General features: G+C 42.7%; 1 protein-coding gene across 3 annotated transcripts; it reads left to right on the forward strand.

Moving 5' to 3' along the window:
- Nucleotides 1-5377: 5377 nt before the first annotated feature.
- Nucleotides 5378-57846, forward strand: LOC127566465 (uncharacterized). Of its 3 annotated transcripts, XM_052008899.1 has the most exons (15): nt 5378-5494; nt 5790-5883; nt 27300-27332; nt 31584-31877; nt 34033-34305; nt 40166-40438; nt 43215-43499; nt 45007-45303; nt 48914-49003; nt 50335-50362; nt 50755-50798; nt 51533-51560; nt 52199-52245; nt 53161-53201; nt 55070-57846. In XM_052008899.1, exons 2-15 carry the CDS (start codon nt 5796-5798, stop codon nt 55133-55135), a joined length of 1887 nt encoding a protein of 628 aa, XP_051864859.1. In that variant the 5' UTR covers nt 5378-5494; nt 5790-5795; the 3' UTR covers nt 55136-57846. The 3 variants fall into 3 exon arrangements, with proteins under 3 accessions (XP_051864859.1, XP_051864862.1, XP_051864861.1); XM_052008902.1 differs by lacking the exon at nt 45007-45303; XM_052008901.1 differs by lacking the exons at nt 5378-5494; nt 5790-5883 and adding an exon at nt 17678-17905.
- The last annotated feature ends 14243 nt before the right edge of the window (nt 57847-72089 follow it).

The following is a 72089-nucleotide window of genomic DNA, read 5'->3' on the forward strand; positions in this document are numbered from 1 at the left end:
AAAATATCGAAAACCTGCGTTTAGTCATTGACAGGGAAAACACAATTGAACGACTGAATAAATGTAAGAATCTTACCTTTGTCAATGAAATGCTAAAAATATTGTTTACTATCATTGTTTTTTTTTTACTTCTGCTGTAGATGCTGAACTTAATTTTCAACCCGTACCGAAAAGACGAAAAGTAAGTTGAAAATGAACCATCCATGAAATGATATAATTTGGTTGTTTGTTCCCAGATAAAAGAAAACCCAAATATAATCTGTCAACTTTCGGGATCACCAATAGACTCTCTAGGGATTCAGAAGACAAAACGTCGTTTGATTTCAATCCAAAAGAAACTTGAGGAGTGAAAACCAGTGCTTTTGCGATGAGAAAGTTTTAATGGTTACATAGAGGCATAGAGACATACAACACGCAAACAGGTCTTTCAACCCAACTGGTCCATGCCGACTTAAGATTCCCATCTGAAATAGTAGCATTTTCCCGGGATTGGCCCATATCCCTGCAACCATGCCTTCCCATGTACCTGTCCAAAACCCTTTTAAATAACGATCCTCTGGGTGAAAATGCCCCTCAGGTTTTTTTTAAATCTCTCCCCTTTCACCGTCACCCATTGTCCTCTGGTTCTCAATTCCACAATCCTGGGAGAGAGACTGCGTGCATTCACCCTATCTATGCCGCTCCTGGTTTTGTACGACTCTATAATATTGCACATCATTCTCCAACGCTGCAGTGAATAAAGTCCCAGCCTGCTAAACCTCTCTCCATAACTCAGTACCTCGAGCCCCGACACAATCCTCGTAAATCGCCTCTGCACGCTTTCCAACTGAATGGCATATTTTCTTACGCAAGCTGAACCAATCTAAATACAATATTCAAAATTCGGTCTTCCCATCATCTTTTATAACTACAACATGATATCTCTGACTAATGCCGTGACTGATGAAACCTTCTTCATCACCCTGTCTGCCTGTGACGTCACTTTTAGGGAACTATGCACTTGCAGTTCCATGTTCCCCTGTTCTACCACACTCCCCAAGGCCTGCCGTTCACTGTGGAAATCCTACCCTACGTGTCTTCCCAAAACGCAACACCTCGCACTTTTCCAAACGAAACCCCATGCGTGCTTGTTTTCTCCGAACGAACAAGTCATCCGCTTTGGAGCGAGACTTACGTGATGACGTGTGCGGTTGGGCCACCTGTGGCAAATATCGGCGATTTGGTATAACAGCTGTCCCGTGGCAGAATTATTCATTGGACGAATTTCACAATTCCCGTCAGTTATAATTTTGCAGCCGATCACTTGTGGAAAATCGTAGGGGATGTTTACGTAAAAAGGCCTTTCTCTGTTTCGCCCTGCTGAATAAAAATATGTTTGTAATATTTATAGAGTCATCGTTTATCAGGCAACAAATTGTAGCTGGACTAATGCTCCGTGAATCAACTCTTGGGGCGTTTGTTTTAGCGAGTTGGTACGCGAGGAGGCTGGGATCATTCACCCGGTGCAGCCAACTCTCAGGTCCTCATGAAAGGGGCCAATCCCCCCTTGATATTATCAGAACACAATTATATTGGCAACATCGTACTCCCCTTTAATTGTATGCGTTCAGGCAACAGCCTTAATCGAAGGCCAATACAAACTCCCCACAGGGAGAGGTTCGATACACACTGTTGTTGTAACGACTGGTTTGTCGATAACATTTGTGCTCAGCTGCTATCAGATAGACAGACCATCAAGTGACTCACTAACGATTTGATTCATTCATATCAGGGCCAGCAAGAAATATTCCAAATCCATGACGAACATAGCACGGTCTACGCGGCAGTGAGGACGTAGAAGATTTACAGTCTTCGGGCACCCAGTGTGTCCTGTTCACCAGTACAGCCGGACCGATAGATGCGGTACTAGCTTGCGTCACTGTATCCAGCGATATTTCGTCTTTGTAATACGTTCAGAAGGAGGTGAAATGAGCAAATTCCCCATTACACCCCCTCCCGATATTTCGCTTAATACGCAGAACTAAGGCCGATCGTTCCGACCTGACATGAGGTTGACAGACGATGACGCCGTCCTCGATTCATTGCCTGGTTGAGGAATTACAGCCTGCGTCGCTGCTTAACATAGCACGCTGCAAGTAGGAACAATTGGAGGCCCTTCTGCCCCACGAGTCTGACCCGCCATTCAATGCGATCCCAGATGATTCTCAGTTTCAATAATGTATTTCCGTAATCCTGTATTCCTTCTACGTAGCTCAGTACCAACACACGAACTGGTCTCCCAATCCATTATTTAAATTAGACACAGAATTGAGTGAAGAGAATGCCCTGGATCCTGTTCAACTATTGTAGGGTTGATATTTTCCCTCGTACTAACCACATATTTCTTCAATTATATCACCTTACAGACATCTATCAATCCTTATATGCTGAGCAAATGAGCCTCCGCTGCCGTAATGAGTAGAAAACATCAAACTACTGCTGCTGAACGAAGTTATTTCCAAATCAGTTCTAAATTTACATCCCGGTCTTGTGAAGTTGTGGCCGCTGTTTCTCCTTTCAATGCAAACATTATCTTATATTTAACCTGCCTGGACCCTTAAGAATTTTGCAACGTGATTATCTAACTGTAAGAGAGTACAGGGCGAGTGTGCGTTCTATCTCCTCATAACAAAATAATCCTACCCCAGAAAGCAATCCAGTGAAAGTTTGTTTCACATCGCAAGTAGATCCTTCCTTTTGTCGAGGACCAGATCCACGAGCAATAGTGAATGTTACAACATAATTGGAATTGCAGCCGTATTGTCATAATACTTCAAATAAATTCTCTCATCAGCTGCCTCGTTTGCCTCCCTAATGGTTCGCTCTACCTGCATGTTAACCTCAGTGCTGTTTGCAAAAACGGAACATTGCTGTCACCAGTATACAATCTCTAACGCACAAAACTCTAGTTGTTACTATTATATCAACAATGTGAAAAGTGAGATGATGATGGATTGGGGCTGTAAAATATTTTTAAGAAATGCAAATTCTTGTTGACAGGGCAAAATTCTTATACCACTGCTATCGTGCTCATTGTTTTCTGCATTCCGTATTGCACTCCCGTCACGTTCATACAGCTGTCGATAATTCTATGTATAGTGCGTTCGTTGGAAAACTTTGTACATTAAATAATAAAATGGATTTCTGATCTGCAGAGACGTGTTCACACATGGTGGTGTCGGTGTATTTACTGGAACTTCATGTTCCGATCGACAGCATAAAGCAATCAGACAACACAGAAACGGGCCCTTCATTTCTCGATCACCATGCCGCCAATGCATTCGAATGCCATTTACCCTCATTGTTCCTTAGCTTTCTGCACCCTGACGAGTGAAATTTGGATACTTTATCAAAAACCAGCCTCCACGACATCTGCTCTGTCTACACCTCTCGCTCCTCGGCAATGCAGCCAGCATAGTCAAAGACCCACCCACCCCGCACATTCACCCTTCTTCCCTCTTTCATCGAGTAGAAGGCTTGAAAACACGCACTATCTAGTTCAAGGACAGCTTCTATCCCGCTGTTATATCTCTCCAACGGAACTTTGTACGTTAAAACTGAACTCTTGTCCTCACAATCCACTTCGTCATGCCCTAACTGCACTTTCTCTGCAAATGTAACCGTAACACTATCTTCAGCATGATAAAACAAGATAAGATAGGATAATATAAAGTAAGATTAGATTAGATTGGATTGGATTGGATTAGATTAGATTAGATTAGATTAGATTAGATTAGATAATATGTCTCTATTAGTCACATGTACATCGAAACGCACAGTGAAATGCACCTTTTGGTGTCGAGTGTTCTGGGGGCAGCCGCAAGTGTCGGCACGCTTCTGGTGGCAGTTTAGCATGTCCACAACTTTCTAAACCGTACGTCTTTGGAATGTGGGAGAAACCTGGAGCACCCGGAGGAAACCCACGCAGACACGGGGAGAATTTACAAACTCCATGCAGACAGTGGCTGGAATTGAACCCGGTCGCTGGAGCTGTAATAGCGTCATTAGTTTCCCTTTGTGCTTCCTGAAAACATTGATGTTTTGAAATGTTCTACATGGGTGGCTTGCAAACCTATGATTTTCACTGTATCTCGCTATATGTGACAATAATAATAAACAGAACCAAACTCTGTGAATTTACCCGCAACTTCACGTTCAGGATGCCGTGATATTAATTATTTTCCAGTCAGTATTCCTCCAATGAAGACTGCAAAAATTGCTCCGCAGTTGCCACACACTTGAGATAATTCTCATCGAAGTGAGGAGAACATTGATGGGAGGGAAGTGGACTGCGTGTGGGTTAAGTTGGCTGAAACGAAGAAATGTTGTTTGTGTAATAAGTCTAAAGCGTTACAGCAAGTGCTTTTAGATCTCTATCAAAGTTTAATACTATTTTCTTTAAATTTCTCCTTGGCCGTCGTGCAAGTCATTCTACTGGTTTGTAGGTTGGGGGGTGGTGGTGTCGGAATCCTCATATATTTCTCCTCTGATGAAGGACTATCCACAAAAAATCAAAATCAGTATGAAAAATCTGGTTGTTTGCTGCTACTTCTCTTAGAACATAACCCGATGTAATAAACTGGAAGTGTAATGTTGATTTAACACCTGGCATGCTCATCAATCAGGAAACGGATCACGAATGTCTCAGTGTAGTAAATATGCTGTATAACATATTCCAGAGATAAAATGAATCGTAACTCCATGAACCCCCTGAAATATTACCCCGTGCACGACCACGGGCACTGAAATGTCCACAGATCATTTCTTAAGCCAATATCATCACTTCCGAACTTACGCTCCCAAACATAAACGCCATTCAATTCTTTTTTATCAATGTAACTTCCAGTCTGTGCAACAGAATATCTACGACATCTGAGCGTTATCCTCAACGTCGTCACGAACCCTTTATAAATAGTGACACAATCACAGCTGAAATCTTTACAATCACGAAGTCCAGCGATGAGATGAATTTCCCTCAGGATTGAATCGAGCGCCGTCGGTAAAATATTGTGTGGTCCTGCACATAGGGCCTGAGAATTTCCCAGTACAAATGAATGACTTCATTGAAGAAAAAAATATTACTTCACAGGAAAATTCGGGACGCAGAGAATCTGCAATACTTAGTAGTCATGCACCGTGTTCGCTTACTTTTCCAGTATCCCTAGTTGGTGAAGCTTTTCCAGTGTTCACAGGCTAACCTGCTGAAGCTCACGCCGGACAATGATATCGCATTCCACGGTGGACAAACGTCAACAACGTAGCATTGATCGTGTCGTCACGTGACGACGTTAGCCTCCCCTCTTGGCGTGTCGTCACGTGACCACGTCAGCCTCCCGTTCTTGAATCGTTTGCTTTGCAGTTCCTGGTACGAGCAATAGTCTCAGTCGCTCTTCCCCAGTAAGGTCCAGTACGTCCGAGCAGGCAATGGATAGCGCCGCTTTCCTTCCACTGTTTGGTGAGTCGTGGAAGTTTTTTTTTCTGATCTAAATTGATGTGATTCGTACCTGCAACTCGCCATGCTGGCAAGGGTGATTGGGACGAAGTCCCCAGTTTGACCTATCGTTGTTCAGTTAAAACAGGCGAACACGTCTTATAAACAATACTTCGGTGGAACTTTATTAAAGTGTACTTCTGCTGAATTGCCGAGGGGTATTTTAAAGGTTGTCTGTAGATATTCTGTATTATACACATCTGAATATTCACGAATAGTCACCATTAGTTATGAATATGGTCACGTTTCTTTTTTTCAGTTACTGATGTCAAGAGAAAGCGCTACCTTTCGCTATCGCCAGAAGACGCTGAGGAATCTCCTGTGGCGATATCGAAATACACTTTCAGCTAACGGTCAGTAACATGCATATGAGGTTCCGACTCGATAAAATCTGCTGCACAGTTAAGGAGAGAACAATGCTGTTTTGCTCTGAGTGAATTTGTGCCTTGTGGGGACAACTTCCTGTTTCGTTGAATTAATGTTTCTCTCGGATGAACCCGCGAATGAGTTCTAGTCAGTTTAACGGTCTTTCAGAATTCTTTTCCCGTTATTATTTTGGTTTCTCACCTCTCCTTCGTTCTTTCGTCAATTTAAATTGAAGCTTAACTGTGATCGCCGTGTACTGCTCTGCAACGGTAGTTTCTGGTGATTGTTTTTCAGGCAATGTTGCAAGATAGGAGTGCATTTTAACACCACTTCCTCCTTTTCTCTGCTCCAGTTGAGCACAACACTAAGATACAGATCGGTACAGTGGGTGGAGACTGCTATCCTTTTGGAAATGCAGTGCAACACCTGCCAATGTGCTCGTTATTTCTCCTTCACATAAGTTTTACAGTCACACTTCGCACTGTTAATTCCCGAACAATCCAGTGTGCATTACTTCCACCAGAACACCATGTATATTCCGTCACTAAATAAAAAAAATGATTCAGCTCTGTAATGGTGTACAATGTGATAAGAAACTCAGAAATCCGTCGCGGAGCTTTGCCCTTCAGTGACAGGAAAACAAAGCCTTGTGGATTCACCCACATGACTAAAAATAATGTCCCGAAATCTCCTGCCCCTAAGCTGCGACATTCATCCCTGGCCTCTTGGTGTAGGTTTCTATGGTGAGTTTGTTTCTTCTTCCTCTCTCACTTCAGCCTCAGCTCTTCCCTCACAGACTACAACGACTGTGTGAAATGTCTCTCCGTCAGAACCTCGGTGCCGGTGAGCTGAAACCGAATTTCCGTTTTGTGACCAAGTCTTAGTTCTGTAGTAAGCAAGTTGCAGCCCACAGGCACAGCTGCACTGATCTTTCAGTTCCAAGCAGCCCGCTCTCACGTGAAATCGATATGTACTTCTTCTTCTTGCTATTTCTTGCTCCCAATTTGCAGTAGCCTCCAACGCCCTTTGCAAAATGTTCAACGCGAAATAAATTTCTTCTGATTTTGTCCATCTTTTGTATTGGCGGCCCCCTCCTATGATAGTTCTCTCCGTCTCTCCATCTCTCTCTCTCTCTCTCTCTCTCTCTCACTCTCTCTCTCTCTCTCTCTGTCTCTCTCTGTCTCTCTGTCTCTCTCTCTGTTTGTCTGTCTGTCTGTCTGTCTGTCTCTCTCTCTCTCTCTCTCTCTCTCTCTCTCTCTCTCTCTCTCTTTCTGTATACGTATTAAAGAACGTACATTGTGGGTCACATTGCACTCCAGTTTTTCAATGGTTTTAGCATAAAATGTTTGCAATCGCCCCAAATATTCGATCTCTGGAACGTTGGTAGTATTCTTACAAGCATATATCCAAAGTACGGGATCTGGTCAGCCTACTCGTTCTTGCCTGGTTGCTGCTCCAGTTTATAAGAAGTGCTGATTTTCGTTCGATTTTGCATTCCTACCTGCTAGTGGTATCTTTTCACTTCCTGTTTCTGTGTCCAACTGTTGTTTCGTGTCTGAAAAAAAAAGATCAGTTTCCTCTTTTCATCCGCATCGTCCACTTGCCCTCAGGAACTTATGGGTTTCAGGATGACTCTCTCCTGGTCTTGAGTGAATACAAGCCCTGTCTGTGCAAACATCTCTCGGTGGACATCCCCAATTCCAGGTAATGGCCCAGTAAACTTCACTATCCTTCAGTGCATTTACGGACGTCATTAATTAAGGGAAATAACACTGCATATAATAGTCTCGATGTGGTCTCACAAAAAATTTAATGACAACAAAATCGCCAATATTTCGTTCTATTACCCGAATATTACCCTACTTTACATGCACTCCCGATATTTCCATATCGTACTCTAGCCGACACAGAAACTTCTGAATTACATCAAAGCCCTACTATTTCTATAATATTTTTCCTGTTTTGTTCAGGAAAATTGGTGAAATGCACATTTTAGCACTTTATTCTTCTTTGACCAGAAATTTGTTCACTCATTCAACCTCTCTGTAACCCTTCATAGCATCCGAATGCCCTCTTAAGGACTCCCTTCGCAACCCAGCATCTGTGCTTCATCGTCTTCAGCAGCAATGCACTCCCTGCCTTCACCATACTCCAGTGGGTAAGTTGTCTAAAGCTGAGCCGAGTCCACAGCTGTCTAGCAACATTTAGCCAACTAAAACAGAGAAAGGCCAATTTATGCAGTTGACATGGAACCGATGCTTCCCAGCAGTGAATATGAATGAGGAGATTTTGGAAAGGACGGTATATTCTTGTACTTAGAGTGTCGAAGAGATAAAGACACTGGAAATAGCAGAAGTTTTTGAATGAGTAAAATACATATCGCGCAGCTCAGAAGACGAAGAAGCTAGAATCAATCCATCTGGGTGGAAGATACATGCAGAAAGAAGCATGAAATGTTTGCACAATTTAGCTAAAGACCACCTGGTAATGGAAGGCAACATGGATGTCGTAAAATTAGAGGCACATGGATATTTCAATTAGGAGAAGGTCGACAATTCCTTTGCCCACAGATGTTGCTCGATCCTACTGAGTTCCTCCAGCAGATTTTTTATTGCTTCGGATTCCAGCATCTAGAGGCCAGCGAGTCCCACAGACATAGAGAGAAATTGAATTCATCCTGGAAAAGGTGATTAATATGTATAAGCACGCTAGTCTGCTTTGGCGCGATGGGCTGACAGGCCTGTATCCATGCTGTATGTGACTCTGCATTTTACGCACTTTTATTGTAGGTGCCCCCACTTCCGAAGCTTCCCGGTGCAAGTTTTGCAGCGAAATAAATAAATTCATGGAATAAGAGCGTTCATTGCAGGTGGATCAAACTTATCCTGCGTTCCATTCAACTGCTCTGTGAGAGGAGCTTCAGTGTCAGGACTGTATGAGTGCACAATCTAAGAATGCACTGCTGAAATCCATGAATACCCTGTATAGCATCGAACTGTGCAGGTTTTAACACATTTCGAAGCCACTGCTCCGAAGTACATTCAATCGAAATAACTGGAAGTGGCCGCAAATAATTGTGAGCCTATCCACCCGTTTGCCTCCCAGGAATTTCTGTGACGTGTTTATACAGCTTCAGTTAAATTTGCGCAGGGAAAAGGCGCAGGAATAAGTCAACTGCCTCCTTCAGCCTATCTAAATTCATACGACCAGGATTGATTTGCACCACTCTTCGTTTCTTATGTTTCTGTTCCACAAAGTCCACAGTTACTCCGTTTAAACAAAAATCGACCTCCTCTTTTTTAAAAAAAACAAATATCACAGCTTTCAAGGTGGAGAATTCCAGAGGTTAATCATCGTCTGCGAGAAGAGATACTTAAGCACTTTAGGTGCAAATGACCACACTTTTATCTTGTGACTATCTCTTAGTTCCAGCCTATTCTAATGTTGGGAACGTGTCAGCATCTATCTTCTCATCTTCTCCAATGATCGTCATGTACAGTCAGATCGCCACTCGTTCTCAGGTTTACGCCAAGCGCATCCCTCGTGGGATTGGAGGTTCACTGATCTGCAACACATTTGAATTTAATTCAATAAATGTTGACATGAAGTGGACTGAGCAGTAACAAGAGGATCCTAGGGACATTATGGAAATAAGGGACTGTGATAAAGAACTGTTGCGCGCCACGAATGGGCAGTTCTTGCAAACGAATATCGCACATTTGCGCAAAAGCAATATTTGATTCTAAACGGATCGGAAAACATTCTAATTTACCTTCTGTTAAGGCACCGGTTCCAATACTGAAGTACCTAGATGCAGTCACGTTTGCTGCATCAGGCAGTGAGACCGTCATTTTCTGTTGCTTTCTATGGACAAAATGAATCGCTTTATCGTTTCAGCTGAACCCTCTAAAACTGTGACCATCATTCGAGCTGCAGTGATCTTAATTCGCATCCTTCCGTTGCTGGGATTGTGTCAGCGATTGAAAGATAGTTCGAAAATAAGTAGTGACATTCCTTTTAATTGTAGCAGAAAAACTGACAATGTTCGCTTTCTTTCTCTCCAACATTAAAGAACAAAAACATATTTCATCATGGAATACAAAACGGACACCACGGTCTGAATACCAGAGCTTTAAACGATCAAACAAAAAAGCACAATTGATTCGAGAACTGGCGACATATCGGTATCACCTCTTGAACATGTTTGCAAAGAGGTAGCTGAGATGGTAAAGTGCACTGTGTGAAAATTTGCAGACGAGGATAAAGAGATGGACAAAGTGAAGCCGATAACATTTGATGAAGAATAGACCGACATGAACCCCGTGCCACCGACCGACTAACTTGTTAGGATTTGATGGCAAACAATTGAAGGGAAGGTTCTGCAAGCAATTATAAAATTTTGATGTACTGCAGTGGGAGTGAGCTTCCCTTGATTTTTGTTGGTATTGGCCTTAATGTTTGCATGTCAAATATACCGATACACAGTGAAAAGGTTATGTTTTGCGTGCCAACCAGACAGATCATTACTTACATCATTCCATTAAGGTAATTTAAAAAGAAGAGAATGCAGAATATGGCGTTGCAGTTCCAGATAAAGTGCAGTGCAGGCAGACAATATGGTACAAGACCATAACGAGGTATATTGTGAGGTCAAGAGTCAATGTTATCGGACAAGGGGACAGTTAAATAGTCTTTGCTGTCAGAAGGTTTGGGTCACTTTCCTATCACCCCCCAATCTACACATCCCTGCACATGGCATCTTCCCAGGGAACTTGTGGAGACGGAACACTGCCAGCTTATGGCATCGTTTCACATAGCATATACTTTGAAATAATCCCTCCAGATGCCACAGCAATTGAAGTTTCGTTCTTCACGTTTATTATCGTGCCGTATTGTTCACCATAAGATGTGGCGAAAATTGCAGGGAGCCCTAGATTGTTCAGGTTCTTCGCAAAATACAAGGGATAGTCCTGGGAAGGGACTTAACTGAACAGACACTTTAATTTTCGATGCCATTCCAGATCCATTTGTTTCGACCTTGTGCTCTATTCCCAGAAATTTCAACATCAGCTGGAATCATATGGAATGGCACATCACACCCTTCTGCAATCGTCCTTTTTTTCAAATAATTTATTTCTATCTTTATTTTCTGTATTGACAATATGCAACAATCTCTTTTTTTTTGCTTTCCTGTACATTCATGTTGTGGTCCAGAAATCAATTTTCCCTTTCCGTCCGCTGTAAATAACACAGTAACAAAAGGTCGATTCGAACAAGTACCTTTATTAGCAGTGCACCGCTAGGAGAATTCTCTTCAGCACTCGCTTCCCGAGTTCTCCCCGAACAAAGGGCAGTCAGACATTTATACAGGAATTCTCACGCACATCCCATGCAAATGGCGCCGCGAGTTTCGGTCAAGCTATAGAGATCCCGAGACAGCTATCACACCTTTTGTCTTAGTATAATTGAGTTATAATCAAGGCTTTCAAAGGCAGGTATCACCCTTCATTGTTCAGTCCAAGTCTTCACCTCGATGTTAATTACACTCAGTATCGCCACCGTCTTACACATCGGAATGGTTCGTTACCCGAAACAAAGGCAGTTAAGATACTTAACATTCCAACCTAACTAGTGGGTCAGCAGCTTTCTAGTCCTTGCATATATATATATTATTTGCCAGTTATAGGTATGGTTGCAATTCTTAACCCTTCACTTCCTCAATGTGTTTCTCATCCATTTACAGGGTCTCTTATCTCCGTCCATGGTGCTGGAGATAGAGAGTAGGCGTCCTGGCAGTTCAAGGACAATATCTGTTGGGAATAAGAGTCAAAGGAAGTAGAATGTCACTGAAAAGAGAATGTTATAGACCGTCCCCAGGTTCCAAATATTCTGGAAAGCTTACGAAAATGTGGATATTTACAAAATCATCGGACGGGCGATAATGCCGGGAATAAGCTCCCTATTGTGGATGGGAAGAGCAGAAGTATAACGAACGAAGAGGCAAACTAGTTTCTGAAGTGTGTTTTGCTGAACTTTCCTGATCCTTATGACCTTTGGCCCAACAGAAAGGCGCCATCGATGGACATGGATTTGAAAATGGATAAATACAGAGTGAAGGAAGCGAATAGGATTGCTTAAACACAATTTTAGTAGTTATAAAGTATATGCAATTCAAATGGGGAAATATGGTTCTGGTGGGGTTCGATTTCCCTTTGGCAAACCGAATTTCAGTTTACCTGCTCTCCACGTTCCCACTTCTGACGAGCACTTTTCTTTGTCTGCTGTAGCCTGAAATGCCTCACCTGTAATGTTACCATGTGGTATATCAGCAGTGCATTTATGACCTGATGAAGAGGACGACGGGTCCAGTATCACGACAATACTAATTGGCTAAGGCCAACAGAGTAGGAGAATGTGCAATAATGTACGATGAAAAGAATGCTTGCAGTTGCAGTTGATGCAGCTCGCGGGGTTCAAACCTTAGATTGAAATCTCTTCGCCATTGTGTATTTCAGCCTGTAAAGATGACCTTGTCATTCAACAGAAGTCTTGCCTCATCGGATAATAATGGTCTCTGGACGGTAATATGTTTCCCGGATTCAGGTTGAGACATAGATGAGTTTAGACAGAGAGAGACGACATTGACGTCACATGATATCTCAGTGTCACCACAGTCGTTCAGTCTGAACTAAGGCATATCACTACACCAGAAGGAAATTTGATTCTTTGCGATTCATCAAATATTGCACGGACCCTGAGTCAATCACTGGCTCACTCTAAATCAAGGTTGACATAGCATGGGAGAAATATAATCTGACTGCTGGAGTGCATTTCATGATGGCTTCATCCTCGTTCTGAGCAGGTCGACTAAAGGATACGAACAAGAATCAGAATCAGGTTTATTACCACTGACATATATCGCGAAATGTGCTGTTTTTCGGCGGCAGCAGTGCAAGACACAAAGATATAAAATTAATATAAGTAACAAAAAATAAATAGTGGTAAAGAGGAAGACGAGGTCGTGTTCATGAGTTCATGGACGGTTTAGAAATCTGATGGCGAAGGGGAAGAAGCTGTTCCTGAATCGTTGAGTGTGGGTCTTCAGGCTCCTGTACCTCCTCCCCGATGGTAGTAAAGTGAACAGGGCATATCCCGGGTGGTTACTGCCCTTAATAATGGATATCGCCTTCTTGAGGCACCGCCTCTTGAAGGTGTCCTGGATAACGGGGAGGGTTGTGCCTGTGATGGAGCTGGCTGAGTCTACAACCCTCTGCAGTCTCTTTCGGTCCTGCACATTGGAGCCTGCATACCAGTCGGAATGCTCTCCACCGTACATCTGTTGAAATTTGCAAGAGTCTTTGGTGACGTACCAACTCTCCTCAAACTCTTAATGTAGTACAGCTGCAGGCATGCCTTATTTGTGATTGCCTCAACGTGTTGGGCCCAAGATAGATCCTCCGACAATTAATCGCCCAGCAACTTGAAGCTGCTTACCCTTTCCGCCGCCGACCCCCAATGAGGACTGTTGTGTGTTCTCCCGACTTCCTCTTCCTGAAGTCCACAACCTTTTCCTTGGTCTTGCTGACGTTAAGTGCGAGGTTGTTGTTGTGATACCGCTCAACAAGCCGATCTATCACACTCGTGTGCGCCTCCTCATCGCCGTCTTAGATTCTGCCAACAACAATGGTGTTCTCAGCGAATTTATAGATGGAATAGTTTATGGTCGTTTGCAATTAAATGATGATCATTTAGCGAACGTTTATTTACTCCGTTTTAAAGATCCTAAAGTTCAGGTCAAATAAATTTGGTGGCTGCCCCCATGTTGGAAGCTGTGGAAATATACCTTGAAATTTGTGTTTGTCCCCTCCAGGGGCAATGATATCCGGATCTGACAGCAATAATCCAGTCATGTCAAATCGCTACAACATTACTGCACGGATTCCATCTGAGAGATATCATATATCACGTGATAATTGCATCTGAATTCCTGCCTTTCTGAGAATGTGTCATAGAACGCGCACTGGACTCTGAGTCCGTGAAATTAAATTTCAGTTTCGCCTTTGGAAACACATTTTCAGCATCATTTCTATGCAGGGGGTAATTGGGGATATTTGCTGAAAATATTCGTCCTTAATTACGTCATTACATTGCAGCCGAATGTACATTATGAGGAAGTATACTTTGGTTCATTGGTCCAAATGGGACGTGGAAACTGCTCCAAGCTTCGTATGGACAACACGGAAGCTATTTTCTTGCACTTAATCTGAGTATAAAAGCGAGAATTAAATGGGCGCGCATTAATTTTCACGAGCAGATGTTCACATAACTGGAACGTTCATAAAACTGGATGTTCATAAAACTGAAGACATCAATCCCACACTAGCACTCCCTGATATGTCCATCACCCCACTCAGTTGGATCCATCTGTCACCTACCAGCTCTTTCTCCACCCATTCTCCCACCTTATTACACAGGCTCTCTCCTCTCTTTCTTACCAGGGTAGATGAAGGATCTCGACCCGAAACGTTGACTGTCCATTTCCCTCCAAACATGCTGCCTGGCCTGCTGAGTTCGTCCAGCGCCTTTGTGTGTAATTTCGGGATCTGCAGTGGTGATGCGGGAGTACATTCATGCCACCCGATCAAAGGCAGAACATGGAAACTCCAGAAGGAAAATAATGGATGTTAGCATTGAATCCGGGTCGTTAAAGCTCTGAGGCAGCGACCCTACTAGTTGCACAACAGTGATTCCCACCAACTTCGGCAAATGCTATTTTACAGAATCCCGTTGTATTTCCCACAGAAACTAGAGACTGCTGCGATATATATGTGTTGGCATTTAGAATGTGTCTGTTGTCGTCTGAACTGAGAAAATAAACTGTCCTAACCAGGACACCGATGGACTTTTCACCGGGTGATGTTCATGTCGTGTTTTTGTCGTATATATAAAAATCACGTACGAAAATGTGCTAGAGTGGGTGAGTAAATTTGAAGACGTCACAAAGATTTGTGGCGTTGGGCACCGAAGATTTCCAAAGGATGCAGCGGGATTAAGATCAGTTGCAGACTTGGGCGGAAAGTGGCAGATGGATTTTGTCCGGGCAAATGTGAGGTGCTGCACTTTGGGAGATCCAACATAAAGGGAGAGCACACAGTTAATGGCAGGTTTTTTAACAGTGTTGATCAACAGTGGGATTTTGGAGTCCAGGCACATAACTCCCTTAAACGTGACCGCACAGTTTGATAGGTTGGTAAAGAAGGTTTGTGGCAGGTTTTCCTTCATTCGTAGAGGCATTGAGTTCATGAGCCAGGATGGTGTGTTGCAGCTTCACAAAGCTCCGTTTAGACCTTATTTAGAGTGCGGTGTTCAATTCTGTTCGCCTCATTATGGAAAGGATATGGGGACTTGGTGGAGAGAGTGCAGAGGAGGTTTACCAAGATGCTGCCTGGTTTGCAGGACATTTGCACTGAGAAGTCTTTGGACAAGCCAGGGGCTATTTTCTCTCGAGCAAGGAATGCTGAGCGGAGATTTGACAGTTTATAAAATTATGCAATGCATAGACAGAGTAGACCGCCAGTATCTTTTTTTCCCAGGATTATAATGTCTGGCCCAGAGGGCATGCATTTAAAGTGAGAGGGGGAAAGTACAAAGTAGATGTGCGAGGCAAGTATTTTACACAGAGTGTTGGCGGCCTGGAATGTAGAATCTAGGGTAGTGTTAAAGGCAGAGAACACCGGGGAGTTTAAGAGACTCTAAGATAGGCATGTAATGATGCTGACAAGATCAGGATGTAGTCATTGGGAATGAGGGATTCGAATAACAAAGGGTCATTGGTTTAATTTGTTCGGCACAAACTCATGGACAGAAGGGCCTGTCCCGTGCTCTACTGTTCTATATTGTACTGGGCAAGTCTACAATCCAAGGGCCATTTTAATTTCACATGCAATGAGGACTTTGCATGCATTTAAGAATCTATTGATATAGTCCTATAGTCCCATTCAATCCAGATTAATAATGAGGACTTGACCTCGTAATTAAATGACTGACTGGAATGGACCTGATCAATTTAAAGTTAAACCCAATGAATTTCTTATCAATGTTAGCAACAGCGTCTCTTTACTCGAGATATGCTAGATTCAAATAAATGCTAATTGAATGGTTGCATTTACTTTTGAACTGATTACTCGAGATTGCAAAGACCAGTTTCCGAATTTCTTGTTTAGTAAAGGTAATCACAATATATGTCAAAACATTGAAGAGAGCGTCATTGTTTCCATTGGCTGGAACTTTACACTCCATGGCCAGATTTTCTTCTTGGTAACGTAGATCGACGATGCATCGTTCACGGAGATGAAATGTAATGGTTCTGTAAAGGCACATATCGGTGGGATCCAGGTCTCCTTTACCTCAGTTGAGTAATTGCTTTTAAGGTTTATTTATCCTTGTCAGGGCAACTATAGTTCCAGGAAAATAATGTATGCATTTCAGTTCTGAATAAATGAACGGCAGGAAGACGCTCAGGTTGCTTGGTTTCTGTATCTTCTGAGGAGATTTAGCTTATGTCCTCAGCAACAAGCATTGGGGAGTTGCATTTGTATAGCTACCTCCTTGTAACCAATTCACAGGGGCGTTTTACGGGTGGGAATTGAGAGAAACATAAATTGAGACATGCTTGAATAACAATACAAACCTATAGCGCAACCATTCCACTGGCAGTTTTGAAGAAAAGCACACAATAGGGGCTATTTCAAGAGACATCCTGATTGCGGCAAGAGGCAAATACAGGGTAAGGAAGCAGAGTTGTTGAAGAGATAATAATTGAGCTACCTGAGCCATGAGAGCTTCTGAATGAAGCTGAATGTTATTGGTATTGGTTTATTATTGTCACGTACCGAGGTACAGTGAAAAACTTGTCTTGCATACCGATCGTACAGGTCAATTCATTACACAGTGCAGTTACATTGAGTTAGTACAGAATGCATTGAAGTAGTACAGGTAAAAACAATAACAATACAGAGTAAAGTGTCACAGCTACAGAGAAAGTACAGTGCAAAAAGGTGCAAGGTCACAACAAGGTACACCGTGAAGTCATTGTCCATCTCACTGTATAAGGGAACCGTTCAATCGTCTTATCACAGTGTGGTAGAAGCTGTCCTAAAGTCTGGTTCAACGTGCCCTCAGGCTCCTGTATCTTCTACCCGATGGAAGAGGAGAGAAATTAAGAGTTGAGCTTAAGAATATTTGAAAACGGGAAGCAAGATTTCAATCCGACTGTTCATAGGAACAGACGAAAATGCTGGTGAGCAGTTTCATTGGTATTCAAAGCATTTTCAACACTCTTGCTGTCCCGGATGAAATCCCCACATTATTATTCTGAGTCTTCGGGAAGTGGAGTGTGCGATGAGATCTAGTAACACTGCTAACAGGTAGGAAAATTAAGTTATGCTGATAACTCGTCACAGTCCATCGTTTGGCATGCATTCTTAATTGTTCTGGAACACCAAAACGTCTTCTGGTCGGCCGGGGGAGACGGAGAATGTTAGTGCCAATTACAATTACTCGAGGATAATGATATAATAGTTGTCCTCTGCCCCTCCCCTCTTCTGTGAAGGCAAGATAAACTACAGAACAAGTGGCAAGTACTGACAGGGGACCTTGTGTGTTCAAGATTAGCAACAGATAAAAACAAATAATGAATCTGTGACGATTGACAGACTGACTATATAATAAATGTCCTTTCCACACTCACTGAATAGTGACCCTTCTTGTGTTGTCCACAGGCTAAACCTCTAAAGCTTGGACGCTAAACATTCTGCATTTGAAAGTATGCAAATATCAGTGATGTATCATTAATTGCATCGTCACGTGAACACGTCAGCCACTGCTATTGCATTAATTCCCTCAACACTTTTGAACAACAAGTCATAGTCACACTTTCTCAGTGAGTTGTGCTGTGTCCAAGCATCAAGCAGTAGGATATGAACACGGCCGTTATCTTTCTGCTGGTTGGTGAGTCGTGAAGCAATTTGTTTTTAAAATTGATGTGTCGAGTGCCTGCGACTCACTCTAACGAAGCGTGTGTGAGACAGAATCGTTAGCCTGATCTATTGTGGTTCATTAGAAAGAGACACACCAGTATATTAAGCAATAGTTCGGTTGAATTTTCTCAAAGAACGTTTCTGCTAAATTGCAAGACTATTTTTAAAACTGTTTGGATATTCTGCAAAATATACATTTGGTTATTTGAAGAAAAGCCTCCCTTCGTTATGCTTGTGTTCAAATTCTTTCTTTCGACTCATCCTCTGAAACGGAAAACACTAGATTTCGACATAGATCGAAATCGCTGTGCAACATCTTGAGGTATAAGCCAAAGAAATATTTAAATGTCGGGATGGTGGTGCACTGTTGAAATTCTCGCTCGATAAGATGTTGCTTTCAGTGCATTTTGGTAGCAGAAAATGTACATTTTGGAGAAAATGCTTTTAGCAAATAGTGGACATTTCATAAAGGTCTAGCTGTTTAGTTCTGAGTGCAATTCATTTTTTTCAGGGCCAACTTTCTTCTTGTGTGACTTTAGGGTTTGCTACGTTGAAACCACGGGCTTCCGTTGCTGTAACGTACTTATCATAAGTTGCCCATTTTATTATTACTTTCCTTTTTTAAAATTATTTCATAGCCTTTCTTCAATTTCATTGTGATAAGCGAGAGCTAACATGAATGGAACAGCATGTATAAAACCTATCCAACTAAAAGTTTCTGGTTTAGAAATATCAGGCCCTGCTAAGGAATATGAACGTATTTCAGGCCACTTCTTCACTTAATCTACTGCAATTGAACACATCACTGAGCACGGAGAGCGGAGGTGGCGCTCAGGAAACGCAGGGCAGCTTCTGCAAACTGTGTTCCTTATTTTCACCCTGAACACAGAAGTGTTGCAATCACAACCCTCGCCCTTAATTCCGTATCCATTCCACAACAGAACAACTGCGCCAGAATTCCAAGCATGTTCCGTGATTAAGAAGAAGTGGCATCCCGGTTTGGTTGCCAAATGTAAGAAAACAAAATTCAACAAAGCTGTTGCCCTTCTCCCCCATTGACAGCTTTGCGCATGAGCGAAATGGTCCTGAAAGCAAGGGGCCCTTTTCCCCTCTGCAAATGCCTCCACTGTTTTGTTTTAAACGATGTACTACTTATTCAACTGCTCGCTTTTAGTTGGCAATAAATCCTGCGTGACATAAGCAAAGCGAGGAGAGGAAATTCTGGCATAGCACAATGGAACAGATGGTAGAACTGCAGCCTCACTGCTCCCACCACACGGGCCTGCCACTTCAGCTCATTCGATAAATCACTTGAAGTTTATGGAGTCAGGCAATTGGTGAGGGTAACGGCAGAACGATTCTTAGGAGGGAAAACCGCCGAATAGCTTGCAGCAGAAGAGGCAAAACGAATTACTCCTGCTCCTATTTCCTGAGCTGCTGTGTTCCATGTGATCTTCAAATGACTTCAGTAATACATTTGACAAGGTCCCACATAATAGGTTAATCAAGAAAGTTCTGATGCATGTGGTCAGTGGAGAAATGACTGTGTGGATCCAGGACTGGCTTGCCCACAGAAGACAGAGCGTGGTGATTGAAAGGACTTATTCGGGCTGGAGGCCTGTGAGGAGTGGTGTTCTGCAGGGATCTGTACTGGGACCTCTGCTGTTTGTGATGTACATAAATGACCTGGATGAGTTATGTTGATGGGTGGGTTAGTTAGTATGCAGACGATATGCGTGATTGGTGGAGTTGTGAATAGTGTAGAAGACTGGCGATGGATACCGCGTGATATAGATGTTGCAGATGTGGGCAGAGAAATGGCAGATGGAGTTTAACCCGGATAAATATGAGGTGTTGCACCTTGGTAGGAATACTGGCAAGAAGCCGTACACTCTTCATGGCAAGACACTGAACAGTGTTGAAGAGCAGGGAGACCTTGGGGTGCAAGTCCATGGCTCTTTGAAAGTGGCTACACAGGTAGATAGGGTGGGAAAGAAGGCTTATGGAATGCTTGCATTTATTAATCAAGGTATTGAGTACAGGACTCAAAAAGTTATGATGCATCTCCACAGAACTCTGGTTCGGCAGCATTGAGAGTATTGCATGCCGTTCTGGTCACTTCACTATTGGAAGGATGTAGAGGCTTTGGAGAGGGTCCAGAGTAGGTTTACTAGGATGCTGCCTGAAATAGAGGGTATGTGCTGTCAGGAGAGGCTGGGCAAACTTGGGTTCCTTTCTCTGGAGCGGCGGAGGCTGAGGGATGATCTGTTTGAAGTGTATAAATTTATGAGGAGCATAGATAGGGTGGACAAGCAATATCTTCTTTCCATTATTGAGCGATCCAATACCAAAGGGCATGCATTTCAGGTGAGAAGGGGTGGGTTCAGAAGAGATGTGAGGAGTAAGTTTTTTTACTGAGAGAGTCATGGATGCTTGGAATGCGTTGCCTGATAAGGTGGTGGAGGCAAATTCATTGGGGGCTTTTAAGAGGTGCTTGAAGGGGCACATAAATGAGAGGAAAATAGAAGGATACGGGCATTCTGCAAGAAGGAGGGATTAGCTATGTCGTCACAACATAGTGGGCCGAAGGGCCTGTTTTGTGCTGTACTGTTCTCTGTTCTCTGTTCTATGTTCTAGATGGCAGACCAATGTAAACATCCTCTGTTGTCCTGGCATATGTTCACATATTGCTGCAATGCAGCCTGGCTGGCATGATGGGTGCAGGCTAATTGGTAGGGACTGCCAACAGGTGCTCCCTGTCTCCCCTAGTCTATCTCATCACCCCCTGTTGGATGTGATGGGAGCTGTTTTCTCTCTCTCTTTCTTTCTTTCTCTCTCTCTCTCTCTTCACTTGCATGCGCAGATAGCCCAGCCCAAAGAATTCTCCATGGTAACACGCTTAAATAATATTAGATGTCGAAAATTCTCAAAGGAAGTTATGCATCTTTTAAATATTGCCCATACCCACCGACCAAGGGGTTGTAGAATTCTACATTGATAGTCTATCATGGGAGAATCAAGAGAATCAGCGAAGAAATTGGAATTTATGAAGAGGTTTCGTCGTGGCTGTGCAAACGTGCAGAGCCGGCCATTCGTTATTTTCTTCTGCTCGGCGCTGCTCCTATTTCTGGCATTGATGTTTGACTCTACAGTTAGCTCTGTTGATCCATAATATGGAGCAGTGTACCACAGGAACACGCCTTTCTGTCCACGATGTCTCTGCCAACATTGATCGCAATTTAAACTGCAGATCTCTCTGCATGGGGTCTATATCCCTGTATTTCATGCCTGTTCATATCTTTGGCTAAATAGCTCTCCAAGGTTGCTGCCGTAAATGCTTCCACCACATCCCCTGGCAGCGTGTTCCAGGCAACTACCACTCTCTGTGTAAAAATATTGCCTTTTAAATCCCCTTTAACTTTTCCTCCAACTTCCCTTCCCCCATTTTGGCAGCAGGAATCCAGTCAGCACTGCAGGCCAACATCTCCCATATTAGAACTACCATGTATAAGATTTGTCTGTATAATTGAATGGACAGTGGAGGCTGTGAGTGGGCATTAAACTGAATATACCTCTGGTTGTCAGTTCTGTGAATTCGTTGTGTTGGGACAGTGTTGCCTTTCTTTGTATTGGCACTTGCCTTGAACCAAAACTGCAGCCTTCCGTTATCACCCCTCTCTGGCTGAAATTTCCATTTAGAAATGGTCAGATTAAATATTTCCATTGTCCTTCATTTCTGTCTTGATCGCTGCTTTATCTTCGACGTAATTTCTGTGACAATGTCTGTGATAATTCAGAGCACTTGTCGAATATTTCCTGAAGTAAATGATGCTGCTGAAAATATTGACATTGTGCTGGTTTCTGAAGACGTACATCATTCCATTTCGTCTTTGTGTCTGCAAGAGCTCATCGCTGAGATGCCCATCAGCGGAGTGGGAGCAGATCAAAGACCTTCAGGAGGCATTCTCCCCTGAAGCAACACAATTTGCTGCAGTACCAAGTCCAGCTCTCCCGTCTCAGGAGTTAAGTTCCTTTTAGACTCTGGCTATCTATACTATCAATGCCTCTTATACTTTTATGTTCCTCTGTCATGTCACCTCTGAGCCTCACTGATCGCCGGGTGATGGACCTAACGTATCTAATCACTGATTATAACCCAAACAACAAAGAAATGAGCAATGGAAAAATAAACAACTATTCCTTTCTAGCCCCAATTTCCGCCCTTATCCCCACATCCCTGATACCTTGACTAATTGGATACATATCAATCTCCCCCTTAATTGCCTCCAATGATCGGGCCTCCACTGCTGTACGTGGCAAAGAATTCCATAATTTCATTACCCTCTGGCTAAGGATATTTCTCCTCATCTCTGTTTTAAACCTGTACCCTCCAATTCTAAGCTTGTGCCCTCCGGTCCTGGACTCACCCACCAAGGAAAACAGCTCAGTCAAATCTATTTATAGAATTCTACAGCATAGAACAGGGCCTTTTGACTACAGCATCTCTGCCGACCATCGTCGGCCAGAGTGGCAAGTGCCTGGAAATCCGCTGCCCGGGGAAGTGGTAGAAGCCGAGACAATAGCAACGTTCAACAGACATTTGGAGAGGCACATGAGAAGTCAGGGAATGCGAGGATATATATCGTGCGCAGGCAGATTGGATTAGTTTCCATCGTGGTCGGCGGTGATTGCGCAGCTCTGTACTCTGTACTCTTATTGTTTTTACCTGTACTACATCAATGCACTCTGTACTAACTCAATATAACTGTACTTTGTAATGAATTGACCTGTACGATCAGTTTGTAAGACAAGCTTTTCACTGTACCTCGGTACAAGTGTCAATAATAAACTAATACCAATACCAAGCGAGGGACCTGCTCCTGTGATGTGCTGTTTTATATTCCATACTGCTCCCCTCTACTAACCCCACTTTCCTGCATTAATTCCATATCATTCTAAGCCCTGCTCAGACAAGTAGCCGCCGAGATGCCTCGTCCATGTTGGTACAGTCTCTGCCTCTAGCACCCACCTCTGCAGTGTAATCCTGATGCCAACGAATCTTTCTGTGAACATGTTACCTCTCAGATCCCCTTCAAACCTTCGCAGTCTCACCTTAACCCTTCACCCTCCAGTTTTACACAACCCTACTATGAGAAACGGACTCTGGCTATCGATATTATCAATGCCGCTTATACTTTTATGTACATCCTGTCATGTCACCTCTGAGCCTCACTGTTCCCCGATAAAATAGACACAACATATCCAATCACTGCTTCTAACCCAAACACTCCACTCCAGGAAACATCCTATTCTCTTCTGTTGCATTGCAATTTAAAGTACATCCGGTGAGGCCTCGGCTATTTATTTACCCTATTTACATTTCGATATCGCCAACATATCTTTGGAAATGTTTATATGGTCCAAGACTGCTGCATCTTCTCTGTAGCACCTTTTCTTAATAGCAAGCCTTTCGGAATTGTCAGATCTACCATCCAGTATGTTATATTTCCTCAAATGAACGTGAATATCTACTCCGCCTTTGGAACAGACGTTTCACGTATTTCTGAACTCTCATCTCCTCGTCCACCAATTTCCCACCTCATTGCCAAGCATTTCAAACTTTTAAATTTACTCCCTGTGCCTCGCCATTTCATATGGTATACCCCCTAAGAGTTAGGATACGGTCCTGAGCGTGTCGTGTGCCATGGATGTTCAACTGGCCCCCGAGTAGGGTAGGCAGGTGGGGACGTAACATGATATATAGACAGTGAATTGAGACGGCATCAATGGCAGTAGAATGCGAAGATGTGGTATGTACTCTAACACTGCAGAGTTTATCAAATCCGGAGAGAATTTATCCTCAGTGGCTTAATGTACCCTAAAATCATTAATTTTCAATAGCTAGTTGACCGTTTTGCCTCAATTAAATTCATTAATAAGTTTAATTGAATGAATTACAAACACATGATGACACCTTTCATTTAATGTGTTTAATTGCATGGATCTGACTCTCAAGGGTTAAGTTCATCTTTGTCGGGCCTGAAGCAGTTGTGAACTGAGGAAACGGACTTCCGCTAACGGCACACACTGCAATGATTAAAGACAGTTTGCAATTTTGCACATCCTTTCCTCTTACAGTTTGTGTCCTGTTCCCTGTTCTCAGAAGGCGCCACACGAATTGTTGTCCTTCGGACAGTGAGCTCAGTCCCTGGATAAGAATTGGTTGTCAGTGAAGTGAAGCAAATTCTGTTGTAATTCTTTCTTCTTTCTGTTTGAGATTATCGCAGAGATGTTATCAACACAGTCGTCGGAGACTGATGTGCTTCCAAATTCCATTTGCAGCTTGTCAGCGGTCACCTCTTTCATCCTGTGTTCATAATTTGTCAAAACTGCATGGAATATCAAAATATCTTCAAATTCACACAACCTCCTATTCATCCTTTCCATTAAGTATTTCAGTACCTTCCACCTCGGATTTCTTCAATCTACCACCTCGTTGCCAAGCTGTTAAAACGTTTACCGTGTCTCTCCAGGTGAACTGTGTTTGGAGAAGTTTGTTTTCAGTGAAAATGCTCAAAGACATAAATGAGTATGCTGCACTGTGCTGTAGTGGTTCTTGCATTAAGGTTCTCTGGTTAATAGCAGGAATGGTCCACCAACTTTCACAATGAATTTTTAATAATCTACTTCTAATATTACAAAACAAACAACGTAGAACATTAAAGCACAGTAACAGGACCTTTGGCCTCCAATATTCTGCCAAACTAATTCAACTAGTAATTAAACGCCTAACCAGACTAATCCCTTCTGCCAACACAGTGTCCATATCCTTCTATTCTTTGGACATCCACCTTATTTTCCTCCACTATCACGCATAACAGCGCATTGCTGGCACCCACCACTCTGTGTGATAAATTTGCCCCGCACATCCTATGTGAACTTACCCTATCTCACCTTAAATGCATGCCCTACAGTATGAGACATTTCTAACCCGGGGAAAAGATACCAGCTATCTACTCTTATATATTACTTTCATAATCTTATTACCTTTCATCGTCTCCCCGCGGAGTCTGCCGCTCCAGAACAAACAACCCATGTTTGTCCAACCTCTCCTTTTAGCACATGCCGTCTATTTCATACAGCAGCCTGATAAGGCATTTCTGCACCATTTCCAAAGCCTCCATACCCTTCCTATAATGGGGCGATCAGCAATGAATGCAACACTTCTGATGCGGCCTACCCAGGCTTTGATAAAGTCGCAATGTGAGTTCAGGAATCTTGAACTCAATGTCTCATCTAATGATGGGACGCGTGCCATACGCCTTCTTTACCACTTGTCAACCTCTATAGCCATTATCAGGGAGCTATGGACTTATACCTCAAGATTTCTATCTATATCTGTCTGTCCGTCTGTGTGTGTCTGTCTATCTATCTATCTATCTATCTATCTATCTATCTATCTATCTATCTCTATCCATCTATCCATGTATCTATCTATCTATCTATCTATCTATCTATCTATCTATCTATCTATCTATCTATCTATCTATCTATCTATCTATCTATCTATCTATCTATCTATCTATCTATCTATCTATCTATCTATCTATCTATCTATCTATCTATCTATCTATCTATCTATCTATCTATCTATCTATCTATCTTTCTGAATGTTTGTCTATCTATCTTTCTTCTGGATTATCCTAACATGAAGAAACTTGTCAAAAGTCTTTCTAAATCCATGTAGGCAATATCCACAGCTATACTTTCATCGATTTCCTTCGTCTCCTGCTCGAGACACTCAATCATATTATTAAGACATGATTTGACCCGCACAACTGACTGGCCCTAATCAGGCCATGGTTTCCCAGGCGTTCACAAATCCTATCCGTAAGAATCCTCTTCATTCGCTTCCCTCCCACTGATGCGAGATTCATTGTCAACATCTGTTTCAATTTCTTTCTGAATCACGTGCATTTTTTAAATATTTAAGTTCAATCGTTTCACGTATTCACAGAGTTCCCCATTCATCACGTTTTTGAGGCATTCACCTGTCAAATTCCAAGCAGCGACTTCTCCGAATGTTGCCTACTATGGCATCATTCATCAGATGCATCTTCTCAAGCCCATAGCATGCCGTCCTGTCAGTTCTATCCTCCACTAGTCTGAACTAGTCACACCAGCCATGCACCCCTTTGTGGAATCTGAAGTGAAATAACTTCCCCTTACGTTAATTAGTTTGGAAAGTTTTAGTTTTCAGGTGTAGGTCTGATTCCCTATCAAAACGGAGGCGTGAATAAGAGGTAATTCGGTATGGGGAACAAATGTCCGCATTGCCAATAATATTCACGTTCCGTCACAAATCAATAAAGATCTAACAGTGCTGCACGGATGAGAACAATCGTGAGCTTCGGTTACAATTATTCTGGAAAACTCCGCGCTCTGTCTTCAATCAGTATGATTCACTGAAACAGTGGATCTGCTGCACACTCCCTACAGTCCAAACTCAACTCGTTGGTATCCACAGTAAACGTTGCACTACATTGAATTGAGATAATATAGCACTTGCATTAAATTATTCTCATTTACTCCGTGTTCAACAGATCTTGTCCACCCCTGAGACAAGCAGATTGTGTTCACGCTTCTCCAGTAATCATTTCAATTCAATGCTTCATCGCAGGCATGTTTCTTGATGTGTTGTTGATTGTTGGCGCCCCATTCTAAATTATCTCCTTTTAACGGTACAGTTCCAAACTTCATGAAATTTCTAACCTAAAAAGTCTTTCAATTTTATCTGCCAGTGATATAATGTCATAACTCAGGCACCAATTCTCGGAACCAAAGAGTAATTCCTTGTTTAAGGCTTTTTCGTATCCACAATATCTCAGTTGTAGTATAACCCCTATTTTTCTCTTTCATGTGCAACGAACATCAGGCGATGTGTGTGTGTGTGTGTGTTTGTGTGTGTGTTTGTGTGTGTGTGTGTGTGTGTGTGTGTGTGTGTGTTTGTATGTTTGTGTGAGACTGTCTGTCTGTATGTCTCACTGGTAAAAAAAATACTAGCATCTGATACACAAAGGCAGTTACAGAGATCTAAAAACTAACACCAGACATTGAAGGAGTGCAGACATTCAGAAGAGAGTTAAAACAAATATCAGACTGATAAATGATTGGCGTTATACAACCGGGGAGCAGGGAAAGGCAGCTGATGGGTATTTGGGAAGGGATATTTCACGACGGAGCTCTGTAAAGAGAGTTTAGGGGAACAAAGGACCAAGAATTATTTTGCAACTTGGCGTTCAATGGTTGGTTGAAATATATTGACACTGAATTTCGCATAACGAAGGCTTATTTTCTCTCTTCAGTGGCCGTGACTACTCAGACGAGCGACACTCATGGTCAGTGAAAATTTTCGTTTCCTTCTTTGTTTTCACCAAGTATTGAGTCTGACTGCAATTGTGATGTCGTGCTGTGTCGCAGATCTGTTATCCAATCAAAGTTAAATATTAATTTCTGGAAAAAAACGATCCATTATACTGGTATACCTGCAGCTGTCAAGCGTTAGCACAATGAGGTTGTGAACTAACTTGCTTTCAATACATTGCTGCCCTCTATTGCGGAGAGTAAGATGGCTTGGATCATTGGTGCAGACTGCATGGATCAAGAGGGCCTTTCGAAAAGCGTCAACATTCCAGTTGTATATATTTTTTATATAGTAAGTGTCCATGGAATCCAATGGGTGAGGCAGAGAGTACATTAAATTTGTTCTCGGGAAAGAAGAAAAAGAATTTTTGAAGCTGAAAGGCTACACTCAGCGGGGATGCACAAACATAAATACTAGGCAGAGACCTGATTTCATAAATGGTTCAGATTTACGTACAGGAGCACGTTTAAATAAAAAAGGTGCAAGTAATATATGACAGCCTGGTTGAAGATGGCCATATAACATATAACATAGAACACTACAGCACAGTCCAGGCACTTCGGCCCAGAATGTTGTACCGACATTTTATCCTGCTCTAAGATCGATCGACCCCTTCCCTTCCACATAGCCCCCGATTTTTCTATCATTCACGTGTCGATCTAAGAGTCTCTTAAATGTCCCTAATGTATCTGCCCCCACAACCTCTGCAGGCGTACTTACCCCTGACATACCTCTTACACCTTACTCCAATCACCTTAAAATTATCACCCCCCCCCCCTCTTGTCAGCCTTTGTCGTCTTGGGAAAATGTCTCTGACTTTCCTCTCGACTTATGCCTTTTATCATGTTATACATTATCAAGTCACCTATCATCTTCCACCTCTCCAAAGAGAAAAGTCCCAGCTTGCTCATCCTATCCTCAAAATACATGCACTCTAATCCAGGAAATATCCTGGTAAATTTCCTCTGCACCCTGGCTAAAGCTTCCACATCCTTCCTATAATAAGGCAATCAGAACTGCACACAATACTACAAGTGTGGTCTGACTGGATTTCGATAGATCTAGAATATCACCTCGCGGCTCTTGATCTCAATACCCAGACTAATGAAGGCCAACACTCCATAAACCTTCTTAACCACCCTATCGACCTGCGTCGCAAGCTTGAGGGATCTATTGACGTGGACCCCAAGATTCTTCTGTTCCTCCACACTGCTCAGAGTCCTGCCATTAACCTTGTATTCTGCCTTCAAATTCGATCTCCCGAAGTGTATCCCTTCACACTTATCCGTGTTGAACTCCATCTGCCACTTCTCAGCCCAGCTCTGCATCCTATCAATGTCCTGTTGTAATCTGCAGCAACCTCTACACTATCCACAACACCACCAACCTTTTTATCATCAGCAAACTTACCAACCCACCCTTACACATACTCATCCAATTCATTTATAAAAATCTCAAAGGGCATGGGCCCCAAAACAGATCCTTGCGGAACACCACTGGTCATCCACCTCCAGGCAGAATACTCCCCATCTACCACCTCCCTCTGTCTTCTATGGGCGAGTGAATTCTGAATCCACACTGCCAAGTTTCCCTGAATCACATTCCTCCTGAATTTCTGAATGAGCCTTCCACGAGGAAACTTGACAAACGCCGTAATGAAATCCATGTACACCACATCCAATGCTCTACCTTCATCAATGTGCTTTGTCGCACCATCAAAGAATTTAATCAGGCTCGTGAGGCGCGACCTGCCCCTCACAAAGCCATGCTGACTGTCCCTAATCAGCCTGTGCTTCGCTGAAAGCCCATTAATCCTGTTTCTAAGAATCTTCACCAGTAATTGGCCCACAGCTGAAGTAAGACTCGCTGGTCTGTAATTCCCAGGGTTATCCCTACTCCCTTTCTTAAACAAAGGAACAACATTTGCCACCCTCCAATCATCTGGCACTATCCCTATGGCCAGGAACGACGCACAGATCGTCGCCAAAGGCCCAGCAATCTCTTCCCTAGCTTCCCGTAATAACGTCATCGGGGCCGGTAATAACATCGTCCGGCCCCGATGACTGATCTGTCATGATGTTTCTCAGTAGTTCCAGCACATCGTCTTCCCTCACGTCGGCATGCCCTAGCATATCAGCCTCTCATACGCTATCCTCACTAACAATGAAGAGAAGTTCTCCAGGGCCGAATAAGATCTAGCACCGAATGCTATGGGAAGCAAGGAAGGATATTTCTGGGGATCTCAATGCGAATTCTGCTGCGTCGATAGCGACGGGCTCGGAGAGCAACTGGTGTTCATTTGTTCAACACGGGCAGCAGGGACAAGGCAGATAATTATCCAGAGAGGCTTACATCAGCTGTCCTAAACTGTCGTGAGAACATCTAAGGGGCAGGGTTTATCGACACTTCGAAAGGCAACGGTTAATTAGGGATAACTTAGCATTTTGATGAGCGCGTTGCGGTAGATGTTATCTGTATGGACTTTAGTGAGGCCTTTGATAAGTTCCCACATCGCAGCCTGGTCCAAACTTTTAAAGCCAATGTGATTTCAAGCAAGTTGGCAAAATAAATCCAGTGGTGGCTTTGTGAAATGAAGCAGAGGGTGGTAATATTGTGCTGATTTTCTGATTAGAAGATGGTGACCATTTGTGCATCAGAGGCATCTGTGCTAAGACGTTTGATATTTGTGATATGCAGTAACGATCTGGATGTGAATATAGGGAACATGGTTACAAAGTTGGACGATGTCACGAAAATTGGTGATGTTATGGTTATAAAGGAGGTTTGTCTGAGGACGCTGCGTGGTATATCAGCTGGAGAGTTAGGCGGAGTAATGGGGGTTGGAATTTAATCCTGACAATTGCGAGTTGAAGTATTTGGAAGGGCAAACAAGGATAATGTGCGCTGAATGACAACGAGTATTGATAAACCTAGGGTCCTTGAAGTGGGAATCCATCAGCCACTGTAAGTGGTAGCGGTGGTTCATGCTTGGTTTCCTCGACTGTGACTCAGAGCTGAACAACGAGATCTTCAGGTTGAAACACTGTAAAACATTTGTTAGAACGCAAACGCGGAGAGCTGATTTGTTTTCCAGTACCGCCAGCACAATAGAATGGATGTGATTGCACTGGAGAGGGTAGACAGAAGATGTCTCCGGGATTGGAGCATTTCTGTGATAAATCGAGATTGTGCGAGCCTGGATTTGTCTTCCATGTCGCGGATGACACGAAAGAGTGACCTCAGAGCGTTGTACAATATTATGAGTGACATTTATGACGTAGGGAGTAAGAATCTTTTTTCCTCTATAGTCGGATTGTCTTAGACATAGGTGAATAGGCTTGGGAGAGAGGTAAAAGATTTAAAGGTCATGTGGGAGGGACATCTTTCTGAAAGAGTGATCGTATTCTAAAATGCTCTGCCCGAGGAGGTGGCGGCAGCGAATATTCACACAACGTTTGAGAAATATATAGACAAGCACTTGAATCGCCAAGGGAACTAAGATGGATATCCTTCATACACTGGTTACCACAGTACACGTTACAAATCAAAGAGACCATTGCAAATAAAGCGGGTAGATTTTTCTGTCACGTGGTAAATTGTTAGCCGAGGGAGACAATCAGCAGCACGGGGCGCTAAAAGAGGCGGGATGGATAAATGTTTATGGGGCTCCTTCGTTGTCGAGACATCGGTCGTCAGGCTCATCGTTCTGACTGCAATAATGCACTTCCTTTCTTTGGAGCCGTCACTCTATATGTCCTCAAATTCACGCCCTCCATATTAATTGGCTGCTATATTGTTTCATGTATTGTTTGACATACACCCAGACTCATCTTACACCTGTTACTTCGCTTCTTCACACACAAATTCCACACCTCTTCTCCCTCTCTCACACAAACATATTTCACACTTTTGCTGTCTCACACCCACCCGCACACACACCCAAACACACACACACACATATTCTGCAACTTCGATATTTCTCACAGATATGCAGACTCCGGTTTTATTTAGATTGGATAAGATTCGGGCATATTGGGCTCAAAGGTGGGTTGGCCTGTCACCTCCGCCATCCCATGACCAGCTTTGTCGCAGCTCAGGCAAATGGAATTCACAACAACAAGTATGTTCAGTTCAACGGAATTGTGTTAAATATTAGTAGAGTTCATTCAGGAAGTCCAGAAGGTATCAGTTCCGAAAACAACCGATTTTCTTTGTGCCCTTGCAGATCTCGGTAAACTACGCCTGTCACCTGATCGTGCGGATCGAATTTACTTCGATTGGGAATCGATGGTATTTACTTGTGCATCCGACTATCAACATTCCTTCAGCGAGTTTGAATTGCACAATGGAAGAGAGCTTTTACCGATAAAACCTCAAGTAACGAATTCAATGAAAAACGCAGTCACGTTTACCATCAACGTTGCGCAGTCTCGGTCACAATATTACCAATGCATTTATAAAAGCACGTTATCTCAACGCTCCTTAGCGGAAAGTGACATATTGGAGATAACAGTAGTGGGTAAGTTCCGATTTTTGCTGATTTGCCTGAATCCTATTTTACCTGATGCTGACGCTTTGTATGAAAGTACTTGGATGGAACCGTGACTTTGAGCATCCGGGAAAAATGATGAAAATGAATAATCCCTCCTGTCGTGGACTTGCTCTTTATTTGAGGCAATCGGAACTAACAGATTTACAGAGGACATGGAACACAGAACAGTACAGCACAGAACAAGCCGTTCGGCCCACAATGTGGTGCCGAAATGGCTAATTCCTGCAACCTACAGTATGCCCGCATCCCTCTATTTTCCTCTTATTCATGTGCCCATCCTTAAAAAAACAATGAATTTGCTTCCAACACCCCATCAGAGAACGCAGTCCAGGCATCCACCACTCTGTCAGTAAAGAACATACTCCTCACATCTGTTGTGAACAGACCTCCTGGCACATTAAATTCATGCCCTCTGGTATTGGATCGCTCAATAATGGGTAAAATATATTGCTTGTCCACCCTATACATGCTCCTCGTAATTGTATACACTTCCAACAGATCACCGCTCAGTTTTTGTTCACCTTCCTGACGGACTATATTTGAAGTTGCCGTTTTCGCCGCTGGAATCTTTTCCATATTGCAATTCAATAGAAGAGTGCTAAAAATAATATTGTATTTCACAGGGCAAATATTGTATGGTGTTAATCTCTCTTTGTGCTACTGCCATTCTCGTTCGGTTCACTAGCAATTCAGAAGACTTCCTGGAGCCATGTTGGCAGTTCATCTGGGAAACTCTGACAGTTCACCATCCACTTTTTTTTTACAAGTTCAGGACTTCCACGTATCCACACGTGAATACAAAGTTCTGAAATGGCCATCGTTGCAAGCGTTTGCACTCTGGCGTCGAAATGTGAAGTTGCAGCACGAACCCCACCGGTTACAATGAACTTCCACGGCTGCAAATTGCATCTCCACTGATTTCCTTAAACTGGAAAAACTGTCACAATGCAAACTCAGTTTCAGCTCTTTTGCGTTGTTTAGCAGTTCGCGTTTGTTTAATTGTTAAATTCCAACCGTTTGTAAATGTTTCAAGTGTTTCAGTGCACAGGAAGATTTCAGTCAATTACTTTTTTAAATACAATCCTCAACTTTTCTCGATAGATTTGGAGGAATGGACATGAAAATCAACCAGCATGTTTTAATCGGTTAGAAATTCAGTCACGTTTCGAATCAGTTTTAAAGTTATGTTGAATTTGACAGCCACCCAGCCGCGAGTTGTTAAATCGGAAGTTCATCTTTGCAAGAAATAAAGGCAGAAACATTTTCAGTGACAGTCATCAAGAGGAACTGGATTACTCTGATATATAAACGCTTGTGTGTGAAGTTGATAAATACAGAGCTGACAAGTGACTTGCCAAACTGAATTTGTAATGACGATAGCAGCCGACTTAAAGAAATACGCTGTTTACTAATTAGGGCATCAGTTTGAAAATCCATAAAGACCTTGTCAAGATCACTTGATGACGTGTCGAACAGGGGTGGGGGGCATTCTTCGGCTGCATCAGTTATTTCACCCAATCCAGGAATCCAGCAAACAGAACTTTCATAAATCAGCTTGAGAGAGCCTTCTTCGGATGGGCAGATTGCTGGTTGAGAGAGGGATCCATTACCAGATATATCTGGCGAGAGGAGATTATTAGGGAAAGATAGGGGCAAAGGTTGGGGGACATATATTCATGAAACCCTCTGCTTTGACAAACTCTAATTTCTTCTGAAGCCAGTATCACAATTAGTTTCATTCCAGGTGTCACACTTAAAGTGATGTTCTTTGTCTTTTATTTCTCAGTCAATCAACGACCAGTCTGATTCCGGCAATCGCTCCACATCTCCGATCTTTTTGTTGACCTCCTTGGCCTTGTTTTGCCCTCTCGCCCACACTTCATTTCCCATTAATTTTCTGCCCACTCTTCTTCCAAGGCTCCATCTCAATAACAAGTGACCCTTACTCAGAAATTTAAAGGAAAATAAGTAAACCTGGAAATGTGTTGAGAAGAATCAGTGTAATTATTCGCGTATCACTTAGAATCTTAAATCACCCTTCCACTTGTAACCAAATGAATGTCGGATTTCCCAGGTGCCGCTATCTGCGTCATCTTAACAGCTCTCCGTTATGTCTTCGCAGATCACAAACAGCTGCGACTGTCAACTGACCGTGCTGACAAAGTTTATTTGAAAGGAGAATCGATTGAAGTAACCTGTGAGTCCAACGATGAACATCCACGCAGCGACTTTCGATTGTATAATGCAGGTTATTATTCCACGGTAGAGAGCCCGACACCTACTTCATTGACAAAAATGGTCACCTTTACCATCACGAAGTTGGAGATTGGAAAGCACTCTTACTATTGCACGGCACACTCAGGACATAGTAACACAGAAACAATAGAAGTATTGGGTAAGGTTCAATTTCTATCAGCTTGAGAAACTGAAGTTTCATTTGATGACCTCTTTTGACATGAAAGTACAGAAAGTCTGTGAATTGCAAATGTCGTGCAAAACCATGGAAATGACTTATGTGTCCTGTCAGATTTGTGTTGGGCGTAACATAAACTATCACAGCACTTTCCTCAACCATTAGGCGCAACATGACTTCAAGTTTTCCTTTTTGCCACCTCCTTCTTCCACTTAGGAAGTGTAAAAACAAGAATGATCCAAGAATGATGTTCTGTAGCGCACAGCATTAGTCGCTCTTTGCTTGGCCTCATTTGGAATAATTCTGCAGGTTAAGATCAAGTCTGATTCGGAGGAGTCAGCATGGTTTTGTGCGTGGAAATCCGTGCTTGTCCAACCTTTTAAAACTGTTTGAAGAGGTAACCAAGAAGGTATATGAGGGAGTGGGTGTTGTATGTTTGGACTTTGGCAATATCCTGCATGGTAGGCTGGTCTGTAAGGTTGGTCCCATGGAATCCAGGAAGAGCGAGTAAGGCGGATTCAAATTTGGCTCAGAGGTGGGAGGCACAGTGTGTTTGTTGGTGGTTGTTTCTCGGAATGGAGGCCGGTGATTAGTGGCATGTCGCAGTGGTCGGTTTTGTACTATTGCCATTCGTTCTTTATATAAATCATTTGGATGCGAATCCACAAGGCTTGACCAGAGGATAGTACGAAATTAGGAGGTGTAGTTGAAATGAAGACGGTTATCGTAGATGAAAGGGGGATCTTGATCAGTTAGAGAAGCGGGCCGAAGAGTGGCAAAATTGATTTCAATGCAGATAGTTGTGAGGTGGTACATTTTTGGAAGTCAGATCAGCGTAGGAATTATACGAAAAACTGTGGGACACACAGGGGGTGTAAAGGAACGGAGCAACCTCGGATTACAAGTGTACAGTTCGTTGAAAGCGACGTCACAGGGCGATGAACAAGGCTTTTAGCACGCTGGCATTCATTAGTCAGGGCACTGAGTGTCGGAGTTTGGACGTTATGTTTCAGTCGTAAAAGTCGTTTGTGAGGCCGTACTTGCAGTACTGCGTGCAGGTTTGGTCACTCTGTTATCGCAAAGATGTAGTTAAATTGGAAATAGTCCAGAAAATATTTATGAGAATTTGCCAGAACATGAGGATCTGATATATAAGGAGAGATGGACAGGATAGGTATTTATTCCTTGCAACGTTGAAGAATGTGTGGTGACCTGATAGAGATGTATAAAATTACGAGAGACACAGATAAGGGGAATGGTAACAGCCTTTTCCTCAGGGTAGGGGAGTCCAAAACTCAGGGGACATAGATTTAGGTTGAGAGGAGAAAGATTTAAAAGGGGCCTGAAGGGCAACTTTTTCACGTAGAATATGGTGAGTACGTGGAACGGTGCCGAATGAAGTGGTTGAGTCAGGAACAATAGTATCATTTATGAAGAACACGGATAGGTGTACAGAGGGGCGAAACTTATTTGGATATGGTCCGAAAGCATGAATTGGGCACCGTGGTCGGCATGGACTCCTTGGGCCGAAGTGCCTGTATCCGTGCTGTATTGCTCTATGACTCTATGACTCTCTGTGGTCGTTTCAGTCGGAAACACCGATTATTCCCGATGTCGAATTTTTTTGCAAGTTCAGGACTTCCACACACACCTGCGTGAATGCAAGTCTCGAACTTGACAGCTTTCTCCGTTCTTGAGTAAAAAACTGGATTTTATAAATTAATACCCGCGGGTAAGAATTAACTCCAAAAACCACGCTGACGTGATTCACGTATGACAAGTGTGAGACAAAATGCCTTAAATGGAAAAGAAATATAGGGGGCAGCAGAATCCTAGTAATTAATTATCGCATTTTGGAGTTAGTTTTCTTCTGTGTATTCCATTGTCTAAGCTTTGTGATCCATCTGAGCTCCTCTGTTTAAATTTTAGCTGAATAAGCTCAAACAACAGTAATGTGCCCTGCTGTAGGGCTTTCCTTCAACTCCATCAGCTATTTGACTTAATCCGGAAGTCAAGCAAAAAGAATCTTTAAAAATAAGCCTGGAGGTCCTTCTGCGGCTGTGTCGATAGGTGGATGAGCGAGGGACATATGGACTGAGAGCTCCCGACAAGAGGGAATGGTTTCTATGAGGCTGTAAGGGCAGGTTGGATGACGTTTGTTTATCAAAGACTTTCAGGCCACTCTTCTGCTCAGCTCTCGTTTCATTCTGCAGGCAATATCACAATTAATTTCATTGCAGCTGTCATATCATAATTTAAAAAAAATTCCGGTGTTCTGTTGTAACACTGTTGCTTATCTGCTCATGATTCTTTCAGCGTCCATTTTGATTCTAGCACCGACTTCCTATGTTCGATGTGTTTACTGCCCCATTTGACCTTGCTTTTCTGTCTGCCCCGTTCCATTTCCCAGTAAAACTTTGTGATTCTCTGCAGCTTCCAAAGCTTCGTGACTCTCCTCGCGTTCGCACCAGAGTGCAGTGTTTTCAGATTCCTCTCGATCACCAAGAAGGCGCACCCCAACCACTTGCCCAAGTTCCGAAATGTGTTAACCCCTCCCCCTCCCTGAATGGCTTCAGTGTTTCCAGATCTCTTTTGGGAACGATTAATCCATTAATTTCCATCCACCCTCCCCTCTCTCTCTCCCTCTGGCTGTTTCTCTGTCACTCCCCTCCCGCTATCTATTAAATGGGAATTGTGCTAAAAGTCGCTTATAGCTCTGTCTGTCGCCAACACAATAGCAAGAATCCCACGGCACCAATCATCCCGCCAGTCCGCCAGTTAAGAAGCAAGAGAAAGGAGAACGGATTTTTATTTCCCAACGAGACATTAAGCTCTGAAGTAAATTTCTGGGAGTGGCGCTGTGGCATCAAAATAGCGCTCATGATGGTTCGGGGGCACTTTCAGGGAAATGAACTTCGTGGGATTGTATATGTAATGCCCAAAGTCGTAAATGAGAAATAGCAGGAATAACGGAATAGTCGTCAGGGAAATGACGATAAACTCTCAAAGAAACCGGCATGATGTGGATTGAATGCTGTTTATTACAGAATAATTCATCGGGAATTCATTGTCGGGTGTACATATTTGGAATTATAATTAAATACGTGGTTATTTTGTTGAGGTGAAGAGCGCACGGAAGGAGGAAAACAAAGCAGTGTGCATTAAACTTTTCCTGTACCATACGTTCTGCGAGTGTCAGTATCCAGATAGCCAATGATTGGCGGTGCCGAGTCCAGCACAAACAAAGCGGATGACGGAAATTGTTTTGAGACGTAAAACACAGAAAGAAGCCGTGCAATTAGATGCGCACACTCCTGTTCCGAAATCCAAGCTACCCATGTCCAAGAAAGGGAAATGCAGAAGATGCGCCACAAAACGGTAAACACAGTTCACCCCAAGACGAAGTACTCACAACTTGAAGGAAAACACCAACACTTCAACGTTGGACCATGCTTTCATAACTTTCCAATTATCGATGCTTTCGGACAGCCGTTGTCTGTCCGAAGTAGAAGTAGAAGTTTCTTCATCGATTTGTAAAGGGAAAGCCAGGCATGGGAACAAACGCCTTCCTGTGAAAGGACACTTGGTTCTGGATTGTGAAATAAAATTTCACGCTGTAAACATCAACGTCGTTAGCAATCGGAAACAGAAACTTTAAGAAAGAGAGTCATGGATTTTATCCGTTTCTACTGGAGAGAACCGTGGACAAAACACATCAAAATCTACTTATCCATTTGTATCACAGAACTACATGTCTGACCCAATAATTGACGATGAAATGATCATTCCAGCTATTTTACTATGGTGAATGCTTGCGTTTCACATCTAACTTCCATTTCACTTGAACAGTAAGTTGCTATGATTTGATTTGGACACCTTGGGCTCTTAGAAGAGAGAATGTAAATTCTAGTAGTCAATGGAAACATTGCATCCACGCTGTCAATTTTTTTCAGAAATTAAATCACAGGAGAATATAAAAAGAAAATGAATCCGCATAAATATTTAGCTTCTTTTAAAATATCAGAATTCCAGTTAAGGGAGAGGAGGTACCTGAAGACAGCACTTCACAACACGCAGGCTCAGGATAACGACTACCGCCATCACACAAAAAAGCGTAATACTGCATTTACGTGACAAAAAGAAAGTGAAGACGAGATCATGAGCAGATATCGCCACTAATTTGCAGGTCACTTGCACTCTGCGCAGAGAGATCAATCCGGGTTCCCGGTTGCATGTCATTTCAATTCTATTTCCACGTCCCGTAATCTTGTCCGTTCTTCGCCTTCTCCATAGCTAGGGTGAGGCCCAACTCAAACTTGAGAAGCATACCTCATATTCCGCCTGGGCGGTCTACAAGCTAATGGTGTGAACATTGAATTTTACAATTCTAGGTAATCATTACTTCTTGTATCCCTCCTCTCTATCTCCTACTTATCCAGATCTCCTAATTTTGACCTCTTTCCGACCAACCCTCCAGTGTCCATCAGCCATTTCGTCCCCATCCACTTTCCGTTCCATCCGCCAACATAGAACATTACGGCACAGTACAGGCCCTTCAGCCCACAATATTATGCCTATATTTTATCCTGATCTACGACCTATGTAACGCTAGTCTCCCACATAGCCCTCCATTTCTCTATCATTCATGTGTCTATATAAGAGTCTCTTAAATGTCCCTAATATAGCTACCCTACAACATCAGCAGGCAGTGAGTTCCATTCACCCACCACACTCTGTGTAAAAAAATTACCCCGACATCCCACTTATATCTTCCTGCAATCGCCTTAAAATGATGCCCCCTCGTGTTAGCCATTGTCGCCCTGGGAAAATGCCTCTGTTTGTTCACTCGATCTATGCCTCTTATCATCTTGTACACCTCCATCAAGTCACCTCTCATCCTTCTTCTTTCCACAAAGAAAAGCCCCAGCTCCCTTAACCAACAAGCATCCACATATTTACCACCCACTCACCCCTCGCTCATCAGGATCTACTTGGATCTGCCCTTCACCTTCCCCTTAATGTTTCCCATTGTCTCCTTCTTTACTTACAGGTTCCAGCACTGGTTGTCTTTGTGTTCCCGTTGATCACACTCCAGCAGCTGTCTCGACCTTCAATCCCCTCCCCTATCTGTCTCTACCTGCCTCTTTTGTCTGCCTCCACCTGTCATCCATCGGCTTCTGTCGCCCAACACCGCCGCCCTCTTCCCCAGCTGGGTCCGTCAGCCCGTCATCCTTAACTCCTTCCTCAGTCCAGCAGCCACCACTCTCCCCCTCCTCTTTATACTGACTATCTCCCCTCGGTGCCCTCAGACCTGCTCCATGGAATCGACCCAAAACAATGCCTATTCTCTCCATTCCCACACCCAGATGCTGCTCGACGTACTGAGTTCTTCCAGAAGAATTCCGTTTACTGCACAAAACCCCCTTAGAGCGCAAATATATATGCTTTCGTCTCAGGCAACGGTGACTACTGAGATATCCATTACCTTGGAATCCTTTTTGAATAATTAAATGAAACTGAGAAAACGGAAACGTTCAAAACAAGTATCAGTGTCAAAATATCATCCATTTACCGACGTCCAAGAATCTTATGGTGAAATAAAAATCAGATTACTAACGTAGAATGAAGTTTAGGCGCAGACCAGAGGGGCCTAATGGCCTGCTTTCTGTATGTTGTGTTCTATGGTTCTATTGGACTGGCTGCAGGTCAATGGGACTAGTGGAATAAAGTTTCGGCACAGACTAGAAGGGCCGAATTGCCGGCTTTCCGTGCTGTAGTGTCGTATGGTTCTATGGTGTGGTTCTGCATGTTATTTGAACAGATTTTTGTTCTGTCCTCACAGGTACCCGTACAGCACGACTGACAACTGACCGTGCGGACAAAGTTTTTTTGAAAGGAGAATCGGTAAATTTTACTTGTGATTTTCACAATGAACATAACATCAGCACTTTTCGATTGTACGATGGAAAATACGTGGTATTAATACACCATCAGACGGCCATTTCAAGGAGAAATTCGCATACGTTTACAATCAGCCTCGCGAAGATTGGAGCAGAAGTTTACTTCTGCCAGGGAGACGCAATGTACAGTGAATCAGTGAGGATAACAGTATTGGGTAAGCTTCAATTCTATTATTTTGAGGGAGCCCCGCGTATCATCCCACTTTTGATATGAGAAAAAATGGATGATATTGTGACTTTCAAAAGTCGTGCAAAACATGACAAAAATGTATTTATCCTGTCAAGAGTATCACTGTGTTTTTATTGGCCTCAACATGAGCTATAGCAGCTTCTCTCAACCAATACACGGGATGGAACTTCAAGTTTTTTTTTTCTTTTTTGCCACCACGTTCTTTCGCATGGGAAGTGTAAATAAAGATCCAAGAATGTACTGCAGCACAAGACAAATATTAGATAGCTGATTCTTAGTTATTCGCTACGTGTGCATCAAAACACAGTGAAATGCATCTTTTTGCGTTATTGAGAATGTGCTGGGGGCAGCCCGCAAGTGTCGCCACTCTTCTGCCGCCAACATAGCATGCCCACAAATCCTATCCTATACGTCTTTGGAATGTGGGAGGAAACAGAAACACCCAGAGGAAACCCACGCAGACACGGGAAGAACAGGCAAATTCCTTACAAACAGAGGCCGGGATTCAACATGGCTCGCTGGAGCTGTCATAGCGTCACGCTAACCGCTTCTTGAGTTAGTCGCCATTTGGTCGTTGATCCATTCTCCTCCTGTTCAGAATCAGTTTAAAACATTTTACTGGGTCTTTGGCAGTTTTTCCTCGGAAATATTGATCCAGATGCAGAGATTTTCACAGGTTCATGTATGAATCCAAGCCCTGATCTTCCCAGTTGTCTCCATTCTGGGGTCAATATTAAAGTGTCTGAGCTAACACCCACAGGTAACAATCATGCCCAACAGCTGAAACGGTACCCCTCCATGGCCTCTGTCTATACATCTCACTGCCTCGGTGAAGCAACCAGCAGAACCAAGGACACCACCCGCCCTGGACATTCTCTCGTCTCCCCTCTTCCGTCTGGCAGGACAAACAAAAGCCTGAAAGCAAGCAACACCAGGATCAAAGACAGTTTCTATCCCGCTGCTATGAATGTTTCCCTTATACAATAAGGTGGACACTTGACCTCACAATCGACCTCGTTATGATCTTGCAACTTATTGTCTGCTTGCACTGTACTTTCGCTGTAGCTGTGACACTTTATTCTGCAGTTTGTTTTGTTTTACCTTGTATTACTTCAACGCACTGTGCAATGAATTGATCTGTATGAACGGCATGCAAAACAGGGTTTTCATTGTAGCTCGGTACATGTGACAGAAATACATCAATTCAACACCACTGATTAGTGTGAGACAGCTGTTAGTCAGGCTTCAGGAGCACGGCTTTTTATTAACTAAGTAACCGACTGAAATTCTCAAGTTCAAGTACTAATTCCAGCTTGTATAATGTCGTGAACCTGACGCTTTAAGTAGAGCCGCGATGGCCCATTAATGATACTTCAATGATATTCGAATACTGGGCGGCTTGAGCTCTAAAATAGACAAAATAAGTACTCGATTCATTAAAGAAATATAAACCCAGCATCGGGCGTTTTGCTCGTTCAGTCCCTGCCGAAACATTGAAACAATAAGACCAAGGGTCGTGTGGTTTCCAATCATCCGTTGTTATATCCGGATTCATATCCGTTATATCCGTTGTTTTATCTGCATCAAATGGGATGGGATGGCTGCCTTTATGAAACTACATTAATACAAGTTCGTTGCATTTTCAACTCTGGCATGCTTGACGATTATTCTCACAGAGAAATCAACGGGAACGAAGGAACATAATAAATGAAACACCTCCAAACATTCAGAATTCTGGTTCAGTGGCGCCGGTTATTGTCTTGGTTGCGTATATTCCAGAGCTAGCGTTTAACGAAGCCCAAGTTGGAAATATTTCGGAAGGCAGAATCTATTTGTCACCACCATGAAAAATGATGCTGGATCGCGTTTGACTTCCACTTTTCATCGCCAATAAGTTAAATAATGCTACAAGGCATTACCCGGATTGTATCCACCAGATTGGTAAAAGTAGCTGCAGCCATATTAGGCCGCAGATCCCCATTGAACCACTTTTCTCAACAAAATAGAAGCGAAGTAAAGCTGAGAATGTACAAGCTGGAATTCGTCTCATAATTTAACTAGTCACACACTGCCACTAAACTCTAAGAGGTAACGTTGCAGCTTTATAAAACTCTGGTCAGACCATACTTGGAATATTGTGTTCAATTTTGGTCACCTCATTATAGGAAGGATGTGGAAGCTTTAGAGAGGGCGCAGAGGAGATTTACCAGCATGATGCCTGGATCTGCGAGCATGTTTTATGCGGATAGGTTGAGCGAGCTGGGGCTTTTCTCTTTGGAGAGAAGGAGGATGAGCGGTGACTTGATAGAGGTGTACAAGATGATAATAGGCATAGATCGAGTAGACAGTCAGAGACTTTTCCCCAAAGCGAAAATAGCTAACGCGAGGGGACTTAATTTTAACGTCATTTGGAGGAAGGTATAGGGAGGATGTCAGATATAAGTTATTTTACCTGGAGAGTGGTGGGTGTGTGGAACGCATTGCCGGCAATGTTTGTGGAGGCAGATACATTCGGGACATTTAAGAGACTCTTAGATAGGCACATCATTGATAGAGAAATGGAGGGCTATGTGGGAGGGGCGGGTCAGATAGATCTTAATAAAGTGTCGACACAACATCGTGTTTTGAAAGGGCTGTACTCTGCTGTAATGTTCTATGTTCTAAACTTAAAATATCTCCACGTTTAGCCATATGAATGCTAGATTTCCCACGACTCTGAACATATTTACTTCCAATTCCAGGTATTCCTAAACTGCGACTATCAGCTGATCGTGCGGATGGGGTATATTTGAGAGGAGAAACGGTCACCTTGACTTGTGAAGCCGACTATGAGCATCGACTCAGCTCTTTTCAGTTTTATGACGGAGAACGACGTTTACCCTTTAACCACAGGGAGAACGTTGCATGGGGAAACGCAGTCAACTTTACTATCACCGATGCGGAGACGGGGCCACATCACTACCTCTGCCTTTACACCACCCGGAAATCCACAGAGCAAAGTGAAGGTGTGAACATCATAGTCGTGGGTAAGTTTCAATTCGTGTTGATCTGAAAGAACACTGTTTCACCTGATTCCAACTCTAATTATGAAAACACACAGTGGAAAGCTGATATTCAAAAGTTGTGCAAAAATCTGAATTTAATTTGCTAATCCCCTGCCGAACGTCGCTGCGCTTTTCGTTTTAGTAAGGTTAAGTATGAATGAATATGGATATTTCCCCAACAATCCAGGTTGGATTCCATCATCAGGTTCCCTGTTTCTCCAGATGTTGCAGGTGTATTTTCCACATAGGAAATTATGAAGTGCTCTTGCGCAATCCAGATATTGCTTCGTGTACGTCGACCTTTGATCCGCGTTCCATCCTTCTTCAGTTCATCATAAGTTGAAGCTTTGTTGGGGGGGGGGGGGGGGGGTGGGGGGGGTAAGGTTGGCAGTTCCACTCGGAAATTCCGATAGTCTCAAGTGCAGACATAATGGGCAGGCACGGTAGTGTAGCGGTTCGCGTAACGCAATTACGGCGCCAACGACCCGGATACAATTCCGGCCGCTGTCTGTAACCAGTTTGTACGTTCTCCCAGTATGTCTGCTTGGGTGTCCTCCGGGTGCTCCGGTTTCTTCTCATGTGCACCGGTTTCTTCCCATATTCCAAAGGCGTACGGCTTGGTAAGTTGTGGGCATGCTACGTTGGCGCCGGAAGCGTGGCGACACTTGCGGGCTGCCCCCAGAACACTCTACGCATAAAGGTGCATTTCACTATGTCTTTCCATTTTCACGTGGCCACCAAAAGTATCTTATGTTTTGTAAATTTCGGGACATACTCGTCATCATGCAAAGTCCTGAACTGGCCGGCCTTTCTCAAACCGTGAAATCGTGAGGTTGAAGCACCAATCTCCATAGACGGAAATTCATGGAAACCGCTGAAATTGTATCTTTACTGACCTCATGAAAAAGCGACAAGAATCAGAGAGCAACTTCAGACTGATGTCATGTTATTTGCTATAAGGTTTCGATTGGTTAAACGTTATTTTAAGGATATTGGCGAAACTCTAAGACTTTGTTACCTAAAATAGTTCATATTTTAGCCCAAAACACAGAACATTCAACATGTTTAATCCAGTCAATTTAAATAAAAAGTGATAAAGGTGTAGAATCCTCCCGTGATTATTAGCATTACAAAGCAGAGTTAAAGATTCAGGAAGGTTAACAACCGTCAAAGCAGTGAGCTGGTAACCAAGTGGGACTGGTATACCAATTAACCGAAGGCGCAAGTTTGTTTTTTTACCACATTAAGTAACTGTAGATCTCAAAGCTGCACGTCTGAGAGGATAAAACCTTAACTATCATGTCCCAGAGTTTTCCTGTTCTCCTGTCCCGTGCTGTTCTTCGTGACACGTCCCAATATGAGTCCGACTTCGTTGTATTCCATAACTTCTGTCCTGTTTGCCCTCTACGTCATGTCGTTTTGGTTTACGAAAGTAGCTGGGCGTTTCATATTGAATCAACCGTCCATTTTTCCTTCCTTTGATTTAAAGATCTGCCCATACCAAGAATATCGGTGAATCCCAGTGATGCTTTTCATGGTGGACTCGTTGTCTTTACATGCACAAACTTACAGGAGATACCGGAAATGACTGTTTATCTTTACGGACCCGGTGGATTAAATGACTCTGTGTCCCAGCCTCCCACTCCACAGAACAATTCAGTTACCTTCAAAATCAAGAATGTAGTTCGAGACCAGAGCGGAAATTATACCTGTGGTTACGAAGCTGTGGTGAACGGAAGGCGGCTACAGTCGGCGCTGAGTGATTCTGTACATTTGTCTGTAAGAGGTGAGTAAAATGCACACTGTCACGCAGGTGAAATTAACCTTGTACAATGACGTAGCTTGAGCAAAATTGGATGTTACCTACTTGATTCCACACACGTCAATTAAAATAAATGACAGCATCCGCCTCCGGCGGTGATACAATCGTTGCAATGACATGAACTTCTATCCAAACTGCATTCTCAACTTCATGAACTGTGTATATTTTTTCCTGCGTCTGTTTATTGGTACCTGGCTCTGTTTCTCCTTCCACAGACACAAACATACCTACTGTTTAATGTTTAAACTTTTCGCTTAACCAGCCGTTTCTTTCATATCTTCATTCATTTGCAATTTGTTTAATATATATCTCCATTTATACCGTGTTTCTCACATTTCATTATTCGTGTTCGATTTCGTCCTAACCCGGCTGAAGAGACAAAGTCTTGTGAAGCCTTTTTGGGGCGGCAGGGTAGCGTAGCTGTTAGCACGACGCTATTACAGCGCCAACGATCAGGGTTCGATGCCCGTCACTGTCTGTAAAGAGTTTGTACGTTCTCCCGTGTCTGCGGTGGGTTTCCTTTGGGTGCTCCGGTTTCCTCCCACATTCCAAAAGACGTACGGGTAGGTTAATTTGTGTTTAAAATGGGCGGCGCGGACTCGTTGGACAGGAAAGGCCTGTTAACACTCTGTAAATATATATTTTTAAAGCCGCAATAATGGCGACCGTGTCATGTACAGGTTGTAATAGTCAAGCGATTGGATGACTGAAATTTCAGAGCGTGAAGCAGCGTGCACAGAATATAAGAGCGAGGGTTCATGGTACAAATATATAAGGCAAGGTTTGCCGAGATCAGCGATCCCATATACAGTTATTATTTTCCGCCAGACAAAAGAAGAGCAAACGAGATTTGCCAGGATGTTACTTAGGGCTGAATGTTTCAGTAATTAGGAGAAATTGGATACAAGACCTTGTTTACTATTGACGACAGGAGACGTGGAAATATATATCAAATTCTCGGGAGCATAGACGGTGTCTGTATCACAGACAGACTGTTGAATAAATGTGATGCGGTTATTGAAAATAACATTACAAACCAATTGACATCAATATAAGGGCAAGGGTGTAATGGTACAACTATATAAGGCATTCGTTCATTCCCGCCTGGAGTAGCATTTGCAGTTCTCGACGCCACACCCGAGGATAGACTGCAGAGGATATTCATCAAGATGTTACGTCGGATCCATTGTTCCGTTAATGAGGAGCTATCGGAAAGTCTACGTTTGTTTTGCCTCGAGAAAAGGAGGCTGGGTTCTAATTGACGGATTCAAAAGGGGCAAACCTGCTCGTCACTCTATCCTTCAATTTAAAGTGGTCCATAGGGCTCACCTCTAAAGATAAACTATCCCGTTTTTTATTCTGATATATCTCCTTACTGTCATAAATGCAATAACGGAGTGGCTTCCTTAATTCACATGTTTTGGACTTGTCATAGTCTTAAAAAATATTGGGCAGATGTCTTTCATACTTTTTCTGTACTTTTTAAAATAAATTTTAAACTTAGTGCTTTGACTGCGCTATTTTGGATTGTTGGAGAGAAAGATATAACTTTGAAGGCCTCTGATTTACATATTCTGCCTTTTATTTCTCTTATAGCCAGGAGAGCAGTATTGCTTAAATGGAAGGAAGCTACCCACCTACGCATGTTCAATGGTTACAGGATGTTATGTCATACTTGAATCTAGAGAAGATTCGCTGTTCAGTTTTTGAATCTAACCTAGACTTTAAAGCCCTGTGGGGACCCTTTTTGAATTATTTTCAAAATCTCTGATTTGGGGACTAAAATGCAGATATTGGCTGAAACTGTTACTTTTTAAAGGTTTTTCCTTGCTGTTTCTTCTATCTAACGGCTTCAGGGTTTGGTAGTGGGGGTAGATTTTTTTTTGTAATAAAATATTTCGATTTTTTCTTTCCTTATTAACTAACTACCATATGTGATTATTGATTTATAGTATTGTAATCCTAAGTACGACTTAATACAATGTATACAGTAGTGTTTTTACTTTCTTTTTTGATGCAAGTACTCCGTATTTCTTTCATGGATTTAATAAAAATATTGTAAAGAAAAGGGGCAAACGTGGGCCATTTAGCGAAAAGGTTGACATCACAGCAGATATATCTCTCACCAGAGGGCATGGGATTAAGAGGAGACGTCGAATATGTAGACGCGATCTGAGGTAGAATACTTCACCCAAAAGTGGTTGCAATTTGGAATGCACTGATTTAGTGAAGGAGGCAGAGCCTTAAGAAATACCAGAAACTAGCACTTGAATCGCCGGCGCACATAAGGCTGTGGACCAAGTGCTAGTAAATTGAATTAATGCAGATAACTGCTTGATGGCCGGTATGAAGAGACGAACCGCCTGATTCTGCACTGGATTTCTATCACTTTATGGCTCTGTCAGACAACTTCTATCAAATAAATTAAACACAGCACGTTGTTGCTGTCAGTTGGAAGAGGGCGCCCTTGTGAAGAGGTTTTGAAAACAGTTGCTCTGAAGTCTGAAGTAAAAGCAGACAACCGAGGAAATACAGTGGATGACAGGTGGTACCTGTGGAAAATATGGACGTTTCAGGCCAATTGCGCTTCGAACTTCAGCTTCCACAGCTCTTAAAGGGGACAATAGACCGATGTCACAGAAGGTTCAGGGGGTCAATTCCTGTCTTGACTGTCGAACGAGCAGATACTAAGCTGATTGTGTTTGTATCCAATGGTGATCGGAAGAGAGATAGGTGCTCACCATGAGATTGTCAAAATTGTGGAAGTCCTGACGCGGTCGATGCAGGGAGATTGTTTGAACCCATTAAAGGGAGTCAAAATAAAAATCGAACAGTCAGAAAAGCGCTCAGGAGAGTTATCCAAGTGGAGGTCGTTTCTCCTTCAGCTATTTCCCCAGTTCGGCCGCAACACTTCGTCCAGATCAAGTTCGCAAAGCGGCATGACAGTGAACTCCTTTCAAAAGGCGATTAAAAGTCTTTCAAAAGCGACAAATATAAGAAATTGTAAGTGCTGAGACTGCACAGAATTTGACGTGTGATATAACATGATGTTACTGAAGGAATTATACACTGAGGCATGTCATTCTCTGATATGTCCGCTATATTTTGAATCTTGGCTGGATCTAACGCAATTGCAACTCCTTCTCTGTCTCTCCCTCTCTCTGTCTTTGTCTGTCGCTCTCTTTCGCGCCCTCTCTCCCTCCCTCTCTCTCTCTCTCTCCCCCCACCTCTCTCTCTCTCTCTCTCTCTCTCTCTCTCTCTCTCTCTCTCTCTCTCTCTCTCTCTCTCTCTCTCTCTCTCTCTCTCTCTCTCTCTCTCTCGCTCTCCTGGTCCCCCTCCAAATACCTGAAGAAAAACTCATGTTTACAAAAGTAATACTCAGGTTTTTTCTTCCAACTTACAATCTATATGAAATGACCGGCACATCCAGTGGGTTCCCCAGAATTTTTAGGTTTGGGACGACTTAACTACTCTGCGTTCAATTTGTCGTTCGCCAGAGGTACGAAAATTTGCTGATGGCATATGACCAGACTAATTATCATTTCAATATTTTGTCCGTTCTTTCTCTTTTCAGCTCAATCTTTTCGGGCGTTGATTACAGCTTTTGCTGTCTTGCCTCTGATCCCAATCTGTGCTCTGCTGGGCATCTACTGCTGGAAGAAAAGTAGGTTAATCTATGCATGTATATCTATTGTAAATCTACTGTAAGCATGTGTATCTCACTACAACCCCTTAAACCATGTACCCGTGCTAGGCAATTAGTTTTTGGCAAAAAAATATTGAGGATATGGTGCACGGACAGGTCATATTTCGAAGGTTGAAGTTGAAGAAGTTTTGTCGTAACTTAGGATGACGAAGTAACGGATACCCTGCAGCGTAACCTTTTATCGATGTTAACCACCGTAAATGCCTCAAAGCTCCAAGGATCGTTTCCAACTTCAATGCTGTTTGCTGGAGCTTGAACGTTCTCCGTTTGACTCCGTGGGTTTCCCCCTGGGTGGGCGGTTTGCCGTTACATTCCACAGAGGTCCCTATTGTGTTATTTCACCACGACAACGTTTCCCCCTGTGTAGATGATTGGCAGAACCAAGGAGTGCGTTGATGGCGATTCTCTTAGAATGAATTGGCATAGGTATTAATGCGCGAGGAATGGGCAGCACGGCCCTGGCAGGTTTATGGGCCTCAATTCTGTGCCAAGGAAACTATGAAGAACTGACATTGGACAAATAACTAATCAGATGGATCTCTTAAGGCGAGTTTCCTGGAATCAGTAACAACACAGCTAGATGAGTGAACGTTCATATTTTTAAATTAGTTCACATTTTGTAGTTCCTGATCTAAACATGGAAATGTCTCACATCTATCTGCTCCTCTTACGATGCAACCACAATCGAATCTGCAGTTGTTCATTTTTGAGCAAGCACCTCCGAGATAATTCTCTATTTCTACGCACTCCCTCGTTACCAGTAAGATAATCAAATCTACCAAATATGTCTTCGACTAATTTCGTACGAAATGCTCCGGAGCTCTTCACCTTTGCTTCTTAAAACCGTTTTCCCCTTCTGAAAGCCTGGCCATCTCTGGTTTCTTTCGTTCACAGCTGTGCCCTTTGACCGAACCGTTCCTTAACCACCCTTTTCTGTCAATTATAACTAATTTGGTTTCTTCCTCTCCCAGTTAGGCTAAAAAAAATCTTCAATCTGAAAGATGAACCCTTTCCACTTTCCACAGATATTCCCCGACATGCTGAAAGTATCCAGTATCCACTGTTTATATTTCATTTTTCGTCATCCTGCATTTTATTTTTATCTGAGCGCTTTTTCTTTAACGTTCTTATGGATTAAACTAACTCTAACATTTTCTTTGAACACGTTTGGATTAATGACAGGTATACTTGTTACACGGTGCAGTTGTTCGACGATGCTTCCAACTATCTGACAAGGTCCTTTTTTTGTTTTGCATTTAATTTATACGTTATTTCTATGTCGTTCACAGGGAAGGCAAGAAGCCGTGGTGGAATGACGTGAGTGCATACTTTTAGCAGACTGAATGGAACTGATACCTATCGTATTCCTTCGGAGTGCATGTTGTATCTTCATGTTAAAATTAATTAACTCGTTTACAATGACTGCGTGGCCCTCGGAATACGATGCCTTTAAGCGTTCCGCAGATTAAAATTTGCCTTACGTTCAGATATGTTCAGCTTTTGTTCATAATTGCATATTCTCCGCGTTTATTGAATCTGTCAGGTCCTCGAACATTCGCGTTTCTGCCTCAATGTGTTGCAGCTGAACTCTATCTTCCTTAAAAATAACACGCGCACATGCTTTCATATTACGCACAATCCTTGTCTGAAATTTATTTTCGGCTTAGCTTTGCTTGGGCAAATAATATAATTCATTTTGTTGTTCTAAGGACAAGACCACCTCCTCAAGACCAGATATATGACAACGTCCTTCGTAAGTTTCATTTTGTAACAAAAGTTGCCTCTTGCGTACAACGTTCTCACGTCATAAATCAGAACGGACACAATGCTGTTGATAAACTCTCCAGAAGTCTTTCCAATATGCACGGTGTTGTTGCCTCTGGTCTGAATCACACTAGTATCAACGTATCATATTTTGACCGTGTGCTTAAAATACAGCGATGAATACTTGAGATATTAAATGCTTATGGCTGAATTAACCACTCAGTGAACGCTGAATATAATCATTGGAATAGAGACAGGGAGAATGTATTGGAATAAATGCTGGAAACACAAGCAGGTCAGAAAATATCCCTGGAGAGACTAGCAGTGTCAACGATTAAGGTCCAAAGTAAAAACAGAGAATGTTGGAAAATGCTCAACAGGTCCGCTGCGGTCTCTGGAAGTCATCCCGATTTTAACTTTGACTGTTTTTGTCTCTCCACGGATACTGACTGATAAGTCTTCCTGTTTGCAGAATTTGCAGCTTTTATTTCAGATTTCCGGTGTGCGCGGTTTATTTTTGTTTGAATCTCTAACGTTCACGTTCCGATGGGTTGACTTAAGTCTGGCCTTGTTCTTGGACAGTTATGAACTTTGCGTTGACTTCATTTTGTTACAATGAACAGACATTTATTTTGTTCAAATAAGCTTTCTGTTGTACAAAGTCCTTGCGTGCCAAGTTATAATTTTATACAAAATTATTTTCCATCTCTGCGTCTTTCACAGCTCACGACACAGCCCGTGGATATATAAGGTGAGAACATAATTTAAATGGGAACGCAGGGGCGTAACACTCGCGTGTAATTGCATAGGACCGTTTTTGCATCCTGGTATTTTTGTTTCAAAAAGAATCTCTAAAGCATGTAGGACACCCACGCATTCATCCAATCATGAGGTTTAATTTCCAGAAAGGCAATATATAGCTATTAATTTATCTGCTTGGGACTTGGTACCGGTGACAGGGATAAAATCACTGAGGAAATAAATCGCACCGAACATTCAACGCCTACTGATTTTCTCATTCAGTCATCTATTTTAGTCCGTTTTAAACCTGACTGTGTCCTCCATGTATCCTCGTTTGCGGAAGAGTTCTCTCTCTCGCTTTCTCTCTTTCTCCCTCTCTCTCTCTTCTCTGTCTCTCTCTCGCGCGAATCCCTTTTCTCTGCAATGATGCAACATTTTACATGTTCCACCTGTCAGTTCGTCGACTATTCACAGATCAGCACAATTCCCTGTGAATGCAGATTGCATCTTCCTTGACAATCAACTCCACTCACGTGATTACAGGTTACACATGATCGTTGCCTGAAAACTGTTTTCCACTGACTGCAATATTTTGAAAACTTCTCCACGAAAAGTAAGATGACTGAATGCTGAATACTTTATTTTAAGGGCGACGCCGGCGCCGTTGGAAGACGAAGTTGATGACGACGTTGTCTGTAGGTTCTTTGCTACTTTTTTAAATTCAGTATTGTATGTGCTGTTCGGGTCCGTTTACTTGACGTTGAATAAATCAAAAACCAATGCGCTCAATGGGAAAACGGATCATATCCACACAGATATCACTAGAAGTCAGTATTGAACCGTATTAAAGTCAGTTTCTGGAGCCGTGAGGGTGTGAAGCAGAGCTCATAGTCTGAAACCTGCTCAGTCGAAATGTGAATGCGATGAAAGTTTTGAACCCAGCGACGAGTGAATATTTCTCTTTTAAATTCACAGAGAGCTCAGAGCTGTAAGTTAACATAAAGGATCAACAGATCAGCTATGATCCTATTGAAGGCAGAGAGGTCATGAGGTTATGAATGAACTCCTCCCTGCAATGCGCCGTGTGTTATTGTCTCCCGACTGACACGAAGAACAAAGTAATTGATGCAGAGTATCCAGTTTTAGCGTAAATATGAGCTGCAGGGTCACCGGTATTTGGGCGGCATATTCAATCCTGACCTGCGGTGCGACTTGTGTGGAATTTGCCCGACCTCATTGTAACTGCGCGGGTTTCCTCCAGGAGCTCAGGGGTTGTCCCACTTTTAAAAGACGTGGCAGTTACTACGTTACTTACCCATTTTAATTGGCTTCTCGTGTGCAGGTAGTAGAATCTGGAAGGGGTGGAGAGATTTATGGGAATGCAAGAAGAGATTTTAGAGATAATTAATGAAGGGATAGTATCAATTAGATGGGCCGAAATGTCTTCCATCCAGGATGCAGTATGTATATAACCAAGATAAGATATTGACATAAACCTAAGCGTGATGAGTAAATACTCCTTGCCCGAAAAAGAATGCAACCTCCCTCTTGAAAATCCAAACTGAGATATTTTAAACATTGACGCATTTTTGTTTACTAATGTCACACAGATGCTCATCTGACAATGGAACCTCAACCGAAGCGATGCAAAGTGAGTTTAAAATTCCCCTTCAGTTATCGTTTATAACTCAGATACTTGCTGTCAGAAAAAAAATGCTCAAGGATCGTCTATCACTGTCTGAATGGGAAGTAGAATTCTTCTCCTTTCAAACGAAAATGCACGTTATTTTTGATCTCAGTTTAGTAAATCTTCAAGAGCGAAGTGGGATTATTGTGAGGATATTATTTAACTTCATACATCTTGGATTTCACGCAGTGAACAAGGCACGCCTTTTGGAGAGATGCTTACGCTATGATGTGTAATGTTGGTGGTGTTGTGCATGGTGGAGAAGGATGCCAAATGACAGAGCAATATTTAGAGCAGGCGCAGATATTATCGGAAAAATAGCAAGTGTAGTTTCATCTAGCCACGTGTAAGGTGTTGACTTTGGAAGAGAAGATGTAAAGGAAAGTACGCAATTACGGATTCGGAATATGCTTCGGATTCTGATTCAAATTCGGATTATGTTTCGGATTCGGATTTGGTTTCGGATTTGGATTTGGATTTGGAGTCTGATTCTTGATGGTGTTCAGTGGCTGACTCTGTTTCGGATTCGAATTCGGATTCTGTTTCGAAATCGGATTCTGGATCTGAATCTGATTCTGTTTCAGACTTGGATTCGGATTAGGGATCTGTTTCAGACTCGAAATCGCATTCGGAGACTGTTTCGGATTCTGATTCTGTTTCGGATTCGGATTCAGATTTCAGTTCAGATTCGGAGTCCGATTCTGCACACGGTTACTGGCAGGACAGTTATCAGCGTTAATGTCCAGCGGTGTCTCGTACTCCGTGCAGAGCTCTCAGAAAGTGTCTACACCAGTGGATAGGGTGGTAAAGAAGCGGTATGACGTGCTTGTCTTTATTAGTCGAGGCATTCATTTCAAGAGTCAGGAAGTTATGTTGCAGATTAATAAAATTCTGGTAAGGCCGCAACGGGATAAACTGCATTCAAATCTGGAGCCCCATTTTAGGAAGGATATGGAGGATTTCCAGACGGTGCAGGAGAGGTTTTCCGGGATGGGACCTGGAATGGAGGGCAAGTTTTGTAAGGGCAGGTTTGGCAAACTCGGCTTGATTACTCTGGAGCATCGGAGGCTGAGTAGAAACTGAGAGAAGTTTATGAGGTTTCAGAGGCACAGACGGAGTAGGCCGTCGGCATCTTTTCCCCAGGTTTGAAATGTCAAATACTAGAGGGCATGTCTTTGAGATGAGAGGGGGTAAATTCAGAAGAGGTGGGCGGCCAAGTTTCTTTGACACAGAGAGTGGCGGGACCCTGGAATGCATTTCTTGCAGGCGTAGTGCAAGCAAATACGATGGTTAATTGAGGATCTTAGCTAGAACATGCATGTGCAGATAATACAGGGATCTGAACCTTATGTAGGCAGAGGAGACGTTCAGTTCGGCGTTGAGTTACTGGTTTAATTAGTTCGTCACAGCATCGTGGACCGAATGGCCTGTTCCTGTACTGTACTGTTCTATGTTCTACACATTAGGTTATATCATAATATTTCCTAGAGTCATCATTCGCCGTGCCTCAAATGTTAGCCCCCGTTTGATGCTCTTGGGATTAATTGTTGGGTGCATCTGTATTACGTTTGTGACTTGTGTAGACTGGGTTCGTTCAACTGTTGCGATCACCTACCCGATTCATGTGAAAGGAACTAATTCTTGACACGTCCCAAAAAAACTTGCGCTAGCAACATTGTGCGGACCAATAATCGCTGACGTTAAAAATGGCCTTCATGGAAGCACAACAAAACCTATCCGCATTATTTTCTTGTCGATAGAATATTGATTAGCTGTTAACAGAATAATAGATAATTAAGTAACTCGTTAACCAATTTAATCACTCTCCTCAGGACCAGCAAGAAACCTTTCAAGTCTACGATGATGGTGAAACGATCTATGCAGCGGTGAAGCCATAGAAAGCTTACATGTCTTCGGGCAACCCGCGTCCGTCTCACCAGTACACTCGGTGCCGACCAAAGCAATGATCATGGGGATTTTAACCTGTTCCATCTTACGCAGTAATAAAAAGCTTAGGAAGAGGTTAACTAAGCAATTCAAGTTTCCTCGCGCCCTTTCGACACTTGGCTTAACTTGCGGCGCCAAAACCAGTCTTTCCGCCCGACAGTGAAGTCTCGAAATGATGACTCGATCTTCAGTTCATTGATGCTTGAGAAAGCTTCCGTCTGAATTGCTGTTCTGAAACCCAATCGTCTTAATTTTTTTGTAAGAACTAAGGAGTTTGCATTGTAATATCGTTTCACTTCTTTTTTCTTTTAACATTGCTGTCATGGTCCGAGCGGACATGCATAAAATATGTATAAAAAAGGCGCTGGTCACAACTTTCAGACAATGTTTGGAGATGAAAATGCATTTTACGGTCATTTAGTCGTTTTTGTCTGCGAGCGTTGAACAGATCAACAAAATACAGATCTGGACCGTGGGCAGCGAGTGACGTCCTTTTTAGAAACACAATGTCAGTGTCACGAACCAGCAACAAAAGAAACACACTGAACATGATTCAGTGTTAAAACTATTTTATTAATCACTACTTATGATAATACGTAAGATAAAAGTAAAAATGTTAGTTTGTTAGAATTCAAAACTGTTAAACCTTGAACGTTAACCCCAAAACTAAACTCTTCGTGTGTGTGTGACAAAGTCCCAAACTCCAAGTTCAGGAATGGTTCTTAAAGTTCAGTTCCGCAAGCCATAAGGTGAAACATGAGCAAGGGCTTCTTCAACAACCACCGTTGTCTGAAGATAAGACGTAGACGTAGAGAAACATAGAGAGAGTAAATACGAAATCCAAATGTTCCACGATGGAACCCAAACGACACTTCAGTGTTTACTCGGTAGTGACTTCCTCACCCCGAAAAGCATCCGAACCGTGGTCGTCCACACAAATACCTGTTTCCTTCTACAGGTCAGCAACAAAGTGAACTCCACCGGATTACTTCCAACTTCCATACATGGATTTCAGTGGCAAACACAGTTATTGTTTCTCATCCGTCGATAGAGAACACTAGCAGGCTGGTGTCTCTCTCCTTTCTCTCTCTCTCTCCTCTCTCTCTTCTTCTGACCTCTTCAACAACGTCATTACGTCCTTTATCTTCTATTGACGTAAGCACGCCCCACACACACCCACACTCTATCTTAAAGAGACTTTCACTGAGTCCGTAACATCACCTATGCACATGTGAGAGAAGAAGGGAGGGAGGGGAAAGAGAGAGAGAGCCGCTGCATTTCAAATTCTACAAAGCTCATGGTTGTGGCATTATTTACGAGATCACGTGAGCTTATCAGTCCACCCCTTAATTCATTGTCTCAACATTTTCTGGGTGATATTGTGTGGGGGCATCGTGAATATGAGGAGTCGTCACAGCAAGGAATAGCAAGGTGACAGAAATTAATGTTGTTTCACAGGCAGCGGGCATTTTGCATACACCTGTAAATGTTTTCTTCGGTGGGACTTTCTGTTGTATTGTCCAAGTTCCTCATTCTTTGAAGTAATATTTTACAAGTTAAAGTCAAGGACTACCATTGTGAATTCCTTGGGTACTGAGGTTGTTGTTAGAAGTAAGCAGTTTATAAAGGTTTTATACTGACGTCCTTCAGGAAACACACCCCCCTCCGTCTCCCCTTTCCCTCCCCATCTTCCCACTCTGTTTGCCAAAGGATGTCCGCTACCGCCCACAGATCTGCATGAACTGCTGGGTATTTATGCTGCCATCTCCTTTTTTATGTCATTGCACTGTACTGCTGCAGCAAAACAGAACATTTCACGTTATATCTCACTGGGATTATCGATCTGATTCTGATTGGTGATCAGATTCAAATTCGAATTGTGATTTAGATTCAGATTCGTAGTTTATTACTGTTTCGGCTTCGGATTCGGGTTCTGATTCTGATTGAGATTTGGAATCTGTTGTGGATTCGGATTTGAGATCGGATTCTGACTCTGCCTGAGATTTGGAATCTTGCGAATTCGGATTTTGATTCAGATTTCAAATCGGATTCCGACCCTGATTCTGTTTCGGGTTCTGATTCTTATTTGGATAAGGATTAGGATTCTGACGCTGATCTTGTTCTGGATTATGTTTGGGATTGGGATTTGGATTCGGATTCTTTTTCGGATTTTAATTCTGATTTTTAATCTGATAATTTTTATCAGAAATGGATTCTGATTCTATTCTAATTTGAATACTCTTTTGGAGCCTGATTCTTTGTCAGATTCGGATTCCTATTCTGATTCTCATTCGGATTCTGTTTACGATTCTGATTTGAAATCTGTTTCGGGTGCGGAATCCGAATGCAAATAACCACCTTACATTCTCTCCCGAAGTCGCTTCTGAGTGGTTGTGGCGAAATCGACTCAGATACACTGTTGTAGTGGTGATAACATTCTATTCAGGTTTAGAATCAATTAGTTGTGTTTAATGGGGATATTGTGTGGGAAAACCGATCATATAGAACTGTCACAACGAAAAATAGCAAGGGGAGAAAATGTCTATTCAACAGGCAGTGGATATTTTACATATAATTGTAGATATTTTATTCTGTGGGAACTTCTGTACTGTGGTCCATGTTCTTGTTCCTTTGAAGTAAGTCTCTGTCCTGGAAAAAAAAAGCTGTGACCTTTTATTAGTATGCCTATGTCCCTCATGATTTTCTATACCGCTATATGATCACCCTCAGCCTTTTACAATCCGGCGTAAAACACACAGGCTGTCTCATCCCTCATTTCCAACACAAGCCATCGAACGCTGGCAAAACCTTTCTGAATCTTTTCTGCATCATTTACAGCTTAACGGCATGCTATTTATAGCTGCGCCACCATAACTGCACACAATACTCCATGTACGGTGTCACCTACGACGTGAATAACTGTAATGTGACGCCCCCGCTCTTGCACTCAATGCCCTTACAGATGAAACTAAGCTTCCCAAACACGTTCTTCACGACCGTGCCGACCTGAGTTGCCAGTTTCATGGAACTATGTTCTTGGATCACCGATGAGCTGAAGGCTACAGAACAAGCTCTGGTAAATGTAAATAGTATGAATGGTGACTTGATGGCCGGCATGGAGGGTCAAGCGACTTTTTCTGTGCTGTATGACTGTATCTTTTCTCAAGTAAATTTAACAAAGCACCCTGTCCGCGTTTCAAAATTTTAAGCTCCCAATTACAGTAACGGAAGCATTCAGATGACAGCCTAATGCAATCATGATCCGAATGCTAACGCAAGACAACAATTGCTTTTATGTGTGTCGAGTTTCCGAAATCATCTCGCGGTGTGCGTCCGTGGAAAGTAAAGGCTCCTGGCGCAAGGTTGATGAAAAGACCTACTCCGAAGTCTGAAATAATTCTACAAAAAAGAATATGCCAGTAAGGCAGAGGAGTTCGTGGAGAATCTGTTGAATGAAACAGGCAGTGAATGTTACAGGCAAATGGGTCTTGAATCCAAACCTTTGTCTGCTTTCAATGGACGGGATCGAGCGCGTGGAAGGAAGGTTCACCATCGAACCATAGAATTATAGAACAACACAGCACAATACAGGCCCTTCGGCCCGGCCCACCATGTTGTTCACCATGTCGCCTCTTGGGTTGGAGCTCTGTCCAACGAGCTGACAGTAAGAGGACTGGGCCTGTATCCTGTACAGTTGAGAAGAGTACGGGATGGTATATTTAAATCGCACAAACTATTTATGGGCCCAGACAGGTTGAATACGGGGTGAATACTTCCTATTATTCACGTGCCTCAAAATAGACAATGAACAGTTCGGACGGTGTTGAGGACGAAGTGTTTGGCTCAGGTAGTTTCTCCTCCGGATGTTCTCCCAGTTCGAACCGAAATTTGCCGGGTGGCAAACCCAATAAAAATTCACACAGCTACAGAATATATAACCGCTTTAAAAAGGGAGTTAAATGCCGATCAAACTCCGCAAATAAATCAAAATAAGTGGAAGCGACATTTTATGTTACGTGACGTTACTCAAGGCAATATATAACTTCATAAGCAGCTATACTCCGACATGACCTCTGTATTTTGCATCTCACATTATACTCTCTCTCTCCATCGCTGGCTCTCTCCACCTTTGTCGTATTTTAGCTTTCAAAGGAAAACACCCGCGATCATTTAGATAGCATTATCTTTGCTTCTGTTTGTGCCCAATATTGGGTTTTCGAATGCCTTGCCGGCACGGTAGCGTACGGTAACGTTATTACAGTGCCAGCGATCGCAGTTCAATTCCCGCCGCTGCCTGTAAGGAGTTTGTACGTTTTCCCCGTGACCTCGTGGGTTTCCTCCGGGTGCTCTGGTTTTCTCTCACATTCCAAAGACGTACAGGTTGGTAGGTTAACATAGAGCAATTGGGCGGCGCGGACTCCTTGTGCCGGAAGGCCCTGTTACCATGCTGTATGAATGAAGCTTAAGCGTTCGAACTGTTCACCAAGAATTCTGCGTTGATGGAGAAACGTTTATCAGCAGAATGAAATCTGTTAGGTTGTTTGCGAGCATTTCTGCCGATATTCATAGTTGCGACCGCTCACTGAGGACATAACCAAATATTTTTGAAGAATCATGATGTCGTAGTTTGGTGACATTGACACTCCGAAGAAGACCGTTAGACCCAGAGAGTGGCGGTAATTGGGATTTCACTGAAAGATTTGATGACCGAGGCAGAGCCTCTCACAACACTTTGGACATATCGGGACCTGCACTTTAATCGCCGAAGCAGAGAACACAACAGACCAATCACTGGTAAATGGAATCCGTTCAGATGAGGACATGGTTGTCAGCATGGACAGCTGAACATGTTGCTTCTGTACGGTATGAGTGTGACTCTAAGACTCTGCTGTCTACTGTTCTTAAAAGGATTGACCAAAGAACTTTGTTTGCTTTCCAAAGTTAAGTGCACCCACACAGAGTGAATGGGAAACTTCCAGATGAACACCGAATCCAATATTCATCAGAAACTTAACCAAAATGAACAATTGCGTTTAGGAACGGTGAGATACCAAACTCGTTTCGCGGTAAGCGCCTGTCTGTAGGAAACAACCCTGACGCAAGATTGTTGGGAATGTCTTGTCAGGATGGACAGGGAAGCAGTGAAACTGGCCCGTTCTGATTCTGCAAATTTCTTTCGCCTTTTGTATCAGAATTGGAAATCCCAGTTGTAAATTACTTGCTTTTAAAATTGGCTCAGATCTCCTCTCTCTGTCACGACATCCTTACTGTAAGTCGTGTCCAACAGCCCGTCGCATCGAAATATTCGATACTTCTTCTGTCTGTGTTCTCATCGCAGATCGGCCACCATTTCTCCACGCTGCAGGCCTGGCCAACTTTGGCTTATTCCTTTCAAAATTATTCCCATTGCCCGAACCACCCCTCACCCATCTTCTCTCTAAGTTACTACTCACTTGTTTTGCAGTACACCCGTTGTATTGTTTGTCTGCTGTGCATTGCATACAGCGTGACAAACTCAAATTGTATCCATGTTCTCGGTGAAAAGCGAGGTAGGCATGAGATATCATGAGCTTGTCCCTCAATGAACCACTGAGTGGAAGTTGGATGTGGCACGCAAATTATGGACAAGACAAGAGCATTTTAGAAAGTGCTGTAAACACTCAGTCCGTCAGACACCATCTGTGGATAGGTGCCTGACCTGAACGTTGGTCTGCTTCTCAATGAACAGATCCTATCCGATTTGGTGAGTGGTTCTGGAAAGTTTGTGTTGATCTCAGTGTTTCAGCACATTCCGATTGTTTTTGACTCCTGATTATGAAATGATCACTACCGATGTGAAAACGAAGTGTCGTCTGCGTCCAATTGATTTCACCCATTTACTTATGACAAAAAAAGAGAAAGAGCACATTCTAGTCCATGGCAACTGCCAATAGAACGATCCCATCATTCCCAATCCACCTGTTTTTGTCACACCACAGCCCTACCCCGAATTATTCCTCTTATTCCACCATTCCCGTTTGAAATAGCTTAATAATTAAGCGGTGACTTATATTTGGGATGAAGATGCAACTCGTTTTTCGGGTGTTGTATGAAACTGTCGCACCTGCTGGAAAGACGCGTGTTGTGAAAGTAAACGTGTAAAGTTGGACAAATATGGAAGTAAAGTGACATAGACAACTGACCAAATACAATATTAGGATGGGTTTTACAGCGAGGAAATTGGGTTATATATAACAGTATCAATATTAGCAATGCATCAGACATGCATTATCAAGCCGACTTGCACAGTTCACCGAAAGTGTGTCCAGACTGGACTTGGGCACTCCAAAGTTCATCAGTCCTATTCAGAAAGCTATGCTTTCACAGTGACTTAGTGGTTAGCGCTCTCACTCAGAGCTTCAGCAACCCAGGTTGTATCCTAAGCTACCGTGATGTCTGTGTGAATTTTTCATGTTCTCGCAGTGAGGGCCTGGGTAAATTGATCTACTATTGTCAAATGCACCGAAGTACAGTGAAAACCTTGTTTTTCATGACGGCCCTACAGATCATTTCATTACAACAGTGCATTGAGGTAGTACAAGGGAAAACAATAACAGAATGCAGAATGAAGTGTTGCAGTTACAAGGAAAGCGCAGTGCAGGCAGACAATGAGGTGCTAACGAGGCAGATTTTGAGGTCGAGGTATGTGCGGGCGTTTAGGGTCCCTACAATATCCTAAATACGTTCCTTCTGGGACCATATTTCCGTCTTCTAAAAGTTCTCGAGTGTGCCGTTGAACCGCAGGATACACGGGAATTGGATGGGGTGTTCTGAATGCAGTAATATGAGGTTACGTGGAAAGTTAGAAGTGAGAAAGGGTTGTTCGGTGAACCAGAATACATCAGATGGGCCGAAATTGTCTCCTTCTATCCCGGATGTAAATGCTGAAATACATTCGGTGCCCCACTGACCAGCACAGACTGAATATGATGACAAAATGAATCTTGTCCGAGGGAATATTTGAGCATTGTCTCATAAATGTTAAGCAGGGGTTTCAAACATTCATGCATTCCATACACTTGTGTCCCACAGAGGCTGATTACAAGATGAAACATCAACGAAGAAACGAACTGTAAGTTAAAATAATCCTTCCATTAAAATTTGTAACTGAGATATTTGTCTGCAGAAATTAAAAAAACATAGTCTAACACTTTTAGAGTGGCCAAAAGACCTCCCTGGATTCCAGAAGAAAACATATTTTCACTCAATACAGCAACGTTCAAAAAGCGAAGAGGGAACCCTGTTAATGAAGGGACATCAGTTAGGTTCACGAATTCAACATGTCACGGTCTTCGGAAGGATTTTTACGCTATGACGTGTGAGATAGTGCCACTGATAGGAAGTATAAGCGATGGGCATAACAACTGATCCATGACGGAATTGCACATTTTGTGAGATACCGTCAAATAATTTCATGTTCAATTTGGCTGTCCTTAATTTGCGGAACCTAATGCGGCCTTCTTCTGCACATTCTCTGCTTCGCTGTACTGAAGGAATTAAGAATGCAATATTTACTCGCGTGGTGATTTTATTCCTCCGCAAATAACAGCATTTCCGATTATCTTGTTGTGGTGTTTGTTGGGGCGTTTGTTTTCGTGAGTTTGTGTGAGAGTAGGTTGGGTTAATTCATCAGTTGCGACTACTTCCAGCTGCACGTGAAAGGAGCACAGTCCTCCTTGATAGGACCCGAAGGACGTCACGCTGACGACATGCTGCGCACCTTTATCCTCCAGAGTTGAGCCAATTGTCATGGAAGGGACCCAATGCAAACTGTGCGTTGGGACAGTCTCGTGTTACTGTCTATTTTTCTTCGGCTTATTTGTCGTTACAAATCTGCTCCGCTGCTATCATATTGAGACGTGTTCACATCACTAGGTAACCAATTAAATCATTCACCTCAGGGTCATCAAGAAACATACCAATTCCACGATGAGGATGGCAACATTTTTTTTATTTCACTGGTGAGGCCGCGTAGGTTTTTAAGGTCTTTGAGGCACCAAATGTGTCCCAAACATCAGTACACTCTATGCCGAACAAATACATTTCTCTGTGAATTTTGGCGTGCTCCATATTATTCAGCAACATTTTTCGATTGGAAAAAGCTTTGAAACTGGTGAGATGAGCATTTTTCACATATCCTTTTGAAATATGACTTCACACGCAACACAAAGCCTAATCTGTTCGCCCTAATATGAGGGGTCGAGCTGGTGACGTCGTCTTCGATTGGCTGGGAAATGCAGTCGGAAGCTGTTGCTGAACAGAGAACTTCGAAGATAGGGACAGGTGTGGGCCCGACGAACAGGTGTCGGCCATTCACACGGTCAAGAGTGATTATACACCAATAACATGTTCAGGGACACGCTGTTACCTTGCACATCGCTCAGTGGCAATGCTTTGAGTCAGCTCCCCATGAATTATAATAAATTATAAATTTGAGTCGGCAGGCGGCCAGACAGGCCCAGGGGAGCTCAGCCACGCAATAATGTTTCCCCTCAGAGCTACTCTACTATAATAATGCAAAATCTCTGTATTATATTAATATACAAGCATATATAGGTCCTTGCATATTCAGCAACTGAACCTTCGCCACACTATTGTGTGAGGAATACAAAAGATTAACTACTTTGGCTGGAAAGTTATTTCCAAATTCGTGCTAAATTGTTGGCTCTCTCCTTCGAGGACTGAACACTGTTTCTAGATTCATGAGAAATTATGTTCTGCATCTAACTTCCGAAGACCCTTAAGCATTTTTAATTTTGAAAATCGACAGTATTCAACAGTATGTCTGCTCATCACAAAATAATCCAATACCAGAAATCAATCAGATCGACTTGTTGCAGTCTCGTCATCGTAGGTATTTGCCCTCTCTTCATTGGGAGATTAGACCCAAAAGCAATTGTCAATGGTCAAACATCATAGCAATAAGTTTTCCTTACATTAACATGCACATCCTTTACAACAATATATCTTAATCGCTTGGAGTACCTGATCGTTAATGTCATTGACGTCTGCGCACGTAGACCCGACTGAACTGCACCAGCTTCCAACGTTTAAATTTTAAATGCCAAGTTCTCATTTTGTTGTATCTTACGAAGTGGACAACTTCATATTTTGACCAGAATTTATATCCGCCTGCCATGACTCAACATTGTGTCGGGAACAAATAAAATGAAGGTTAGTCAAGACTAAGACGCAGTGTTTAGGAAATGCAAGTTCGTGAAAGGATGCCGATACTTCTTTAGGCCTGGGATCTGACGGCGTTTTATTCTGGCATTGGGCCCAGTTTATGACCGAGGCACCACTGTTTATCGGAAGGGAGATATCCCACTGCTACCAGGATTTGTTGCGTGAGCTGAGCATCGGCGTATTCAAATAAAGCGTTGCAAACTTAAAACGCAATGCAGATAATGCAGATCCATAAAGATGCATAAACACATGGCGGCATTTGTATGTTTACTAAGTATCAAGTCAGACAGACGGTGAACAGCAAGAGGGAGCTCTCTGATTATCATACAATCATTCGCACACAAACAGGTCCTTCGGTTCAACATGCCCATGGCCCCCACCTGTACCAATTTCATTGGGCCGTAACCTTCTAAGACTTGGTGATTCAGGTTTAAATCATTCACATTTGTTGCGATTGAAACTATCTTCACGACCCGCTTAGGCAGTGCGCTCCAGATGTCGGTCATCAAGTGGGTGAAACGGAAATATTCCTTAGGCTCCCTCCAAATGTTACCCTTTCAAATCCTCTGTCCTCTTCTTTCGGATACCTCTTTTTTGTAGAAAAGCTTCATGCTTTATAACATATATGTTCCGCCCTTAACTTTGTGCAGCAACTTTCTGTTCTGCCATTAACCTCCTCCTCTGCATGAAGACGTTTGAAGGCTCCAGATGCACGGGGTTTATTCTCTGGGAATGTTTGTAACACTTAATTGCATGACCCCTCCGTGTCATAGTGTGACCGTTTGAAATCATCGTTATTGTTTATCCAAAACATATCCCTTCAAAGAGAAACGAAGCCGGCACACCAAACCGTTTCATAGTTCAACTAATAGCAACGCTCAATTTGCCAAAGATCACACAACTCCACTTTCGGGATTCCATTGCATAACATATTTCCGCGTCAGCATTCCTCAAGCGAAGATTATTACAAATGTTTTCATCCCTCATCCAGCACAGATCAGCTGGCAGATATTTTTAACTTCTCGCTACTTCAATCTGAGATCTCCGCCTGCTTTATGAAGACCACTATTATGCTGGTATCTGAGATAAATAAGGTAATTTGCCTCAGTAGCTACTGCCCGGTGGCCGTGACATCTACCATCATGAAGTGCTCGGAGATGTTGGTCATGGCACGCATTCGCACCAGTTCACAGACAAGCTTGACCCACTGCAATTAACCTACCGCCGAAACAAGTGCACGGTGGACGCAATCTCCCTGCTCCGGCACTCATCTCTGGAGCATCTGTACAATAAAGACACAGAGAGACGATTGATTATTGACGGCAGCTCCCGCCTTCAATACCATAATTATGAGCAAACGTATCTCAAAATCCCCGGACCTAGGACTCAACACCGCCCTTTGCAACTGGATTCTTGACATCCGGACCAAACGATAAAGACAGGTAACAATACCTCGCCAAGGTTATCCTCAACGCTGGTGCCCCACAAGGCTGCATCCTCAGCCCCCTACTCGACTCCCTATACATACAACACTGCATGGCCAGCTTCTGCTACAACTACAAGTTTGCAGATGTCACCACCAAGGTGAGTCGTATCTCAGTAACGGTGAGTCGGAGTAGAGGAAGGAGACAGAGTATCTGGTTTCATGACCTTTCGCTCAACTGTAATCGAAAAAAGGAGCTGGTAATTGACCTCAGGAAGGGAGGGGGCTTTGCACACGTTTCTGTTTATATCAACGGTGCTGAGGTAGGGGCGGTTGAAGGTTTCAAGTTCCTTGGAGTGAGCACAGTGAAAAGCTTTAGTTCCTTGGAGTGAGCACAGTGAAAAGCTTTGCGTAGACGCTACGGCCAAGAAAGCGCTTCAGCGCCCTCTTGGCGAAAGAAATTTGGATTGTGCTCGTTGAACCTAACCTTTGTCTTAATCGAGACACCACAGAAAGCATCCTTTCCGGATGCATCACGGCTTGGCATGCAACTGATCTTCCCGAGACCACAAGAAACTGCAAAGAGCTGTGGACTCCACCGACCCCGAACATTCGGTCTTCTCCCCCTCCCATCGGGCAGGAGATATTAAAGCCTGAAAACTCATCCCACTAAGATAAAGGGAAACCTTTATACCGCTATTTTAAGACGATTAAACGGACCCTCGTACACGAAGATGGACCCTTGACCTTGCAATATGACGTGGTGGCCTTGCACCTTATTGTCTGCCTGTACTGCACTTCCGCTGCAACTGTAACTTTTTATTCTGCATTGTGTTACTGTTTTTCCTTGTACTACATCAACGCTCTATTGCAATTAAATTATCTGTAATGAATGGCATGCAAAACAAAGCTTTTCACTGTATCTCGGTACATTTGTCAGTGAACCAAATTTACCAATTCATCCATTTATTTATCTTGCGGTGAAGGACGATCCGCAGAAATGTATTCATAATAAGCAAAACACACAGTGTTAACATTTGCAGCAAAACATTACCAAATATAATCATCTGGATCTGTTGTTATTCAATTTCAGCTGTGACATGAATTGGCACCAGGAAATTCATCACGAGTTTCTCTGTAGAGGTCTGTTTATCATGAATATCCAAGGAACAAAATAAATTGTTATTTCCTCCAGGTCGTGAAATGTCGCTGAAACATTTCCAGATCTTTTCTCAAAGAACCACAATCACCTTCGAAGTCCAGCACCCAAATACTAACGTCATTCATTTCAGTTCCTTAATTTTCAGCAATATGACCTTCAGTGTATGCAACAAAATATCAATGGCCTGAGCATGCTTTCGCCAAAGCATTTCCAATCCACGGCCAACTCTAAAAGGATTTCACTAACAGAGTCCAGTGTTCCATCATTTTTTTCCGAAGGAGACAAATGAGTTAGAATGCTATGAAAACTTCCCCAAGTACAGCACTGAGTGCTGTCACTGAGTGCCGTCTTTAAGTCATTTGTAGTCCTGCGCATGACACTTGAAAATTTGTGTCTAAAAGTGAACGTCTTCAGCGTAAAGTAAAAAAAAAACTCATTTCTCAGCACTGGATTTCCTGAGGATGATGGAAACCTCCTGGAGCTCATACGGACCAATGACATTACATTTCAAATTGTACAAACCTCACTCATGAAGCACTGAGTGCAGCGTCACGTGATTACATTAGCCTCCCTGTATGCAATTATTCTCCAACGGTTTTCCTGTGTGAACAATCGCCTCAGTTCCTCGTCCTCGTATGCCTGCGATCTGTTTTCGCAGCCGCATGAGATCATGAATACCGTCTCTTTGTCTGTACGTTATGGTGAGCCCTGAAGCATTTAAAAAAAGATATATATATATATATTTATATATATAGATATATATAGATATATATATATATGTTGGTGCAGCTCACAGTGCTGGGTAGAGTGAGTGCGAATATACTTCCTGAGGATCTTCCTTCACCGCAAGATAAATCCATGAAGAGATCAGTCTGCTGTCTCAAGGTTCAGTAGAAGCAAGTTACTTCAACACGCATTTTTTCCTCCTGCATATTTTCATTCCGCCCTTTGAATCTTCCAAGTCTTCTTTTCTGTCGGCCAGTTGTCCCAGAGCTAAACTTTTCGTACAGTTCAGCAGGACAATAAAACGCGCACATCACCCTGTGTTTTCCATCGAGCAACAACTCTACCGGTATATCTGGAAGCATACTTTGTGAAAAGGAAAACAAGTTATTTTCTGTCAAAAACAGTGAAATGGGTGGGGATTTTTTTTTTGCAACGGATGTGTTGAAACACAATCTTGCTGCTGATGCAGCCCGCAAGCAGGTGAATTTTCTCCCCATCAGTGGTGATGTGGCTCTGAACTAAAACCACGTTTCCGCTTAAAGCCTTTGTTGTCACAGCTCAGTTCAGAGACAAAGGCTTTATGGCATAAACACAGGATTTACGCCCACAACGCACTCTTCTCCCTTTATTACGACCAGTGATTCCAATATTACCCTTTCAGAACAGGTCATGCATCTGAATCAAATGCCCGGGTTCACGATCCGAAATGTCGACTATCGCTTTTTCTCCACAGATGCTGCTCGACCAGCTGAGTTCCTCCAGCTGTTCTTACTCGTAACCCAAGTGGTTCATTTGCATTTGCTGCAAACACTCCGTGCATTCACCTGTGTTTGAAAGCAAAATAAATGTTTGCCTCTCGGGTTGTCAAACGCAGTCTGAAGATTGTCAGTCCCAAGGATGTGCACCGCACGACATTTTTTTTTTACAAGGGAAATGTGGATGTGTTGTTATAACAAGAGCCCCGTCTGCGGCTGAAATGCAGAAGTCATAAACATAGAAACGAGTCCAATAATGAGAAGGGCTCCGACTCGGTTCCTTCATGTCGAGGTCACTGGTAAAAAAAATCACGAGAATTTCACTTCTTCCTGATCTTTCAGCAATGCTAATGATCCAACATCCACAGCAGGAAGACAGTGACCACTGCGGGCCACCTTCTCCGCTAATAGTCCCTTCTCGTTTCAGACTTTCTTGCAGGATTGTAAAGACAATGGAGACAGAGAATTTACATTCTGCTGAATCTATTTGTGGGTGCTTCTTCCGTGATTTTCTTCTCCTGTCTGTACATTAGCATTTCTCAAGGTTGAACGCGTTGCCTTCAAGTAGTAGACCTCCCTGACCTGAACTTTACTGCAATTTCTCAGCATCCTCTTCCTATTCTTCATAATTCACAAGTTGGCACTGCGACCATTGATAATGGTCAACATCACCCAGGTACAAACATACTCGCACACGCTCTTTCTCATGCACATTTCAACAGTATTCTTAAAGCTTCGTTTTCAAACGCACACCTGACGTTCCTTCAACTTCAAAGTCAATTTGCAAGTACGTCAGTTCTCCAGGTTGAGGAAGTAATGCAGAAACACAGACTTCAGCATGCAGGGTGAACTATACATTTAGTGCAGCGAAACACAGTTAAGACGACGTATCCTTTCCTTGTTTCGTATCCTCATTACTTACATCGTTTTGAATTATTCCATTTTCAGTCTTTTCGAACGAACTAGTGAATCAATATCAAACAGATTTTGAGGCAGAGTAGACCCAATTGCAAAAATAACACTGCACTTAAAGGCATCATTCCTATCTCCTAAAGAGATACTTCGAAACATGTATTTCTCTTCAGAACCACCAGCGCAAGGAACACCGTGGAATAACGCCGCATAAGGCGGAGGGCATGGCAAGGTTCAACAACTGGATAAACCGATCCAGTTTCAGACTGTTGATCCAGGCACATGAATGACGACCACGCCGTAACAGTTGGAGTCTGAAATTTGACGAAAGTTGGTAAAGCTTGAAAGAGCGGTTCACTAATTTTGAGCAATAGTGAGACCCCAAATAGTCGCAGTCGCTTCCAATGTTTCCCTCCTTTACCTGGGTTCCCATTTGTTCTATTTGGCGGGCTTCACCTGCTGGTCATGATACACAGAAGGTCATTTAATCTCAACGTTTCTGCAATATGCTAAATTGGCAAGATCTTCGTCTTAGTAATTGTGTACAGTTCTATGTTACCTCCAGACTACGAATCAATTCTTCTAATTCTGTCAGTGAGATCAGATCCTGGAAATGTACCCTTACTATTCATGCGTAAAAACGTATCTTTACCATTGATAGGAATCCGGTTCTTTTCTTCATTGTTCAGTCCCAAAGGAAATGTCTGCATTGTCGGTGACGTGCACATCCCTCGACGACAAGGGAAACAGAAGGATACATCTGACGGTGCGGGAGATCGAAAGTGAGCTGAGATCGGAACATTCCCAGAAAAACTGCTACGTTATTCAATATCCTTCAACAGAACTTCCCGTGCACTGTATTGTTCCATTTGTCAGGGATCAACTTCATGCTATTCACCTGCGGTGAATTGCTCCAATCTATACTTTCCACTCTGCTGATCCAGTACTGCTTTTGTGTGTTCTGGATACCCCCTCCAACTAAACTCGTCAATTCTATTCTGCTTGATTTTATTTTTGCGCTGCTGATTGGTAGTATCCTTTCATTGCAGAAAGACTGAATAAATATCTGTTGGAATTCATCTTTAGAATTTTATAAATTTTAATCCATGAAGATTTTGGTGTGCATTATCTATGACCTCAAAATTCAATTATCTCTTTTCGCTTTTTTAAGGTAATCAGATTCTTATGACATCTCAGTGTAAAGATAATCTTCATGAATTTTATTTTACTTCAATGCATGGGACCTGACTATATTTGTAAAATGTACACAATCATTTTATTTCACGGTGCACAATGTTCATGCTTATGTTTGCAAAACACCCGCTATTCTTTCTTTAAATCTCTGGAGACAGGCACACCAACCTGCCTGCATTATCATCTTCTTTTAAAACATGACAGCTAGTTTAATTCAACCTTTGGTCCAAAATGCAGTTTCCATTTTCCTTCCCAATATTCATTGTCATATTTTTTCTTTGTAACCACCACCCTCACCTTGCTGTTATTTTGCAGAGCTATTAACCGCATATTCACATCCATCCAATGCATTAAACTTGATTCCAAACAACGCTAAATAATTCTACAACGCATACTTCCACAGTCCTCAGATTTGCTTGGTGGACTCCGCCTTCTGGCCATATATAGTATTAGACTTACTTTGCCAGCTTGATAAACGATGCAGTATTTCCATATTTTCGAAACTATGCATTTGTATTTTTTTAGTATTTCTTATTAGATTGCGTACACATTTTTGAAATTCTGGTGATTATTCTTCCTGGAAAAAAAATACTTTTAAGTGAAATATGCACTGAGATTCCACTTTGTTCTGGATTAACCTCAGCTGAGATGTTCACAAACAGTGTTCAGATGCCAACCTGCTGATGTTCATAACGGTCAATAAGTTTGCATTCAAATCATTGAATATTTAGTGATGTAGCATTGACTGCGTTGTCATGTGACCGCCTCAAACCCGTCCCCTTCTGCACTAATGTTCTCAACACTTCCTGATCAGAGAATTAGTATCAGTCGCTCTTCCCCACAGCCCCATGTGTATATGAAGAACGCAATAGACCATGAATACCGTCGCTTTGTTTCTCCTGTTCGGTGAGTCGTGATACACTTTTTTTTATCTGGATGGATGTGTTTAGTGGTTGCAACTCGCCGTACTCGGAAGCGTAAGTGAGAACAAATCTTCCTAATATGACCGATCGTAGTTCAGTGAAAACAGCCTATCAGTAGATTAATCAACAATGTTTTGGTGGAGTTTTATCAAAGTATGAGTCTGATCAATCGTGTAATGGTATTTTAACGCTATCTAAGAATATTTTAAAAAACATAGATGCATTTAATTATTTTAGCAATACATTTCCAATTCTTTCAATTACTAGTGCGAATGGCAAGTATTACTTTCACTACATCCCGAAGTCCCTGAATAATCTCTTGTTGCGAAATCGAAAGAAATATTCAGTTAAAGATGTTAATTAAACGTTGGTAAAATTCTCACACATTCAGGTGTGGTGAAAACATAAAATATGCAAGACAGAGAACTCAAAGAACATGGAATGGTAAGGGGCGAAGGATGCTATCCACAGGCAGTCGATGTTTTATGCATTTTTTCAGCTGTTGTTTTCTGAGTGAATCTAGATCTTGTGAGCTTAGGTTGTAATTCCCTTAATTTAACTTTTCTTTCGGTTAAAACGGCGGTC

Source organism: Pristis pectinata, chromosome 41 (assembly GCF_009764475.1).
Source record: "Pristis pectinata isolate sPriPec2 chromosome 41, sPriPec2.1.pri, whole genome shotgun sequence".
Lineage (NCBI taxonomy): Eukaryota > Metazoa > Chordata > Chondrichthyes > Rhinopristiformes > Pristidae > Pristis > Pristis pectinata.

Coding starts and splice junctions, on each gene's coding strand:
- LOC127566465 (XM_052008899.1), top strand. CDS start 5,796: ATGTCAAGAGAAAGCGCTACCTTTCGCTATCGCCAGAAGACGCTGAGG. Junction 27,333..31,583: donor TCAGACGAGCGACACTCATG/GTCAGTGAAAAT, acceptor GTGCCCTTGCAG/ATCTCGGTAAACTACGCCTG. Junction 51,561..52,198: donor ACAGCCCGTGGATATATAAG/GTGAGAACATAA, acceptor CTTTATTTTAAG/GGCGACGCCGGCGCCGTTGG.